The sequence below is a fragment of the Physcomitrium patens genome, chromosome 19, assembly GCF_059467195.1.
Source record: "Physcomitrium patens ecotype Gransden chromosome 19, ASM5946719v1, whole genome shotgun sequence".
NCBI classification, from domain to species: domain Eukaryota; kingdom Viridiplantae; phylum Streptophyta; class Bryopsida; order Funariales; family Funariaceae; genus Physcomitrium; species Physcomitrium patens.
The window spans coordinates 12,435,297-12,507,385 of NC_143428.1; the positions used below are offsets into that span (position 1 = coordinate 12,435,297).

A 72,089-nucleotide genomic window follows, 5' to 3' on the forward strand; every position below is an offset into this window, starting at 1 on the left:
GCTATCTAGACGATATCTTGATCTATTCTAAGAACGTCGAAGAACATGAAATACATGTTCGTCAAGTATTACAAAAACTTAGAGATGCAGGATTGTACGCCAAGATGGAAAAGTGTGTATTTCACACTACTCAAGTTGACTTTTTAGGATATATTATTTCAAATGATGATCTCATGATGGATTCTAAGAAAGTCCAAACAATCATGGATTGGAAGATTCCAAGGACAGTAAGAGATGTCGAATATTTCTTGGGATTTACCAATTACTATCGGATCTTCATCAAAGATTTCTCACGAGTTATAGCTCCACTTACATGCTTGACTAGTAGAGACAAATTCCAATGGAATCAAGAAGCGGAAGTAGCATTTGAAGCCTTGAAGACATCGTTTGTCTCTGCACCAGTCTTATATCGTGTTGACTTTTCCAAGGCATTTTTTATGGAAACAGATGCATCAGATTTTGCCTTGGATGCAGTTTTATCACAAATGGGAACAGATGACAAACTTCATCTGATAGCTTTTCATTCAAGAAAATTCTCAGCAGCCGAGATCAATTATTAGATCCACGATAAAGAACTTCTTGCGATCATGGATTCTTTTCAAGAATGGCGTCATTATCTAAAAGGCGCTTCTAGTCTAGTCACTGTGTATACAGATCACAAGAACCTCGAGTATTTCATGTCAGCACACATGTTGAATCGTCGTCAAGCTCGTTGGAGTATGTCTTTGTCAAGATTCGAGTTCATTATCACTTATCGACCAAGAAAACAACAAGGTTTATCTGATCCCTTATCTAGACGTTCTTATTTTGCACCAAAAGAAGGAGATGCACCTTTTGAGCAATAAAGAATGGTCCTCTTGAAACCGGAGCAATTTCATCTCCAAACAATGAAATCAACATTGACTGTTGATTCAACTTTTCTCAAGCAAATCCAATCCAGTATGTCCTCAGACCCTCTTGTTCATGATATCGAGAATAATTCTTCCAAGTCTCATGATCCTTCTAAGTTTGAATTCAAGAATAATCTATTATATTTTGAAAGACGCCTATATGTTCCAGAAGGAGAAGTACGTTTACATGTTCTTCAAGCAGGTCATGACTTTCCAGCAGCAGGGCACTTTGGATATAATAAGACTTTGGAACTCATATCAAGAGATTTTTGGTGGCCACAAATGTGGAAGTCAGTCAAAGACTTTGTACAATCATGTGATATTTGTTCAAGATCAAAAATTCCTCGTCATCGACCTTACGGACTTCTTTAGCCATTACCTATACCACAACAACCATGGTCTTCTGTTTCTATGGATTTCATTAGAGATCTTCCAAGCTCAAGATCTTATGATTCTATATTTGTGATAGTAGATCGTTTCACCAAGATGGCACATTTTGTGCCATGTACAAAATCTATCACAGGTGAAGAAACAGCTAAGTTTTTCATTGATAATATCTATCGCTATCATGGATTACCTAAAGATATCATATCGGATAGGGGAACTCAATTTGTGTCAAGATTCTGGAGGACCCTTTTCAAGATTTTAAAAGTGGACATAAAGCTATCTTCGGCTTTCCATCCTCAAACTGATGGACAAATAGAGCGCGTAAACCAAGTCTTGGAGCAATATTTAAGGTGTACTATCAACTATCAACAAGATGATTGGACAACCCTTCTGCCATTGGCAGAGTTTGCTTATAATAATACGGTACATTCTTCCACGTAACAAACACCTTTCTTTGCCAATTATGGCTATCATCCACGACTTGATACTTATGATTTTTCAAAAGTTGATAATCCTACAGCAGAAGATATGGCAAATCGGTTGTCAGAGTTACATGCAATAATGAAGACGTAATTGAAGGAAGCTCAAGAACGACAAAAGATAAACGCAGATCTATATCGTAAGGAGCAACCACAACTCAACGTGGGTGATAAGGTATGGCTACTTCGTCGCAATATCAAGACTACTCGAACTTGTGACAAGTTGGACTATCGTAGGCTTGGCCCCTTTTCTGTTTCTGAACAGATCAACCCAGTTGCATATCGGTTACATCTACCGGAGTCAATGAAGATCCATCATGTATTCCACGTGTCTCTTCTTGAACCATATAAGACAGTGGATATAGAAGGAAGAAGACAAATGCCACCGCCTCCTATAGAAGTAGATAATAATGAAGAATTTGAGGTGGAAGAGATATTAGACTCGAGGCGGCGCCGAAATAAGCTGAAATATCTTGTTGATTGGCGCGGATATGATATTAGTGAACGCACATGAGAGCCATCCAGGAATCTAGCAAATGCATCAGCTAGAGTCAAAGTTTTTCATCAACGACATCTATCAAAATCAAGATGATAATCTCTCTTATAAAAGAGACAAGATTGAGGCAAGATAACATTCAATTTCCTATCCTTGTTTGTAACTTCTTTGCATTTGTGATGCTAATTAGATGGAGAGCCAACAACTAGCGGATTCAACTCAAGAACCTTTGTTTGCTGACTTACCGGATGAGACATTGCGATTGTCACAACCTTCAAGATGACGCAACCAAGATGAAGACCCTCAAGAACGACATGTTCTTCCTCGAATAGATGGTGAGATACAACGCATTTGGTATCTCGACCTTGGAAGAGATTCTCGATGTTTGGTGATATTACTGGAGATAGGAACGACTGCTGATGGTGTTTCAAATGTATTATTTTAAGGAAGTTATGAAGGCCTCTATAATGATCAAATAACAGGGTGGTCTTCTCGCCATAGAATGGGACACTATCGATGGCTAAGAGGACCCATCAACTACCTTCGAAGAGAACAGAGATCAGAGTATGTAGCAAATACAATTCGCCACATATTAGACTTTCTCAACATATAATCACCGCTCCTCGTGGAACTCGTTCCTAGAAGGGGGGATAATGTCACGGATATACATATAATTACCTATAAGAGTCGATAAAAGTATGTAAAAGTAGATAAAAGTAGGTTAATTATGTAATATCTTCTAGAGAAGCTTCCTAGAAGCTTCATAGATGCTGCTTTGACCTTATAGGAGTCCATAGTTGACTTTTAGGTTAGAAACTTGGTCAACAAGTTAGCCATGTACCACACATGTTGGTAGCTTGAAGGACAAGCTAACTACGTAGTCCACTCATAGAAAACTTGCCTTGCAAGCAAAGACATGTGGCCTAGAAAGTCAACACATATTAGAGGTCTTATAGAATATCGCCACGTGGCTTCTAGTTAGATAGTATATATAGAGGCAAGAGTGAAGCTCTCTTCACTCTTGTCAACTCCTTTCTTGCTTCTAGTCTAGTTTCAAGGGTCTTTAGTTTTCTTGTCTTTTGGCAATAGCCATTCCAGTTTTTCTTTCAATATATATATTTGTTTATTTACCTCTCTTTGAGTGAAGGCTCACTTGTCTGAATTATTTTTCATCGAGTTCTTGTCCTTGACATTTACCTGATCCTCAAACATTGAGTCAAGCAATTGATTTTGCTGTAAAATGTGACAATCGACTTTTTGAATTTCGATCTGAGAGTCACATAAGTAGGCTTCAATATTATTACAATTCAATGGCAACACTTATCTTCAGAAGAAGGATTGTGCTTATATTATAGAGAACCTAAGCACACTGCTCAACATTGCCCAAAGAAGCGACACAACCATAAAATGAAGAGTACGGTAATCAAAGAAGATAGCATGTCAAAAAACAAAGTAGTCCAGCTACAATAGGGACCGTGCAGGTTGAACCTTGTACAATGCCTAGTGAAGGTCCTATCCTCTCCTCAGAATCCTCTCCATGTTTTATGATAAATGTTATTTTAGGATCTAAACATGACAAAGCCTCTACCTTGTTAGATTCAGGAGTCTCAACATGTTTCTTAGATGAAGAATTTATTGAAAGACATAGCATATCTTTAATAAAGAAAACTAAACCTATTCATGTAGAAGTCATAGAAGGTCGTCCATTATCTTCTGGAGATATTAATCACAAAATCCTTCCTATAGAAATAATAATCAATGGTCATAATAGCTTTGTAGTATTTAATATCATTAGATCTCCCTCTAATCCAGTCATTTTAGGTTTATCGTGGGTAGAAAAATACAACCTTCAAATAGATTGGATTTCTCGAACTCTTACTTTCTTTAAAAGTATAACTAATAATATAGTTAATCAAGTAGAGAGTCATAAGTCCAGTTCAATTAAACCTGTATTTATAACTGTAAAAACTTTCTTGCATGCTACTATGAAAGAATCACCATATATTATTTATGCCACACTCGTTTCTAATGGTGCAAAGACTTCACATGGCATTTCAAGCCAATATCAAGAATTTATAAATGTATTTGAAAAAAAGAATGCGGATACAGTTTTGAAACATCGTCCCTATGATTGCTTAATTGACCTTCAAGAAAGAGCACAATCGCCATTTGGACCAATCTACAATTTATCACAAAATGAGTTGACTGAACTCAAGGAGTATATTGAAGAAAATCTAGCCAAGAATTTACTACGCCATTCTAAATCTCTGGCAGGAGCTCTAATTCTATTTGTGAAGAAAAAAGATAGATCATTGCGGATGTGGGTTGATTATTGAGGACTTAAAAAGATTACCATCAAGAACATGTATCCACTACCTTTAATATCTAGACTTCTTGATCAGTTGAATCAAGCTGAGATCTATACAAAAATAGATCTTCGGAGAGCATACAAACTAGTATTCATCAAAGAAGGAGATGAATGGAAGACTGTGTTTCAAACTAGGTATGGATATTTGGAATACAACGTGATGCCTTTTGGACTTACAAATGCACCAGCAGCTTTTTAACATCTAATGAATGATATTTTTTGAGAGTTTTTGGACGATTTTGTGGTTTGTTATCTAGACGACATCTTGATCTATTGTAAGAATCCAGAAGAATATGAACTTCAGATTGGTCATGTGTTACAAAAATTAAGAGATGCAAGACTCTATGCCAAGATAGAAAAGAGTGTATTCTATACTACTCAAGTCAATTTCTTAGGTAACATCATTTCAAATGATGGACTTATGATGGATCCTAAGAAAGTTCAAACTATTATAGATTGGAAGATCCCAAAAATGGTAAGAGATGTCCAATACTTTTTGAAATTTGCCAACTACTATCGGATCTTCATCAAAGACTTCTCTCAAGTTGCAGCTCCACTTACATGTTTGACTTGTAAAGACAAATTCCAATTGAATCAAGAAGCAGAAGTTGCTTTTGAATCTTTAAAAACAATATTTGTTTCTGCATGAATCTTATATTGTATTGATTTTTCCAAAGCGTTCTTTATGGAAACAGATGCATCAGACTTTTCTTTGGATGTGGTTTTGTCACAAATGGAAACAGATGACAAAGTTGATCTAATAGCCTTTCATTCAAGAAAATTCTCAGTAGCAGAAATCAATTATGAGATCCATGACAAAGAACTTCTTGCAATTGTGGATTCTTTTCAAGAATGGCATCATTATCTAGAAGGCGCTTCCAGTCCAGTCACCGTATATATGGATAATAAGAAACTCAATTGTCTCATGTTAGCACATGTATTAAATCATCGTCAAGCTTGTTGAATCATGTTTTTATCAAGATTTGAGTTCATCATCACTTATTGGCCAAAAAAATAATAAGATTTGTCTGATGCCTGATCTAGGCATTCTTATCTTGCACCAAAAGAAGGAGATGCAGCTTTTGAGTAACAAAGAATGGTTCTCTTGAACCTGGAGCAATTTCATCTCCGAGAAATAAAATCAACATTGACCGTTGATTTAACTTTACTCAATCAACTCTAGTTATGTATGTCTTTAGATCCTCTTGTTCATGATATCAAGAATAATTGTTCTAATTCTCATGATCTCTCTAAATTCGAGTTCAAAAACAACCTATTCTATTTTAAAAGATGCCTATATGTTCCACAAGGAGAAGCACGTTTACGTGTTCTTTAAGCTCGTCATGACTTCCCAACAACAGGGTATTTTGGATACAATAAGACTTTGGACCTAATATCTTTGAATTTTTGGTAGCTTCAGATGTGGAAGACAATCAAAGATTTTGTACAATAATGTGATGTCTACTCAAGATCAAAAATTCTTTGTCATCGACCTTTTGGTCTTCTTCAGCCATTACCCATTCCAGAACAACCATGGTCTTTTGTTTCTATATATTTCATTACGAATCTTCCAATCTCAAGTTCTTATGACTCTATGTTTGTGATAGTAGATCGTTTTACCAAGATGGCACATTTTATACTATGTACAAAATCTATCACATGTGAAGAAATAGCTAAGCTCTTTCTTAACAATATCTATCGCTATCATGGATTATCCAAAGATATTATATCAGATAGGGGAACTCAATTTGTATCAAGATTTTGGCGGACTTTTTTGAAGATTTTAAAAGTAGATATAAAACTATCTTTGGCATTCCATCCTCAAATGGATGGACAAATGGAGCGTATTAATCAAGTTTTGGAGCAATATTTAAGATGTACCATTAACTATTAACAAGATGATCGGACAACTCTTTTATCATTGATAGAGTTTGCTTACAATAACACGGTACATTCTTCTACAAAACAAACACCTTTCTTTACTAATTATGGTTATTATCCAGAACTTGATACTTTTGACTTTCAAAAGTTGATAATCCTGCAGCAAAAGATTTGGCGATTCATTTGTCAAAGCTACATGCAACGATGAAGGTGTAGTTAAAAGAAGCTCAAGAACAATAAAAGGTTAATGCAGATGTCTATAGAAAAGAACAACCACCATTTCACTTGGGTGATAAAGTATGGCTACTTCGTCACAATATCAAGACCACTCGTCCTTGTGATAAGTTGAACTATCGAAGGCTTAGACCATTTTCTATTGCTGCATAAAGCAATCCAGTTGCATATCATTTACATCTACCGGAGTCAATGAAAATCCATCTAGTATTCCACATGTCTCTTCTTGAACCTTATAAGATAGTAGACATACCAAAAAGACTACAAGCTCTACTTCCTCCTATAGAAGTAGACAATAATGAAGAGTTTGAAGTAGAAGAAGTCTTAGATTCAAGGCGACGCCAAAATAAATTAGAATATCTTATCCATTGGCACGGATATGATATCAATGAATGCACATAGGAGCAAGTAAAAAATCTTAAAAATGCAGCAAAGGCGGTGGAGGCTTTTCATCGATGACATCCATCAAAATCAAGATGAAAACTTTTTTTTATAAAAGAAACAAGATCTAGACAAGATAACATTCTACTTTCAATCCTTGTTTATAACTTTTTTGTAGTTGTGATGCTAAGGAGATGGAGAACCAATAACTAGCATATTCGACTCAAGAGCCTTTATTTACTGACTTGACGAACGAGACATTACTATTGTCACAACCTTCAAGATGATGCAATCAAGATGAAGATCTTCAAGAACGACATGTTCTTCCTTGAATAGATGGTGAGATACATTGTGTTTGGTATCATGACTTGGGAAGGGATTCTTGATGTTTGGTGATTTTACTAGAAGAAGGAACAATTTCAAATGGTGTTCTAAATGTTCTATTTGAAGGAAGTTATAAAGGCCTCAACAATGATCAAATAACTGAGTAATCTTCCTACCCTGATATGAGACACTATCGATGGTTAAGAGGCCCTATCAATCATCTTTGAAAAGAACAAATATCAAAGTATGTGGCGAATATAATTTGTCACATCATAGATTTTCTTAATATATGATGACCGCTCCTTGTGGAACTCATCCCTAGAAGAAGGGATAATATCATGGACATACTCATGTAAGCCAGTAATTATATATATAAATAGGTAGAAGTAAGTAAAAGTAAATAAAAATAAATTAATTCTATAATATTTGGTATAGAAGCTTCATAGATACTACTTTGACTTTATAGGTATCTTTAATTAACTTTTGGATTAGAAACGTGGTCAATAAGTTGGCCATGTGCCACACATATTATTAGCTTGAAGACTAAACTAACAATGTGGCCTATACGTAGAAAAACTTACCTTGTAAGTCAAGGCATGTGTCCTACAAAGTCAACACATATTGGAGGTCCTATAGAACGTCGCCATGTAGTGCCTAATTAGTTAGTATACATAGAGAGAAGAGTGAAGCCTTCTCCAGTCTTGTCAACTCCTTTCTTGTTTCCACTCTAGTTTCAAGAGTCTTCATGTTTTCTAATCTTTGGTAATAGTCTTTCCAATTTTTCTTTAAATATACATACTTGTTTATTTATATTTTGTTCCCTTTCTTTGAGTGAAGGCTCACTTGTCTGAATTGCTTTTTTCATTAAGTTCTTGTCATTGACAGTATTGTCCAAAGTAGTAATACAATCACAAAATGAAGAGCACAATTGTTGAAGAAGAGAATGTATTGAAAATCAAGTTTCGTTAGCTATTATAGAGACTAAGTAGCTAAAATCATATACAACATCTAAGTAAGGTCATATTCTCTTTTCAAATCTGTCACCCTGTTCTACAATAGATGTATATTTATAACCTAAAAAGTACAAGGTCTTTGCATTATTAGGTTGAAGAGTTGTCAAAAATAAGAACATGATAAAAACTAATAAATAAGTGAGACTTCCCTCAAAAAAAGATGAAAAAATAGAAATAACTTTATATGTATATTAAGAAAGAAATTGGAATGGCTATTGCTCAAAGCCAAGAAAACAAGAGACCCTTGAAATTAGACTAGAAGCAAAAAAAGAGTTGACATGAGTGAAGAAGGCTTCAATCTTGTCTCTATATATACTATCTAACTAGGAGCTACGTGGCAATATTCTATAGGACCTCCAATATATATTGACTTTGTAGGACACATACCTTGACTTACAAGGCAAGTTTTTTTTACGTGTGGGCCACATAGTTAGCTTGGTCTTCAAGCTAACAACATGTGTGGTACATGGCCAACTTCTTGATCACATTTTTAATCCCAAGAAGTCAATTAAAGACACCTATAAAGTCAAAGCAACGGCTATAAAGCTTCTAGGAAGCTTCCATATTAAATACTATAGAATTAATTTACTTTTATCTACTTTTACTTACTTTAACTTATTTATATATGTAATTACTAGCTTACATGAGTATGTTCGTGACATTACCTCCCCTTCTATGGACGAGTTCTATGAGGAGCGGTCATTATATGTTGAAAAAATCTATGATGCAATGAACTATATTCACTTCATACTCTGATCTTTGTTCTCTTCGAAGATGATTGATAGGGCCTTTCAACCATCGATAGTATTCCATACTAGGGCGGGAAGACCACCCAGTTATTTGATCATTGTTGAGGCCTTTATAACTTGCTTCAAATAAAATATTTAGAACTTTGTCAGGAGTTGTTTCTACCTCTAGTAAAATCACCAAACACCAAGAGTCCCATCCAAGGTCGTGATACCATATGCGTTGTATCTCACCATCTATTCAAAGAAGAACATGTTATTCTTGAAGATCTTCATCTCGATTTCATCGTCTTGAAGGTTGTGACAATCGTAATGTCTTGTTTGTCAAGTCAGCAAATAAAGACTCTTAGGTCAAATATGCTAGTTATTGGTTCTCGATCTTCCTAGCATCACAACTACAAAGAAGCTACAAATAAGGATTGAAAATAGAATGTTATCTTACTTAGATCTTGTTTTTTCTATAAAGAAGGTTTTTATCTTGATTTTGATGGATGTTGTCGATGAAAAGCCTCCACTGCCTTTGCTACATTTTTAAGATTTTTTACTTGCTCTTATGTGCCTTTATTAATATCATATCCTTGCCAATGGACAAGTTATTTCAATTTATTTCGGCGCCGCCTTGAATCTAAGACTTCTTCCACTTCAAATTCTTTATTATTGTCCACTTCTATAGGAGGAGGTGGAGCTTGTCTTCTTCTTGGTATGTCCACTATCTTGTATGATTCAAGAGGAGACATGTAGAATATTGGATGGATTTTCATTGACTCCGATAGGTATAAACAAAATGCAATTGGATTGATTTGTGCAGAAATAGAAAATGGTCGAAGCCTTTCATAGTCTAATTTGTCACAAGGACGAGTGGTCTTGATATTGCAATGAAGTAACCATAGCTTATCATCCATATAAAATGGTAGTTGTTTCTTTTGATAGATGTCTACATTGACCTTTTGTTGTTCTTAAGCTTCTTTTAATTGCACCTTCATCATTGCATGTTGCTCTGACAAATGAATTGCTAAATCTTTTGCAAGAGGATTGTCATTTTTTAAAAAGTTAAAAGTATCAAGTCGTGGATAATAACCATAATTAGCAAAGAAAGGTGTTTGTTTTGTAGAAGAATGTACCGTGTTATTGTAAGCAAACTCTATCAATGATAAAAGAGTTGTCCGATCATCTTGTTAATAGTTAATGGTACATCTTAAATATTGCTCCAAAACTTGATTAATACGCTCCATTTGTCCATCCATTTGAGGATGGAATGCCAAAGATAGTTTTATATCTACTTTTAGAATCTTCAAAAAAGTCCGCCAAAATCTTGATACAAATTGAGTTCCCCTATCTGATATAATATCTTTGGATAATCCATGATAGCGATAGATATTGTTAAGAAAGAGCTTAGCTATTTCTTCACATGTGATAGATTTTGTACATAGTATAAAATGTGCCATCTTGGTAAAACGATCTACTATCACAAACATAGAGTCATAAGAACTTGAGATTGGAAGATTCGTAATGAAATATATAGAAACAAAAGACCATGGTTGTTTTGGAATGGGTAATGGCTGAAAAAGTCTATAAGGTCGATGACGAGGAGTTTTTTATCTCGAGCAAACATCACAAGATTATACTAAATCTTTGACTACTTTTCACTTTTAGGGCCACCAAAAGTCCCTGGATATTAGTTCCAAAGTTTTATTGTACACTAAATGTCCTACTGCTGGAAAGTCATGATGAGCTTGAAGAACACATTATTGAGCTTCATCTTGTGGAACATATAGGTGTCGCTCAAAATATAGTAGATTCTTCTTGAATTCAAACGTAGAAGTATCATGAGACTTTGATGGATTTCTCTTAATATCACGAATAAGAGGATTAGAAGACATATTTGACTAAACTTTCTTAATGAAAGTTGAATCAATAGTTAGTGCTGATTTCATTGCTCGAAGATGAAGATGCTCTGGCTATAAGAAAATTATCCATTGTTGATTCAAAGCAGCATCTCTTCTTTTGATGCAAGGTAAGATCGTCCAGAGAGTGCATCTGACAAACCTTATTGTTTTTTTGGTCGATAAGTGATCTTGAATTCGAATCTTGACAAAGACATACTCCAATGAGTTTGGCAATGATTCAAAATATGTGTTGACATAAAATATTCAAGGTTCTTATGATTCATATACATGATGATTGTGCTAGATGCACCTTCTAGATAATGGCACCATTCTTGAAATGAATCCACGATTGTAAGAAGTTCTTTGTCGTGGATCTCATAGTTCATCTGGGCTGTTGAAAATTTTTTGGAATGAAAAGCTATTAGATGAAGTTTATCATCTAATCCCATTTGTGACAATACGGCACCCAAAGCAAAGTCTGATGTGTCTATTTTCATAAAAATTGGTATAGAAAAATCGACGTGATATAAGATTGGTGAAGAAAAAAAGGCTGTTTTTAAAACTTCAAATGCTACTTCCACTTCTTGATTCCATTGGAGTTTATCTTTACAAGTCAAATATGTAAGTGGAGCTACAACTTGAGAGAAGTCTTTGATGAAGATCCAATAGTAGTTGGCAAATTCCAAAAAGCATTGGACATCTTTTACCGTTTTTGGGATCTTTCAATTTATAATAATTTGAACTTTCATAGGATCGATCATAAGTCCAACATTTGAAATGATGTATTGTAAGAAGTCGACTTGAGTAGTGTGAAATACATAATTTTCTATTTTGGCATAGAGTCTCACATCTCTTAGTTTTTGAAATATATGACACACATAAAGTTCATGTTCTTCTGAGTACTTAGAATGGATTAAGATGTCATCTAGGTAACAGACAACAAAATCATCTAAAAACTCTTGAAAGACATCATTCATTAGATGTTGGAATGCTGTTGGTGCATTTGTAAGTCCAAAAAGCATGATGTTATATTAGATATATCCATACCTTGTTCAAAATACAGTCTTCTATTCATCTGCTTCTTTGATGTGGACCAGATTGTATGCTCTTCATAGATCTATTTTTATATAGATCATAGCTTGATTCAAGTGATTAAAGAGTCTAGATATCAAAGATAGCGGGTACCCATTTTTTAGAGTGATTTTGTTGAGTCCTCGATAATTGACACACATTTGCAATGATTTGTCTATTTTTTTCTCAAATAGAATTGTAGCTCCTGCTGGAGATTTAGAATAGTATATGAATTTTTTGGCCAAATTCTCTTTAATATACTCTTTGAGTTCAACCAACTCATTTTCATATAAATTGTAGATTGGTCCAAATGGTGGTTGTGCTCTTTCTTGAAGGTCAATTGAGCAGCTATAGGAACAATGTTCTGGAAGAGTATTGGCATTTTTTTTCTCAAATATATCTTAAAAATCTTGATATTGGCTTGGAATGCCACTTGAAGTCTTTCTACCAATAGAAACAGGTGTGGCATATATGACACAAGGTGATCCTTTTTTTGCAGCATGCAAGAAAGCACTTGCACCTTCAAATATAGGTTTAATTATATTAGACTTATAACTTTCTATTTGATTAACTATGCTCTTAGTTATACTTTCAGAAAAGTCAAGACTACGAGAAGTCTAATTTATTTTAGGATTATATTTTTTTAGCCATGATAAACCTCAAATAATTGGATTAGAAGAAGATCTAATAATATTAAATATTACAGAGCTACTATGACCATTAGTTGCTATTTCTATAAGAAGGGTTTCATGAACAACATTTCGTGAAGACAACGGACGACCATCTATGACTTCTACATGAATAGGTTTAGTTTTCTTCACTAAAAATATATTATGTCTTTTAGCAAATTCTTCATCTAAGAAACATACTGAGGCTCCTGAATCTAGCAAGGCAGAGGCTTTATGATATTTAGGCCCTAAAATAATATTTATCGTAAAACATGGGGAGGGTTCTGAGGAGAGGATAGGACCTTCACTAGGCGTTGTACAAGGTTCTAGCCGCACGGTCCCTATTGAAGCTGGACAACTTTATTTTTTGACATGCTATCTTCTTTGATCGTCGTACTCCTTATTTTATGGTTGCGTCGCTTCTTTGGGCAATGTTGAGCAGTGTGCATAGGTTCTCCACAATATAAGCACAATCCTTCTTTACAACAACGAGTCTTTTCTTGCTCAGTAAGAGGTTTGAAACGTACCGCATCAATTTACATATTCTCTACTTTCAAATGTATGTATTGAAGAGATGTTGGTTTTGTCATTGAATTATAGTAACATTAAAGTCTACTTGTACGGTTCTCAGATCCGAATTCAAAAAGATGATTGTTGCACTTCACAGCAAAGTAAATTACTTGACTTTATGTTTGAGGATCAAATAAGTTGAGCATTAATTTTTTTACCTCATATTGTAAACCATAGAAAAATTGGCTAATAAGTGCAGCATCATCCCACTTGATATTAGTTGTAAGTTGTTAAAATTATGAAGCATACAATGTTACTGATCCATTTTGTTGTCGTAAAATATGGATCTTATTGATTGCAATATGAATTCCATCATGTTTTCCATACATGGATCGAAACTCTGCCAAAAAAGCCTCTAGATTATCTAATATTGGATCTCGTCATTCTAGAAAAGATGAAAATCATAATAATGCTGAACCTGAAAGAAGCATACTAATGAATCTAACTTGCAATCCTTGAGTTGGATAGCTTTGGGGTTGATGTTCAATCACAAGTTGTAGTTGATTGATAAATCCTCTAAACTTTGATCTGGTGCCATCAAACTTCTCAGGTAGGGCAATTCTTGGTTTTCTAACATTGGAAGGGTGTTTCAACATAGGAGAAGGGACATGATTTGGTGTAGATGTTGAAGCAGCTCCAATCATTTCTATATCTTTACTTCTTGGCAATCTTGTTACTCTTTATGGTGGTAAATTGAGTTGATGCATTACAAGCATTAACTCCTTCAATTGCTCTTATATTTGTGCCATTGCACTCTTCATTTCAGCAAGTTTTGCCATGATAACACTTAGAAAAGAGGAGACGTCTAATATTGCTTAAGACAAATAAAAGAAAGGACTTAAGAACAAAGAGAATACTAAGGACAATATCAGTTTAGAAGAGGATAATCCACAACTTCTAATATGCTTATGTCTTATCAAGAGAAATGGATAATCCACTCTTCATCAAGATTAGACAAAGCTTTGATATTGTAAGTGTACTATTATCAATCTATCAAGGACAAAAATATGATAAAAATAAATAAATAAGTGAGGCTTCTCTCAAAAAAAGATGATAAAATAGAAATAATTTGATATGTATATTAAGAAAGAAATTGGAATGGCTATTGCCAAAAGCCAAGAAAACTAGAGACCCTTGAAATTATACTGGAAGCAAGAAAGGAATTAACAAGAAAGAAGAAGGCTTCACTCTTGTCTCTATATATACTATCTAACTAGGAGCTACGTGGTAATGTTCTATAGGACCTCTAGTATGTGTTGACTTTGTCGGACACATGCCTTGACTTACAAGGCAAGTTTTTCTATGTGTGGGCTACATAGTTAGCTTGGTCTTCAAGCTAACAACATGTGTGGCACATGGCCAACTTATTGACCATGTTTCTAATCAAAAAAGTCAATTAAAGACACCTATTAAGTCAAAGCAGTGTCTATAAAGCTTCTAAAAAGTTATTATAGCAAATATTATAGAATTAATTTACTTTTATTTATTTTTACTTATTTCTACCTATTTATATATATAATTACTGGCTTACATATATATATCCGTTACAAGAGCCTCAATTTTTTTTTATAAATATTGACTTTGTTAAGAAACAAGAAATGTCTTTAGTTAAGAAAACTAAATCCATACATGTAGAAGTCATAGATGGTTGTTTATGGTCTTTTGGAGATACTACTCATGAGACTCTTCCTTTAGATGTATCAATTAAAGATCATAATAGTATTGTAATATTAAATGTGATAAGATCTCCCTCCAATCTAATTATTTTAGGATTGTTGTGGTTAAAAAAAATATATCTTTCAAATAGATTGGATTTCAAGTCACATTAATTTTTTTTTTAGTTTAATCCAAAATTTTGATAGTGAAATAAAAATAGATAAGCTTAATTTATAAAAATCCTTAATAAGAGATATAAGAGCTTTTATGTGTGAAAAAAAGGACCATCTTTTGCTATATATTTTATATCCATTTGTACTAGTGGAAAGACATCAAGTCATATTCCTAGCCACTATTTAGATTTTTAGGACGTTTTTTAAAAAAAAATGAAGATAATTTTTGGAAGATCTGATCCTATGATGATTCAATTGATCTACAAGAAGATGCTCAACCATCATTTAAACCTATCTATAGCTTATGGTAAAATGAGTTGTCTACACTAAAATAATACATTGACTAGAACTTGGCTAAGAACTTCATATACCACTCAAAATTTCCAGTAAGAGTTCCTATCTTATTTATGAAGAAAAAAGATGGATCTTTGTGGATGTATATAGACTATCAAGGACTTAATAAGATTACTATCAAGAATAGGTATCTCTTACCTTTGATTTTAAGACTTTTTGACTAATTCAATCAAACAAAGATCTATACAAAAATAGATCTATGAAGAACATACAATCTAGTCCGCATTAAAGAAAGAGATGAGTAGAAGATTATTTTTTGAACTAGGTATGGACATTTTGAATATAATATCATAGCTTTTGGACTTACAAATGCATCAACTACTTTCCAACATTTCATGAATGATGTCTTTCATGAGTTTTTAAATGATTTTATTATCTATTATTTAAATGATATTCTAATCTACTCTAAGAACACAAAAAAATATGAACTTTATGCTTGTCATGTATTACAAAAACTTAGAAATGTAAGATTATATGAAAAAATAAAAAATTATATATTCTATACCACTTAAGTTGATTTTTTTGGATACATTATTTTTAGAAAAAGATTAATAATGGATCCTAAGAAGGTCCAAATTATCATGGATTGGAAGGTCCCAAAAACAATCAAAGATGTGTAATTTTTTTTGAGATTTGCTAATTATTATCAAATCTTTATCAAGAACTTTTCTCAAGTTGTGGTTCTTCTTACATGTTTGATATGTAATAAAAAACTTAAGAGAGCAAAGAAACAAAATTATCTCTTGAAGACATTATTTATTTTTGTACTAATTTTATATTGTATTGATTTTACTAAGGCATTCTTTATAGAAATAGATGCATCAAAATTTACTATGGATGCTATTTTATCACAAATGGGAGAAAATTATAAACTCTAATTGATTACTTTTTATTTCAAGAAATTTTCATCAAGATTTGATTTTAAGATGACATATACATTCTAAAAATAATAAGGTTTATTAGATGTCCTTTCTAGAAATTCTTATCTTAGACCAAAAGAAAGAGATGCACCTTTTGATTAATAAAGAATGATTTTCTTGAAGTTAAAGTAATTTCATCTTTGAGCAATAAAATCAACATTGATTGTTGATTCAACCTTTGCCAAGCAAATTTAATTAAGTTTGTGATCTGATCTTCTTATTCACAATATCAAGAATAAGTCTTATGATACCTCCAAGTTTGAGTTTAAAATAATCTATTCTACTTTGAAGGAAAATTATATATTCCAAAAGATGAAGTATAATTACATATTCTTTAAGTATATCATGACTTTCTAGTAGCTGGACATTTTAGATATAACAAGAGTTTGGAATAAATATCTAGATATTTTTGGTGGCTTCAAATATAAAAGAGAGTCAAAGACTTTGTAAAATCGTGTGATATTTGTTCAAGATCCAAAATTCCTTATAATTGATCTTATGGACTTCTTCAGCTATTACCTATCTCAGAACAATCATAGTCTTTTGTTTCTATAGATTTTACCATGAATCTTCTAATCTTCGATTTGTATGATTCTATATTTGTGATAGTAGATTATTTTACCAAAATAATATATTTTATATTATATATAAAATCTATCACAAGTAAAAAAATAGCTAAGCTTTTTCTCAATAACATCTATTGCTATCATAGATTATTTAAAGATATTATATTAAGTAGAAGAATTCAATTTATATCAAGGTTTTAGAAAACCCTTTTTAAGATTTTAAAGGTGCATATTAAGCTTTCTTCAGCTTTTCATCTTCAAATTGATGGACAAAAAAAATTAGTGAATTAAGTTTTAGAATAGTATTTGAGGTCGTTCAAAAATTATCATTAAAATGATTAAACAATTCTTTTGCCATTAGCAAAGTTTGTATACATTAATTCAATATATTCATCTATTTATTTATTTATTTTTTTGCCAATTATGGTTATCATTCATGATTTGATACTTTTGATTTTTCAAAAGTTTATAATCCTATGGCAAAAGATTTGGCAAATTTTTTGTCAAAATTACATGCAACAATGAAGGTGTGATTAAGAAAACGTCAAAAACAACAAATATGAATGCAGATGCCTATTGCAAGGAACAACTACAATTCAATATAGATGAGAAGGTATGGCTACTTTGTCGTAATATCAAGACTATTCATCTTTATGATAAGTTTGACTATTATAGGCTTAAACCTTTTTTTAATAGTGAACAAGTCAATATTTTTGCTTATTGATTAAATCTATTGGAGTCTATGAAGATCCATCCCATATTTCATATATCTCTTCTAGAGCCATATAAGACAATAAATGTCTCTAGAAGAAGATAAATGCCACTTCTTCCTATAAGAATAGACATTAATCAAGAATTTAAGATAGAAAAAGTCTTAGATTCAAGGAGGGGCCATAATAATTTAAAATATCTTATTCATTGGCACAAATATGATATTAGTGAATGCATATAGGAATCAATAAAAAATCTTATGAATGCAAGAAAGAAATTTGATTTTTTTTATTAATGATATTTATTCAAACCAAAATTAAGAATAGCAAATCTTTGCTATAAAAGAAAAAAGATCTAAAAAAGATAGAATTCTATCTTTTATTTTTGTTTGATACTTTTGTGTATTTGTGATACTAACAAGATGAAGAAACAATAACCACTAGATTCAATTGAAGAACTATTACTTGTTGACTTATCGAAAAAAATATTGTGATTGTTACAACCTTGAAGATGATGTAATTGAAATGAAGATCCTCAACAACAACACGTTCTTCCTCAAATAGGTGGCGAGATACAACATGTTTGATATCACGACTTTAGAAGAGACTTCTAATGTATGGTAATTTTATTAGAGGTAAGAACAATTCTTGACAATATTCTAAATATTTTATTTGAAAGAAGTTACGAAGGCCTCAATAATGATTAAATAATAAGGTGGTCTTCCTGCCTTGGTATGAAATACTATCAATAGCTGAAAGGACTTATTAACCATCTTCAAAGAGAATAAAGATCAGTATATGTGGCAAATATAATTTGTCGCATCTTGGATTTTCTCAATATATAATGATTGCTCCTCATAGAACTTCTCTCTAAAAGGAGAGGTAATATCATGGATATACATATTTATTCTAATATTTATCTATATGATTAAATAGAAGTAAAAAAAAATATTTATTTCATAACATTTTTTAGAGAAACTTCCTAAAAGCTTCATAGATGTTGTTTTGACTTTACATATATTTATAATCAATTTGTAGGTTAGAAACTTCGTTAATAAGTTAACCACCTATTGATAGCTTATGAAACAAGCTAACTAAGTGGTACATATATAAAAACCTTGCCTTCAAAGTTAAAATACATGAATTGCAAAGTCAACACATTTTGGAGGTTCTATAGGACATTGCCACAATTCCTAGTTAAGAATACATATGGAGGAAAGAGTGAAGCTTTCTTCAATCTTATCAACACCTTTTCAATCCTTAATCTTGTTTCAAGATTTTCTAATCTTCTTGTCTTCGGTAATAGCCATTCTTATTTAATACTATTCCATCTTTGAGTGATTTTCTTGTCTTTTTGAGTAACACAAGGGTGTACTAAGGTTTTCTTTCTTTTAAATTCATATCCTTGATATGTATTTAATATTTTTTTATAATTAATAATTTATTAATTTAATTAAATATTTTATTATAATTTTATTTTTAAGTCATATTAAAGATGATAGATATCTAACTCTAATTTAAAATTTTACACAAATAAAAATTTTAAGATGATATTTAATTAAAAACTAATACAAATAAAATTTTAAATTGTTACAAATGTGTTGAAATGTATTCCTTTTCTATTTTTTTTAAAAAATATGTTATTAAAAATATTGATATTATTCAATGAGCACAAGTAATATAAATATTTATAAATAAAATTAATAAATAATATTTTTAATAAGAAATGGTAAAAGAATTTAGATAAAAATAGGATCTATGGATATATAATAAAACCATAGTAATTTTCTTAAAAAGTTTTCTATTTCCTAAAAATCATTGTAGAAGCATCTTAAAAATTATTCATTTTATCTCCATGTTTAACAATCCATAATAAGCTTCGAAATGATCGTTTTTTAGCTAATATATAAAAGTAAGATTGAAAATATCCTCAATCTTATCAAAATATATCTTATATTCTAATCTTATTTTAAAACTTATTATAAACTTGATCTTTAACTATAATTATTCTAATAACTCTTTAGTTTATAAAATATATTTTATTTTGGTTTAAATTCTTTATTCTTGGTTTTATATGAATATTTTGTCTTTTTTTAATTTTCTTAAATTCATATTTTTAATTTTTCGACAAGACTAATAATTGTAAGATTAGAGCTTAATATTTCTTTGAAAATAATAAATTTATATGATTTCCTTAGAAGCTTCAAATGACTATAAAAACTTTTATTTAACTTCTATTAAATTAATATGATGACCATCTATGTATATATATATATATATATATATATATATATATATATATATATTTATATATATAAATTTTTTTATTAAATTTATTTATAGAAAAGTATAAGAATATATAAAGCAAAAATATAAGAATATATAAAAGAATTTTAGCAATGACAATCAACATATAGAATAAATAGTTATAAAAACACAAAGATCTTGCAAGTTTTTACATCAATTGTTCTATCATTAGTGATTTGTTCTTATTGTAAGTCATTAACAAAATATAACAACATATATTAAGAAGTATATTTTTTTATTATAGTTTTTAAAATTTTAAAAAATAAAATTTAATTTATAATTTATTTATAAAAAAATCAAATGATATATTTATATATATATATACACATAAAATATTTTAGAATTATTTTTTATTATAATTTAATTTTAAATATGATAATAAAATAAAATTAATTTTTTTTAAGGTAAATATAATATATTTTAATTAGATATAATATTATTATAAATATATACAAATGATTGGATTTATTCTATTTATTCTTAAAAGACAGATCTAATCTAGTTATAGATTAACTTGATTATAAAAATCTCAAATATTAATTGTCAATAAGAATCTTTAATCATTTTTTGTTTTTTATAGTATATATTTTATACAATTTTTATTTCATATTACATATTGTTCTTGAAATGAAAAAGAACAATTATTAATATAATTCAAATATCTTTGCCTTCTACCAAAAGAAATTCCATATATAGTGAGTATTATTATTATAATTTTTTAAATCTAAAAATTTACATCTTTTATTCAAGACATGAATGAGAAAAAAACTTCAAGAAGACTCTGCACATTTATTTTATTGAAAGAGAGAAAGTATATATAAAAAATAGATATAAAATAAAAATATAATAAAATAGTTGTGCCAATTGTAAAGATCTTAAAGAATTTTAAACCAAGATTAGAATACAAAAAATATGTTAATAAGATTAAAAATGGCCTTTGTCTTATTTTCCAATGTAATAATTATTAAGAAGGTTTATATCAAGGTCATGAATCTTAAAGAATTAAAATATTAATACAGTCTTTTGTCATTCGAAGATGATATGGCATTAAACTAAAATGGCTATTATTAAAGACAAGAAGACAAGAAAGTTTTGAAACAAGACTAAGAATTAGAAAGGTTTTGACAAGAGTGAAGAAGGCTTCACTCTTGCCTCCATATATACTCTCAATTAGGAGCTAAATGGCAATGTTTTACATGACCTCCAAAACATGTTGACTTTAGAAGACATATATCTTTACTTGCAAGGCAAGTTTTCTATATATTCACTACAGAGTTAGCTTGGTCTTCTAGCTACCAACAAGTAATTAACTTGTTGACCAAGTTTCTAAGCTATTAATCAATTATAAATACATGTAAAGTCAATACAACATCTATGAAACTTCTAATAAGCTTTTCTAAAAAATATTATGAAATAAATATTCTTTTATTCACTTTTATTTAATCATATAGGAAAATATTAGAGTAAATATTCATGTCCATGATAGTCTTGTAGAAGCTTTTACATAGACTACTAGGCTTATTTCTTAAGCATGAAGTTGTAGATTGCTTTTAATTCAACCTTTTAATAGCAAGAATATTATTGGATAAGTTTCAATAAGCATGCAACATATCATTATAATTCAAAATATCTAATCCATCTCTATAATACTTCTTAAATGCTTCTTAAGAAATATAATATCTATTTAATATATTTCTACCTATTTTTTTTTAGTTCTATTTATTTCTATTTTCTTAAATAATATAGACATCCATTATATCTTTAAAGGATATAGATATAATAGATATTTATAACATTTAAACAAATAGAAATAAGTAGAAGTAGATAAAAACACACTAAGTAGATAAAAACTTTCTTGATAAATTATATATATATATATATATATATATTCAAATGTGTATTAAATCTATAGATTATTTTAAAATTATCAGGTATTTATAGAAACTTCTTTTATAATTTTTTCACATTTAGAAACCTCTTATAGGATTGATTTACAACTAAGTTGCTTAAACTACAAATCTTTGATTTTTGGGAACTTTTACAAAAAAAGATACTATATATGAAAGCAAGATTATGGCCATCTTTGATTATGTCTTTGCATTCTTTGTATTTTGGTTTAATTCAAGTTTCTCTTATTACTTTTCATTTAATAATATTTACAACATGTTCATCAAGTTCTAAGTCGGTTCCTTCCAACCTCAACTTTCTTTCACAAGTCAAAAAGAATAGAAAAGAAAACAAACAAACAAACAAAAACCAAATTGGGTTCAATGGAGAGCATCTTTTGCCACTTTTGAACTTAGCAACATATCAAATTGGTATTCAAGTGCTTCACATCAGTTGCTAAAGCACACAACAAGAGAAGAAGCTGGTGGTAATTCCTTGCATGAAAATGCAACACTCTCCAGCTCCTCATTAATTGAAACAATGCCATCTCTTGTTTCGACCAACAGCACTATATCTTAGAAGAGGATTCAGGTGAGCAAGGTGAGGAAGAAAAACATGATCAGGTCCAAATCTCTCGACGTGTGAGCTGATCAGGAAAATCAGTAGCTTAACGTGCAGAATGGAGGAGAAAATTGCACCGTTTTATGCTGTTTCTTATCTTGTTGACAAAATTGTATTTTGTGATGACGTTTTAGCGTTGCCGTCTAGTAGGATCACTCAGGCCCTGCAAAGGACTGTATTCATGGGTGTCCTCCGAGAACAGAAGGTCTGTGCATCATGTGTCAGACTGTTGATTACAAGCTTTCAAACCAGCTTTCGAGCGTTGGTTGTTGTAACAGTCGCATGCAGTTCAATGGACTCCTCCATGAGGTCAACTGGGTTGGGAATATCATTGAAGAATATCGGCAGTTGCTCGCTATCTGGTGCCTCTGGTAGTTAAAATCTTGAATAGTGTTTCGTCTCGTCAGTTTCGCTCACTGTCCCTTTGCTATCACATAAATAACTATGTCAGTTTTCAGGTGCTTTGAGTGTCTTATGCAAGGGTGGGCAATGTCAGTTAAGGGCTCAATCCACGTAGGGGATCTCAGTGCATCGGATTAATGTGAGCGACAGCCTCAAGAGGAGCCAAACATTTTGCATTCACAGCCAATTCGCTTTTCCATCACGGAGATTGCAAAACTTTATTTATATGTTCTTACAGCTATGTAGTTTTTATAAATCCGCACGGACCGAGACAATATGGGTGTCGCCAAACATCTTGTGCACACGGCGACAAAGTTCTGTATGCACTTAGGTTGACTATCGATCGTCTGGCTTAATCTATAGAGGACATATCTCCAGTTCTGTAAACTTAGAAATCAAAACGCAGCAACACACCAACTGTCCGACGTAAGAGTAACATGCGTCGCGGCGCAAATGTTTCTATATTGATCGATATCAACACTACTGGCCTCCTGGAATGACGACACCTGCACATATGATAACGGATCGACCACGTTCGTCATGTCACATTGCGCATGAGATAACGGAATGTGCAAAAACAAGACATGAGAACACGAAGGTGAACGACGAGGTTGTAAGACAATCGTACCGTTGCACACGATGCCAGCCTTGTAGGTGAGTTGGCACTTCTGAGGAATGTATTTTGCGAACTCCACTTTGGCGCCTGACTGCTGTTGGCTACTCGCGGCAGCGCAAAGGCAGTCCTCGCCGGTGTTCGTGGCGAAGGAACTCAATGCTCTGCAGCATGCTGCGGAGGGTTGGACGTTCGCTTTCGCCGCCGGCAAGCACGGCGCTAATATCGACAGATTTCTGCCTCCGCATTGCGCTTGGGATTCGACGTTCACCACGGCGCTGAGTCCCACCAGCACCACTAGCAGCAACACGACGTTCATTTTCATCGCCATGATCTAGATCCTAGCAACAGGAATACGCAGACAATAACAAGCAATCGATCACAGCTTGAAGATCTCCTACTGCTCCAGTTGCACCAAAGCTGATATTCATATTTATCTCCGTTACAATCGCTAAGGTTGGTCGACTTTCACATCTTTCAGGATCGTCGAGGTACCACTTACAGACAACTCAGTCACTGTAATGCTAAAGAGCCACCCTACCGATCGCGACACTATTACAGTAATCGTACTCTAAATGTCTAGATTGCAGGATTCATGGCGTCACTTTAGCCTCCATCAAAATTCCAATTACTGAACTGCTTTCGCTATTGCATCAGAAATTTCGTGAAGTACTCACCGTCTGTGACACAGTGCGCCTGTTTTAGCCCGTGGATGGCCGCTGTGCGGGGTACACTTGCGATTGATTTGTGGTGCCTTACTACCCGAAGGATTTAATAATCTGAGTCAGACTGATCCATGGCCCGTTTCGATTTAATCTACCTTAAGGAATCGCTGATGGCCATGGAGTCGACCAGCCGTAGCCTTCCCGCCTTTTATGGGACGCCTACGTGGATGCCAGATCGGATTTTTCAGGGGGTCATCTTGGCGGGAAAAGTTGCCCTCCCTTCGTTCCCGTTTTGCATGCTTTGAGCAGAGGATTATCGGTTTTGCTTAGAAAACCTTTGAGTTTTCAAGGTTAGTTGCTGCGAGCATCCAATTGTAGCAGGCGTAGCGAAATGAAATGCCAGTGTAGAACTTGCTTGCCTCGCAACCGAGTGGTGGTTTTAAGAATTTGGGCCGTTTTGGAGTGTTTATGGTAAACTCGGCAGCTTCGCATTCTGGTTCAAGCTTGGATCAAACCCTATTGTGGGTTTAACAAGACTTTCGGAGGGAGCATCGGTGATGCACTCACGTGAGGAATTGCACCTCCTTGTTCTGCGACGGTTCCATTCTTTTTGGTTTTTAGTTTGCAAATCTTGATCGTGGAGTTGAGAAAAAGGGCGGTTCGTTGTCTTGAGGTGTTCTTGTTGATTGTTCGTCATGGAAAATAATGATGCACTTGACATTGGAGCCGTGTCGTCCCCATATCCTTCGCAATCTGAAGGTACGATTTCTAAAATTTCTGGTCCATTTACTTCACTTCATTGCTATGCGTTTCCTTTTTGTTTGGAGAAGGCTTGGTGTTACAAGATTTTCTCTATATTCACAGTAACTTGGTGGTATGTTGATTAATGGAGTTGTGCATGTGTTCCAGACATGTCTTTGGTTTTATCATGTGCATTGTGCGTCATAAGAGTGCATATTTCTAATGTTTTTTTTTAGTTCGTTTCTTTTCCCTATTGCAGGAGTGTCTACGCCATTGCCGCAAGTAACATCACCGAGCTTCGACAATGCAGCCTCACCCGTGGCCGGGCGGAGGGCCGTACGGCAGACCCCTACATCTGCAGTTCGAAGGAGAGGGAGAGAAACGGATTCCGCTCGTCGTAGGAGGAGTCGATCTCGCAGTTTAGGCAATTCTGTTTATAGTTCCCCTTACGATGCGGGGACTCCTGGAACTCCTGGAACTCCAGTGGCTACTCCGGTTTACGCTACCCCAGTCGGTACACCTATGGGTACCCCATCGTTCCATCGTGGCACGTATCCTTTGACAACCCAATTCTACATTGTCGAATTCCTATCCGACGTCTTCCAAGATTAGTTCTTATGTCTTCAGTTGGTTATTGTGTCTGCCCGTTATGAATTTGAGGGCGTGCTTCTGGATCCAATATATCTATGACAATGTGTTTCGATTTTCTGTGAGAGCAAGTGGTTTTCCTTGACAGCAATTCAGGCCACAGTACAAACAGCGCAGTGAGCTTGGTTCCCAGGGGAAGCCTCTACATCGGAGACGTCGATCTCAATCCAGAGAACCCGGGCATCGATCTCCTTCAAGGGAACCTAGTGCTGATGTACGTGCCTCATTTATCTCATTTGATTGTGGGAGTAAGACAATCGTCATTCGCTTAGTGAATTCCATTGCCTACTGATTCGTGAATGAATTCATTACGAATGTTCGTGAAATATTTCCGTGGATATATTTGTTCGGCTTTGGTATTGTAATGAGAACGGAAAGGTCCCTCCCACCTCCTCCCTTCTCCTTTATTTTTTGATTTATATTTTCCTTCCTGTTTTTTTCATAAACATGTAAATATAATATTTTAAGCATAACATTCTACTTTATGAGTATCTGCTCTTATGTACTCGTGCTTTACAGTAACAAATCTTCTTGATTGGGCAGGGGCGTCCCTCTGAATCTGCTGAGCCAGATGACACTTTGGGTGGAGAATATGCTTATGTTTGGGGGACGAATGTTAACATTCCAGATGTGCTTAGGGCGATTCGTCGATTTCTCCACAATTATCGTTCGAGTGCTCATGATCTTAATTCCAAGTACATCCAGATCATAGAGGAGGTTGGTATTTCCAGTCTAGTCTGGACTTTTAAGTGGTCTGCCTCGGCTATCATGTTTTGACGGAGTATGGTGAATTCACTTCTTGTATAATTGTATAATTTTCTGACCTTCTGATGACTTCAGACTGTGGAGCGTGAGGAGGATACTCTAAATATCGACATGTCAGACATTTATGACCATGATCCTGATCTATACGCAAAAATTGTTCGATACCCACTCGACATCATCCCCCTGTTGGACACTGAGTGTCAGGAAGTTGCTACCTCTTTACTACCAACGTTTGAGAAGCATATTGAGGTTAGCATGCCAGTTTGACACGTAATGATCCCCATCTATTTTTACTATGCATCTACCTTCATCATGGTTGTGTGTTCCGTACCTGCAATAGTTGTGCTAGAATGTTTTAAATTCATACTCTCTGTTCTTTCATATGATCTGCTAAATGGACTCGACTCTCCGGTACCGTAGGCCAGACCTTTCAATCTCAAAGCATCGGTGCACATGCGTGAACTCAACCCTTCAGGTGATTTGAACACATATTTTCCTCGTCACAACTGTTTTCTGTTGCGTCGTTGGAACTTCATAAAATACTTCGTGAACAATTTTTGTCGCATGTATGATGATGTTCAACTGAAGTGGGGTTTATAAGTGGCTAAACGTATCACCGGTGTGGGATTCAAAATACTTACTGTTTTCACTGTTTCCGAATACAGATATAGACAAATTGGTTTCTGTTAAAGGAATGGTTATCCGGTGCAGTTCTATCATACCTGAAATTAAGGGGGCCTTCTTCAAATGTTTAGTGTGTGGTCACTCGCCTCCGCTAGTTACAGTTGTTAAAGGTGAGCTTCATTCTATCCAACTTATTTCACTTGTCATTATTTCGTCCCTGAAGAAAAATAATATTGCCTGCTTATAGTTACTTACTGTCTGTTTTCAAAACGGATGGCCCGAGATGTAATCGATTCTTACTATTACACGTGTAGGGCGGGTTGAGGAGCCAACAAGGTGTGAAAAGCCAGAATGTGCAGCACGGAATGCTATGTCTCTTATTCACAATCGATGCACGTCAGTACACGTACCATCTTCTTCATAGTAGATGTGTCTGGTTATCGATGACATAATGTGTGCCTAGTTATGGAATTTCTTGTTTACCTTTCGTCAGAATTTTATATGAAGTTTCTCTCATGTCGTTGAGATCTAATATTATTGTCCTGCCCGGAGTTTCCCGTTTATCGATGTTTCCGGGGCCCTAGTGTTCTGTTTTCTATTTCATTTTTCCATCATAACTTGAGAATGTGAAGGAAAGACTCAGAATTCAACTGCAACAGAAGTGGTACTAAAGTATGCTTGGCCAAAGCCGTCGACTATTATTTCTGTAGTTTCAACTGACAGGTTCTCCAATTGTCATTCCATCGTTGGCAGTTTTGCAAATAAGCAGATAGTGCGTCTTCAAGAAACTCCAGATGCCATTCCTGAAGGAGAGACTCCACACACAGTCAGCATGTGTTTATACAACACTATGGTTGATGCTGTGAAGCCTGGAGATCGTATTGAGGTAGTATCTTCTGTCAGAAAACGTCAACTTTTCCCGTACTAGAGTTCGACACTTTGTAGGGCTGTAAATTGTCATCGTTTGGGGAAACCTCTTATCTTCAGTTTATCAAATTGGTTGCCACGGTGGCACTGTTGTACGCAATAAACGTAATCTAATGGCTCGTCGCGTAATCTTAAGCCTCATTTTAAAATACTCTTTTTTTTTTTTTTTGCTCAGGTAACAGGAGTTTTCAAGGCCATGGCAGTTCGAGTTGGTCCGAATCAACGAACATTACGAGCATTGTATAAGGTTATATCTCCCTCCTATCCCAGATTGATCTCTCAAGCAATGATCTTAGGAGCTTCGTGTTTGTATTTCCTTAGCCCGGTGTATCAAAAATATGTTGTAAAGATAGTAAGTAAAGAAGATAATCTTGTCATCTGATCCTTTTATGCAGACCTACATCGATTGCGTGCACGTCAAGAAGTCTGACAGGGGTCGACTGCAAACTGAAGATCCTATGGAGATGGATAAGGAGAATGATATGTATGCTGGGTATCATGAAAGTGATACTTCAGAAGCTGCTAATGAAGCAAAGGTACCAGACATGTCTTGGTCGCTTACTTTATTCTTGTATTCAGTGGTCCTATCTCGGTTTGTGTTCTAGTATCCGTTGAACTTGGCTCCGCTATGTTAGGCCATTGATGTATTGATAGCCGTCTCATGACATTTTGATTAACTTGTCCTTCTATTTCAACCATGGGTGCTGGCATTTTTGAATTTATGGTGTTTTGACTGTAGATTCAAAAACTTAAAGAGCTGTCCAAGCTCCCGGACATTTATGATAGACTTTCAAGGTCGCTGGCTCCAAGCATTTGGGAGCTTGAAGATATTAAAAAGGGTCTTCTTTGCCAGGTTTATTGTGAATTCGCAGTTTTTAGTAGGAATTTAAATGCTTATGACACACATTTAAAATCGTTGTGATCAATGTTATGTTGGATGTCTGACTCGTTCCAAATGTTGTAAAAGACAGAGGGTTTCTTTGTTAAGTGTTTTTGGTTGATTTTGTTACAGCTCTTTGGTGGGAAGGCTAAGAAAATTCCATCTGGAGCATCTTTCCGAGGTGACATCAATGTTTTACTTGTTGGGGACCCTGGTACCAGTAAATCTCAGCTGCTTCAGTATGTGCACAAGATAGCTCCTCGTGGAATCTACACTAGTGGGCGAGGAAGTTCGGCGGTTGGGCTGACAGCGTATGTAACGAAGGATCCAGAAACTCGAGAGACGGTAATGTCCAGTACCTAGTTCTGTTTGCGTTTACTACCTAGAGAAGTGAGGCGGTCATAATTAAAGGAATTGGCTGGGAATTATCTAGTGAAGCTTCGCTGTAGTCAACAGTACTATCAAATGTTTTTATCTATTCAATGTGCTAATTTAAGTAGCCACACATGTTTCTCTTCTTACCTCCTCGCTTTCAAATAGGTATCTTGGATTAGTACTGCCGTTTCTTTAACATCTACTTAGGTGCAACATATTAATACTCACGAGAATGTTTACAGGTATTGGAGAGCGGAGCTTTGGTTCTTAGTGATCGTGGGATATGCTGTATCGATGAGTTCGACAAAATGTCTGATAATGCCCGAAGCATGCTTCATGAGGTATCCTTATCTTTTTATTCTGATAGAATGCGACCCACTTTTCCAAATTTTATCTTTCACTAATATTTTGCATTATGAGGATAGTTATGCTGTACTGGCTTAGGTAATGATTCGCTTATATATATATATATATTTTAGCCTATGAATCTTGCTGCTCGAAACTTTCACTGTCTTACACGAGATTTCAATTTGCGCTTCCAGGTAATGGAGCAACAAACGGTATCTGTAGCCAAAGCGGGTATCATTGCCTCGCTGAACGCTCGGACGTCTGTCCTTGCATGTGCAAATCCTAGTGGGTCCCGATACAATGCGCGCCTTTCTGTGATTGATAACATCCAGCTTCCTCCAACTCTACTTTCTAGGTATCCTTGTTCTACTTAAGTTCATTGATGAACAGAGAGGTTCATAATAAGGTTAATTATAAAAGGTTGATGAACAGCAGTACCTTGGTTCTTGTATGAACAAAGGATCTATTTCATTTAAATGTGTAGAGAAAACTTATTAACTAACTAATGAGCCGATTTTCGGTCGGATGCAGATTTGATTTAATTTACTTAATGCTCGACAAACCAGACGAGCAAAACGATCGTCGTCTCGCCAGGCATCTCGTGGCTTTACACTATGAAAACTATGAAGTACTATCTATCGATCCCTTCTCTCGGATACCTGTTAGTTAATGTAGAAACTGGGAATCTGCTACCATTCAAAACTTCTAGGACGATCTGTTAATCCAGCTTGTCCAGGTTGAATGATTTTGGGTTTGTTTTCATTTGCAGGTTTCAAAGCAGGACGCCTTAGATCTACAAACACTTACCGCGTATATCACCTATGCTCGTCAGCATGTACATCCTACATTAAGTGATGAAGCTGCTGAAGATTTGATTAATGGCTATGTTGAGATGCGCCAAAAGGGCAACTTTCCTGGAAGCAGTAAAAAGGTACACCTCGTTAATCTTTTGCACTTATGGTGGTGCAATTATGAACTAAAGTAGTTTCTGTTAGCTGCAGCTTTTATATACGTTAATGTGTTATAATTTTATTCCAGTTAGACGTCGAAATTTGTAGATCTCTTTTGTTGACTATGATGTTTTCCTAACACTGTCTGCTATTACCTGATGAATGTAAACTTGATACCTATCCGAGGACTTGTTTTCATATACCAACAGTAGCAAGGGCAACAACAGTTGCTTTTGGGATGGAATGAGTTATTAGTCATCTTCATCTTGATAGTAATCCACAACATATGCTCCCAAATGCAGGTGATAACAGCCACACCTCGGCAACTCGAAAGTATGATTCGTATCAGTGAAGCCCTAGCTCGAATGAGATTTTCTGAAGTGGTAAGTTGATTTCATTTTCTTGATTGGGCCTGTTTTGGTTGCCCGTAACTGACGGATTAAAGGGGAAGGGACTGAGGTTTTTTTCAGGCTCCATGAATCTCATTATGTTTTGTGTTATGTTTTTCTTAATTAATCTTGCTCTGATTGTCCATATTTAATGGACAGAAGGGTAAGGGACCTGGATATTGTGCGTTTCTCGTATATTGCTTATATTTTGTGCCCTGCTCTGGACACAGGTAGAGAAAGTTGATGCAGCAGAAGCTGTGCGCCTTTTAGACGTCGCTTTGCAGCAATCTGCTACTGATCATGCAACAGGTAAAGTCGATCAAGTCACTTTCGAAGTCAAAATTAATCCTGTTTGTATGCGGATTTGAAAGGTCTGTTTCCTTATTTTGTTCCGGGTTTGTATCAGGTACGATAGACATGGATCTTATCACGACTGGAGTGTCGGCCAGCGAGCGTATTCGTCGGGCCAACTTGCTAGCTGCTCTGCGAGAGCTTATAGCAGATAAAATTTCACCTGGCAGCTCCTCTGGCTTGAAGACCAGTCAGGTATATTCGACTTCTTTTGATAGATGGTTCTGTCCCTAGTTGACCATGATTCTCACGACTACTGTGGTGGAGTTTTAAACATTCTGGAAATAATAAGTAGCTTGTTGCCTTTTCCAAATTCTTTCTAATGGGAACTATCCTCTTTGGATCTTGTACCATTGCCCCACATGATTTCTCAATTAGAATTTCTTTTTCATGTCATCACCATACAACTTATGTTGCTCTCGACTTTCTCAGCTTCTTGAGGATATCCGGAGCCAAAGCAGTGTGGACGTTAGTTTGCAGGATGTAAGATTTTCCCTTTCAAACTCATTTAAAGTGTTTTGAATGCTACTTTTGATTGAATATGTTTTTTTGTTTAAAGAGTAGTCTCTAATTAAATTTGCCTCTTGACCTCTACGAACGATTGGGACTAGAATCCTACTTGTCTAAACAAGGACAGCTGCGTTTGATTTGAGACTCGCATGTACAATATTTTTGCAGATTAAAAATGCTCTGGGTAGCCTCCAAGGAGAAGGCTTTCTTACTGTCCATGGTGACATAGTCAAGAGAGTTTGAGACAGTTTCTAACTGTTCGAATCCATGAGCTATAACTCTGAACGAAAGGGAAAACCTCCAGTTTCCCATGCGCAATTCCCAGGTAGAAATGCTAAATTCGACTCTTATGAAAGCTGTGCTGGATCATTAAGTAATATGCGGCTTCAAGGTTCATCTCTTCAAACTTTTGGGTGGAGGAATAGTCCTTCTGTTCTCTAGGATTTTAGGTCCGCACAAGAGGATTCTTCCGGGTAGTGTTAAGGCTTAGAGCAGCAACTGTTCTGCAATCCTATGTCTGGATTTTCGTGTACAAATGTGTGTCATTTTTAGTGCTTTCAATTTACGAGTCTTGAATGTTGGCTTCTGTGCTACTGGTGATTTGACTTTGTCAGTGATGATTTTCAGAATGAAGTTATGCCTTCGGTGCATGTTGAAAGCCTTTTTTAGTGTATATTTTTTGGCTTATAATGGCGGAATATGTATTTCCTTCTTTCTTGAGTAAGTTGCAATCCTCTTTACAACACACATTTTTATTAAAGCACTTCTTTCTTGAGTAAGTGCTTTATCTAAAATCGGACTTTTGATTAATTAAAAATTGCTGTGTGTTAACTTGCCTATTTATTTACTTTTAAAAAATAAAATTTATCATATTTATAAATATTTATTTATGCATATATAGTGATAAAATCATGTCAACAAACTATTTACAATTATAATAATTGCATCTACTAAAACTTTTATTATAAGAATAAAAGTATTGCATTTTATATTAATGTATGGTGCACACAAATAGGTACATATTTATAATTTTATACTATAGAACTACATATTTATAATTTTATACTATAGAACTACATTATTATAATTCTATATTACATACTTAAATTATTGTATACATCACACTTTAGTTTATACATGATAAATTTTATTTTTCATTAAAGTTGTGACATATGTTATTCAGGTTTTATCATTGTTATATCATATGTATTATATACAATATATATATTATTAGTATATATTATATATAATAACAATGCTTTAATATTAAATATTTAGTATTCTTTTATTTTTTGTAACAATATATCTTTGTCTTTTTATCATGATTTATTTCATATATTATAATATATGTTGTATTAATTACTTATATTAAAAAAATTATTTTTTTATAATTTTAGAATCTATTGTATTGATTATGTATTAAAATATTTTTTTAAAATATAACATATCTTAGTCAAATATACAATATTTATATTATTATCTTTATTTTGTGATTAAACATGTAAATCTTAGATAGGACTTGCTTTATTGAGGAGATAAATCATGACAAAACCTTAAAAAAATAATTCATTCTTGTATCATTGAAAGAAAGAAAGTAGACAAATAAAAAATAGAGATAAGAGAAAAAGAAATAAAATGGCTATTATCATATCTAAAGTACCTAGAAAATCTTGAAGATAGATTGGAACACAAGAAAAGTATTGACAAGGCAAAAGATGGTCTCAATTTTGCTTCCATATATACTAGTTGTTAAAAAGGTCTAATAGAAGCTTTTTAGGGACTACAAGGCTTGCAGCTCAAGCATCGATTTGTAGGCTATGCAACTTTTTATCTTATTTGTAAAACTTTCTAAAGGTAAGAAACTTACAGAAACTTATAGAAGTTTCTATAAGTCAATAGCCATATGACATATCTATAAAAGTCTAAATATCTAATCTATGTCTAGCTTCTTGAAAAATAAATTTCTTTGAGAACTTATTTTTTTCATTAGACATGTGCATAATATTACTTTTATCTATAATATCATCACTTGTATTTGATAGAAACTTGACAATGTTAATGATGTCATTTAGAATATGAAAGCCAACCACATATAATGCACTTTGTAATAAATAAATTGTCAAAATGTTTTTAGAATATAATATTTTTATTATTTATTTTTAAAATAATATTTTATTAGTTTGTAATAATTTGTATATAATCATATTATGTCATTAAAATATAAAAATATCATTTTATATCAAAATATTTTTAGAATATAAAAAATATCAATTATATCTATTATTACTAATTTTAATAAAATAAATTATATATAATAAATTTTGAAGTTTGTTTATAAATATTTTATTATAACTTCAAAAATATAAAATATTAGAAGAATTATACTTCCAAAGCTCCTAAATCATCAATTTTATTTCTATCAAATTAAAATATAATATCTAATTCTATAAATAAAAATATTTTTAAAACTAAAAAAAAAAGTACAACATATGCAATGCTTATTTTTTTATTATTGCTATTGTTAAGGATATACGATACAAAAGACCAAACAAAAAGTTGAATAGAAGAGTTTCAATAAGAAAGCTAGTATGAACTTGATTAATCTAGATGAGTACAAAGATCAATACTAAGAAAGGTATGATAAAGCTCTAAGAGATGTATTGTTAAGACTAAGGATCTCCTCAGCCTTGATTCTAATATATACTAGATATTAAGAAGCTTCTCAAGAATTTTTTATATTACTTGAAGATAAATCAACCTTAAAAAGCTTCTCAAGAAGTTTCCATATTGCTTGAATATAAAGCAATCTTAGAAAGCTTCTCAAGAAGTTCCTATATTGCTTGAAGACAAAGCAATCTTAAGAAGCTTCTTAAATAATTTCCTTAATCATCTTAAAACTTTTTTAGAATCTATTAGAATATTTTGAAACCTTTTAAGATCTTTTAAAATATTTTAAAAATCCTTTTAAAATCTTTTAAAACATAATAGAATATTCTAAAAATTTTAAAAAAATCTTCTCATTCAATATCCATAATAACACCTTCATTTCTAACTCTGAGTTCTATGAAGAGCATTAATTTCATATCTACAAGAATTCAAGAATTTATTGGACAATAGCTAAAATATATATTATTCATTGATTTCTACTCAAAAATCTAGATTGGTCCACTCAAATAATAATAATGGCCATTTTCTTTTGCTTGTGGAAGATCTATTTTTTGATCTTGGTTAATATTAAGGCATTCAAAACATCCATGAAAAGTAACTTCAGCTCCATTAGGTTCTACTGTACTAACTTGCAATAAAATGATCAAAGCTCAAATATCATCTTAGAGATTTTCTTGTTTAAGCTAATTGTAGTATAGACGTTTCTTCCTTTAAAAAGGTCTAACTTCATCTAGAGGGTGACTTTGCAAAGGACATACTTGATTGAATTTGCTTGACAAAGGTTGAATCAATAGTGACTGTTGATTTTATTGCTCAAAGATGAAAAATCTTTGGCTTCAAGAGGATTATTATTAATCTTTTTTGTAGTTTCTTTGTTGATCATTGATTATTAACATTTTTGATCATTGTAGCTTCTTTGTTGATCAAAAGTTGCATTTTTTTTTTTTTTTTTTTTTTTTTTATATACAAGATAAGAACTTTTAAAAAGGGCATCTAAAAAAACTTGTTATTTTCCAAGTTGATATGTAATCTTGAAATCAAATCTTAATAAAGATATGCTTCAATGAACTTCACAATGATTCAAAATATGTACTAATATAAAATACTTGAAGTTTTTGTGATATATATATATATATATATATATAGTGACTGGACTAGAAGTACCTTATCAATAATAACACTATTCTTAAAATGAATCCATAATTGCAAAAAGCTCTTTCTCATGGATTTCATAGTTAATCTTGTTTGTTCAAAATTTCTTAGAATGAAAAGCTATTGGATGGAGCTTATCATGTACTCCCATTTGTAACAAAACAACATCCAGAGCAAAGTCTGATGTGTCTATTTTTATGAAGAATGTCTTCAAAAAATTGATGCAATAAAAAATTGGTATAGAAATAAATGATATCTTTAAGGCTTCAAAAGACGCTCCAACTTCTTTAATCTACTTAAGTTTTTGTTTACATATCAAGCATATAAGAAGGACCACAACTTGAAAAAAATTCCTGATGAAGATCTGATAATAATTGAAAAATCTCAAAAAATATTACATATTTCTAATTCTTTTTGAAATCTTCCTATCTACGATAGTTTGGACCTTTTTAGAATCCATCACAAGACCATTATTTAAAATGATGTATCCTAAGAAGTCAACTTAAGTAGTGTAAAATATAAACTTTTTTATCTTTTGCTTATAATCCTACATCTCTTAGTTTTTGTAATACATGATAAACATGAAGTTCATGCTCTTTTTTATTCTTATAGTAGATCAAAATATTATCTTAATAATAGATAATAAAATTGTCAAGAAATTTACAAAAAATATTATTTATTAGAGTTGAAAAGTAATTGACACATTTGTGAGTCTAAAAGGCATTATATTATATTCAAAATGTCCATGCTTAGTTTGAATTGTAATTTTTTATTAGTCTCTTTCTTTAATATGAACCAAATTTTATATTTTTTATAGATCTATTTTTGTATTGATCTTTGCTTGATTCAATTAATCAAGAAGTTTTGAAATTAAAGGCAGATAGTACCTATTTTTTATGGTGATTTTGTTGAATCATTAATAGCCCATACATATCTATAAAGATTTGTCTTTTTTCTTTGCAAATAAGATAGAAACTCTAGCTGGAATTTTAAAATGGTGTATGAAGTTTTTAGCTAAATTTTCATCAATGTATTTTTTGAATACAACCAACTCATTTTGTAATAAACTATAGATTGGTTTAAATGGTGGTTGAGCTCTTTCTTAAAGATCAATGGAACAATCATAAGAACGATGCTCTAGAAGAATATATATATATAAAACGTCTTGATAATCTTGATATTGGATTGGAATGCTATTTAAAATCTTTTTCTATCAATAATAGGTATGGCATATATAACAGAAGTTGATACTTCTTTTGCAATATGCATGAAAGTTCTTGTACCTATCAATAATGGTTTGGATATATTGTTCTTATGGATTTTTACTTGCTTAGCAGAATCTTAGGTTAAACTATGGAAAAAATCAAGATTGTGAAAAATCCAATCTATTTGAAGGTTATATCTTTCTAATCATGATTATCCTAAAATAATTAAATTAAAAAGAGATCTAATTATATTAAATATTATTAAACTATTATAACCACTAGTTGCTACTTCTATAGGAATAGTTTCATGTGTAACATTCCTAAAAGATAATGAATAACTATCTATTTCTTCTACATACACAGATTTGATTTTGTTAATTAAAGATATATCATATTTTTTGACAAAATCTTTGTCTATAAAATAGATTGAGGCTATTGAATCCAATGATATAAAGATTTTATGATTTTTTGGTCCTAAACCAACTTCTATTATAAAAGAAGGTGAGGATTCTGAGAGGAGAATAAGAACTTTATTAAGAATTGCATAAGATTCCAATCTCACAATTCCTATTATAGTTAGAAAAACTTGTTTTTTGACACATCGTCTTCTTTGGCAACCATGCTTCTTATTTAGTGATTGCATTGGTTTTTGATAATATTGAGCAATATGCTTGGGTTCTCCACAATATAAGACAAACTTTCTTAGCAATAACAAAGCTTTTTTTTATTTAGTAAGAAATTTAAAATATATCACATTAATTTGCATTGGTTCTAGCCTCGATGAAATAATTTTTGAAAACTTAGAAGTTGCCATTATTACTTGACTTGTTCTTCTTCAACTAAATCTTTGTTCTTGATGCCTTTTAGATAATTGATTGTTGTATGCAATGACTTCAGCAATAAATTATTTCAAAGATTTTGCTTTAGGAATTGTCAATAACAAATCTTTGATGTTTCTCTTCAACACATATTAAAATTGATTGATAATTGCTTTGTTATTCTGATCCATGTTACAAGTAAGGTTTTAGAATTCAATAGCATTTGTGATAGTGTACCATAATCCTTATCATAAAAATAAGAACTTGGTCTTTGCTACTCTTTTTCAATCACTCTCCAAATGTGGCTATAAATACTTTTAGGAATAAATTTAAATCATAAAGTAGTTCTGAATCCTTTCCATCAAAGATGCAAACCAAAAAAAATACTTTTAGATAGAAGTTCACTTATAAATCCAACTTGAATAAATCCATTAAGATATTAGAAGAGATGTAAACTTAAGTAGAGCTTGACTTATTGCAAAAATCCTTGAAATTTTAATCTTATTTCATCAAACCTCTCAGTCATACTAATCTTTATCCTTGTTTTATCTGTAGAAATAAACTTCTTAGATTTGGTTGTAAGGTTGATCTACTTGCTTTCTTCAATTGTACAACTTTTTGATATAAACTCTGAATTTCTTCAAAAGGCGTAAGATTAATGTTTCCTTGGTTGATGCCAATGATGTATGAAATTTCCATTCAAAGAGTATTGAAAAGTTCATGAACATTTGCAATAGTTGCAAATCTACTTTCACTTCTGCCAAATATAATATATATATATAATTTTTCTTTCTATTTCAAATAACTGGATAAATTTATAAGTTAAATTAGAAGAAGATAATCCACAACCTCTTATATCAAATAAAAATTTCTATAAAGAGGGATAATCTACTTAATTTAAGAAAAAAATAAATGTTAGAAAAATAATAATTTGTTTAAAGGTGGATAATTATCAAGGACATGAACTCCAAAAAAAGATAATCTCAATACACTCTTGTGTCACTCGAAAATACTTAGAAATCACTCAAAGGTGATAATATATTGAACTAGAATGGCTATTGCCAAAGACTAGAAAACATGAGGACTCTTGAAACTAGACTGGAAATAAGAAACGAATTGACAAGAGTGAAGAAGGCTTCACTCTTGTCTCTATATATACTATCTAACTAGGAGCTACGTGGTGACATTCTATAGGACCTCCAATATGTGTTGACTTTGTAGGACACATGCCTTGACTTATAAGACAAGTTTTTCTATGTATGGGCCATATAGTTAGCTTGGTCTTCAAGCTAACAACATGTGTGGCATATGGCCAACTTGTTGACCACGTTTCTAATCCAAAAAGTCAATTAAAGACACCTATGAAGTCAAAGCAATGTCTATGAAGCTTCAAGGAAGCTTTCATACCAAATACTATAGAATTAATTTACTTTTATCTACTTTTACTTACTTCAACTTATTTATATATGTAATTACTAGCTTACATGAGTATGTCCGTGACATTACCTCTCCTTCTAGGGACGAGTTCTACGAGGAGCGGTCATTATATGTTGAAAAAATCTATGATGCAATGAATTATATTCGCCACATACTTTGATCTTTGTTCTCTTCGAAGATGATTGATAGGGCCTCTCAACCATTGGTAGTGTCCCATACGAGGGCGAAAAGACCACCCATTTATTTGATCGTTGTTGAGGCCTTCATAACTTTCTTTGAATAAAACATTTGGAACACCATCAAGAGTTGTTTCTACTTCTGGTAAAATCACCAAACATCGGGAGTCCCTTCCAAGGTCGTGATACCAAACGCATTGTATCTCACCATTTATTCTAGGAAAAACATGTCTTTCTTGAAGATCTTCAACTCAATTGCGTCGTCTTGAAGGTTGTGACAATCGTAATGTCTCATTCGACAGGTCAGCAAATGAAGGCTCTTAAGTCAAATCTGCTAGTTGTTGGTTCTCTATCTCCTTAGCATCACAACTACAAAGAAGTTACAAACAAGGATTGAAAGTAGAATGTTATCTTGTCTAGATCTTGTTTCTTTTATAAAGAAAATTTTTATCTTGATTTTGATGGATGTCGTCGATGAAAAGCCTCCATCGCCTTTGCTATATTTACAAGATTCTTTACTGGCTCCCATGTGTGTTCACTAATATCATATCCATGCCAATCAAAAAGATATTCTAATTTATTTCGACACCACCTTGAATCTAAGACTTCTTTCACTTCAAATTCTTCATTATTGTCCACTTCTATAGGAAGAGGTGGAGCTTGTCCTCTTCTTGGTATGTCCATTGTCTTGTATGGTTCAAGAAGAGACACGTGGAATACTGGATGGATTTTTATTGACTCAAGTAGATGTAAACGATATGCAACTGGATTGATTTGTGCAGAAACAGATAATGGTCCAAGCCTTTGATAGTCCAACTTATCACAAGGACGAGTGGTCTTGATATTATGACAAAGTAATCATATCTTATCATCCATGTAGAATGGTAGTTGTTCCTTTCGATAGACATCCGTATTTAACTTTTGTCATTCTTGAGCTTCTTTTAATTGCACCTTCATTGTTGCATGTAATTCTGACAACCGATTTGCCATATCTTCTACTACAGCATTATGAACTTTTGAGAACTCAAACGTGTCAAGTCGTGGATGATAATCATAATTGGTAAAAAAAAGTATTTGTTGGGTAGAAAAATGCACCGTATTATTATAAGAAAACACTGCCAATGGCAAAAGAGTTGTCCAATCATCATGTTGATAGTTGATGGTACATCTCAAGTATTTCTCCAAGACTTGGTTTACGTGCTTTGTCTGTCCGTTAGTTTGAGGATGAAAAGCTGAAGATAGTTTTATATCCACTTGTAAAATCTTAAAAAGGGTTTTCCAAAAGTTGTTTCTTCACCCGTGATGGATTTTGTACATGGTACAAAATGTGCCATCTTGGTGAAGTGATCTACTATCACAAATATAGAATCATAAGAACCTGAGCTTGAAAGATTTGTCATGAAGTCCATAGAAACAGAAGACCATGGTTGTTCTAGAATGAGTAATGGCTAAAGAAGTCCAAAAGGTCGATGACGAGGAGTTTTTGATCTTGAGCAAACATCACATGATTGTACAAAATCTTTGACTACCTTCCACATTTGAGGCCACCAAAAATCCCTAGATATGAACTCCAAAGTCTTATTGTATCCAAAATATACTGTTGCTAGAAAGTTGTGACAAGCTTAAAGAACACGTAAATGTGCTTCTCCTTCTGGAACATATATGCGTCCTTTGAAATAGAGTAGGTTGTTCTTGAACTCGAATTTAGAGGGATCATGAGATTTAGAAGAATTATTCTTGATATCATGAACAAGAGGGTCTGAAGACATACTTAATTGGAGTTGCTTGAGAAAAGTTAAATCAATAGTCAATGTTAATTTTATTGCTCGAAGATGAAATTGCTCCGGCTTCAAGAAAACCATTCTTTATTGCTCAAAAATTACATCTCCTTCTTTTGGTGCAAGTTAAGAACGTCTAGACAAGGCATTAGATAAACCTTGTTGTTTTTCTAATCGATAAGTGATGATGAACTCGAATCTTGATAAAAACATGCTCGAACAAGCTTGACGATAATTTAATACACGTGCTGACATAAAATACTTGAGGTTCTTATGATCCGTATACATGGTGATTGGACTTGAGGTGCCTTCTACATAATGATGCCATTCTTGAAATGAATCCACAATTATAAGAAGCTCTTTATCGTGGATTTCATAGTTAATCTTGGCTGCTAAAAATTTCCTGGAATGGAAAGCTACTAGATGAAGCTTGTCATCTGCTCCCATTTGTGACAAAACGACACCCTAGGCAAAGTCTGATGCATCTATTTTCATAAAAAATACCTTGGAGCAGTCGATGCGATACAAGATCGGTGCAGAAGTAAATTCTTTCTTTAAAGCATCAAACACTACTTCAACTTCTTTACTCCACTCAAATTTGTCTTTACAAGTCAAATGCATAAGTGGAGCTGCAACTTGAGAAAAATTCTTGATGAATATTCGATAGTAATTTACAAAGCCCAAAAAGCATTGCACATCTCATACTGTTCTTGGAATCTTCCAATCTATGATAGTGTGGACCCTCTTGGGATCCATCATTAAGTCTTCGTTGGAAATGATATATTCTAAAAAGTCAACTTGAGTAGTGTGGAATACACACTTTGCTAACTTGGCATATAATCCTGTGTCTCTTAGTTTTTGTAACACACAACGAACATGGAATTTATGTTCTTCTATGTTCTTAGAGTAGATTAGAATGTCGTCTAAATAAAAAATAATAAAATCATCTAAAAACTCACGAAAAATATCATTCATAAGATTTTGAAAAGGAGCTGGTGTATTTGTGAGTCCAAAAGGCATGACATTATATTCAAAATGTCCATACTTAGTTCGAAAAGCAGTCTTCCATTCATCTCCTTCTTTGATATAGAATAAGTTGTATGCTCCTCGTAGATCTATTTTTGTATAGATCTTTGCTTGATTGAGTTGATCAAGAAGTCCTGAAATCAAAGGTAAAAGATACTTATTTTTGATGGTGATCTTGTTAATGCCCCGATAGTCTACGCACATCCGTAGAGATCCATCTTTTTTCTTCACAAATAAGATCGACGCTCCTGCTAGAGATTTTGAATGGCGTATGAAGTTTTTAGCCAAGTTCTCGTCAATATACTCCTTTAGTGCAGCCAACTCGTTTTGTAATAAGCTATAGATTGGTCCAAATGGCGGTTGAGCTCCTTCTTGAAGATCAATTGAACAAGCATAAGGTCGATGATCTAGAAGAATATCTGCATTCTTCTTTTCAAAAATATCTTGGAATTCTTGATATTGACTAGGAATACCACTTGACGTCTTTTCACTCTCTGAAATGGATGTGGCATATATAGCAAAAGATGACCCCTCTTTGGCTACATACATGAAAGTTCTTGCCCCTACTAGTAAGGGCTTAGATGCACTAGACTTATATATTTCTTCTTGATTAATAAAATTTTGAAATAAACTACTAAGAAAGTTAAGGTTACGAAAAATCTAATATATCTAAGGATTGTATTTTTCTAACCAGGATAGTCTTAAAATGACTGGATTCAAAGGAGATCGTATCACATTAAATATTACTACACTATTATGATCTTTAATTACTATATCTAAAAGAACAATTTCATGGGTAACATCACCAGAAGACAACGAACGACCATCTATGACTTATATATATATGAATTTGATTTTCTTGACTAACGATATTTCTTGTTTGTTGACAAAATCTTCATCTATGAAACAAGCTAAGGCTATTTAATCTAATAATGCAAAGTATTTATGATTTTTGGGTCCTAAACACACATCTATTGTAAAACAAGGTGAGGGATCTAAGGAGAGAATAGGACCTTGACTAGGTGTTGTACATGGTTCTAGTCGCTCGGTCCCTATTGTAGTTGGAGGGACTCGTTTTCCGACACATTGTCTTCTTTTGTAATCATACTCCTCATTTTGTGATTGCGTTGCTTCCTTGGACAATGTTGAGTAGTGCGTTTAGCTTCTCCACAATATAGACATAAGCCCTCTTAATGTCATCGAGACTTTTTCTACTCCGTGAGGGATTTAAAACGTACCATATCAATTTGCATTGGCTCTAGCCTTGATGGAAAGGTTTCCAAAAACTTAGAAGGTGTTGCCATGACTTGACTTGTTCCTCTCCAGCCATATCTTTGTTCTTGTCATCTTTCAAATAAATGATTATCACATGCAATAGCTTGAACAATGAATTATTTTAAAGAATCTATTTTTGGTATTATCAATAATAAATCTTTGATATTTTTCTTTAATCCATAGTGAAATTGATTCATAAGGACTTTATTATTCCAGTCCATATCACAAGTAAGACTTTGGAATTCAGCGGCACACGTGGTGGCTGAACGTGATCTTTGTCGTAGTGATGCAAGCTTGGGCTCTGCTACCCTTTCTCGATCACTTTTTCCAAATGTAGCTGTAAATACTTCCAAGAATGAGTTCAAATCATAGAGTAGTGATCAATCTTTTTCCATCAAAGATACAAATCAACAGAGAGCACTTCCAAATAGAAGTGCGCCTATGAATCCAACTTGAGTAAATCCATCAGGGTATTGGAAAAGATGCAACTTTAAGTAGAGTTTAACTTATTGCAAAAACCCTCGAAATTTTAATCTTGTTCCGTCAAACTTTTCAGGCATACTAATCCTTGCCTCCTTTGAACTTGTAGAAGCAAAACTCTCATAATTTGATTGCGAGGCTAATCAGCTTGTTTCCTTCAACTGTACAACTTCTTGGCGTAGACTCTGAACTTCTTCCATAGTAGTAGGAATAGTGCTTCCATGATTGGTGTTGGTAATGTGTGCAATTTCGGTCCTAAGAGTGATGACAAGCTCATGAAGATCTGTAATAGTTGTAAATCTATTTTCACTTCCACTAAGTATAGCATCCATAATTTTTCCTTCCATAGATAATTCAAACGAATTCAAAAGTTAAATAAGAGGAAGATAATCTGCAAATTCTAAAAACAAATTCTACAAAGAGAGGTAATCCACTCTCTTTAAGGAAAAGATCAATGTTAGAAAACAAGATTTTTTGTTTAAGGGTGGGTAGTTCGCAACCTTCAAAATACAATAATAGAAGTGGAGTAATCCACTCACTTCTAAAATAAGACAGAAATAATATGTTAGCACTCTTGTCAAACTATCAAAGATATGAAATCCAAAAAAAGATAATCTCAATACTTTCTTGTGTCACTCGAAAATACTTAGAAATCACTCAAAGGTGATAATATATTGAACTAGAATGGCTATTGCCAAAGACTAGAAAAGATGAGGACTCTTGAAACTAGACTGGAAGTAAGAAACGAATTGACAAGAGTGAAGAAGGCTTCATTCTTGTCTCTATATATACTATCTAACTAAGAGCTACGTGGTGACGTTCTATAGGACCTCCAATATGTGTTGACTTTGTAGGACACATGCCTTGACTTACAAGGCAAGTTTTTCTATGTGTAGGCGACATAGTTAGCTTGGTTTTTAAGCTAACAACATGTGTGGCACATGGCCAACTTGTTGACTACGTTTCTAATCCAAAAAGTCAATTAAAGTTACCTATGAAGTCAAAGTAGCATCTATGAAGCTTCTAGAAAGTTTCTATACCAAATACTATAGAATTAACTTACTTTTATTTACTTTTACTTACTTCTACTTATTTATATATGTAATTACTAGCTTACATTAGTATGCTTGTGACAATAATCCGCAACCTTCAAAATAAAACAATAGAAGTGGAATAATTCACTCAGTTCTAAAATAAGATAAAAATAATGAGTTAGCACTCTTGTCATACTATCAAGGATATGAATTTTTAAAGAACTAAAATGTCAATACACTCTTATATTACTTGAAAAGACTAAAAAATCACTCAAAGATAATATAGTATTAAATTAGAATGGCTATTGCCAAAGATAAGAAAACTAAAAAAACTTAAAATAAGACTAAAGATTAAAAAGACATTGACAAGAATAAAGAAGCTTTATTCTTACCTTCATATATACTGTTAATTAGGAGTTACGTTATGATATTTTTTAGGACCTCTAAAATATTTTGACTTTGCAAGACACATATTTTAACTTATAAGGTAAGTTTCTTATATGTACACCATCTAACTACCTTATTCTACAAGCTATCAAGATGTGATAAATTTGTTGACCAAGTTTCTAACTTATCAATCAACTACAAATACATGTAAAGTTAATACATCATCTATGAAGCTTTTAGGAATCTTTTCTAAAAAATATTATGAAATAAACTTATTTTTATATATTTTTACTTAATCATATAGAAAAAGATTATAATAAATATGTATGTCTATGATACCATGTCATGAATATTGCGTTGTACTCCTCAAAACTAGTATTGTAGCATTTAAACCACCTAAGTTTGTAATATGCATAATAGAAGAAATCTTCAATCTTTATCAAAAGATGAGGCATGGCTAAAAGACTTCTTATAATGAAAACAAATGCAATCTTCTAATAGAAGAGTCAAAAGATGTGGTGTCCAACATTCTATATGCCACCCACATTGACATTTGTTATATAAAAGCATAGTTGCAGCCCCTTTCTTCTCACCACATATAAAACAAGGAAGACCAATTGATACAACTACCAATTTAAGATATATAGAATTATCAATAGGAAGATGACAAAGATTACAATTTTTTGAATGCTTTCAATATTCTTGCTCATCTTTGCCTTCTAATAACAAAATACTACTACACAATACATTCTACATATGAAGAATTGTGCCCCCTACCTTAACATCAAATATTGTAGGTACCTCATATTACAAATATATATAATCTTTTATAGAAAATCTTTGCAATTGGAGTTGATAAGCTCTACTACAAATGCAAGCATATTACAAAGTATTGCGATGTTGAATAATAGATAAGTTTTCTATAGCCATAGTCATGACTTATTTAAAGAACTGTGCTTGATCATATAGACATTGAGTCCAAACATCATGATCACCTAGGTCTACAACTGGAACTAACTTTTCACATATTGAGTTAGGTAGAATTGACTCATGTCCATATAATAATTGGTAAGGATTACAAGATGCTAAAGATGCTTATTTATTGAAGTAATAATCTAATGCAATTCACAACAATATCAAGTTTCAATCACAATGGTTACCATAAAATAATCCATACTTTTGTAATCCATGTTTAATAGTCTAAACAATCCGTTTAGCTAATCCATTTACCTCGGGATGATTTTTAGATATAGTATAATGATCTATTAAAGCTTTAGTATATAAAGCTTCAAAAATTTCAAAAAATTTTCTTCTTTGGTCTATTAAGACTTTGGCAAGTATTCTAAAATTTACTAATATTAGATTAAAAAATCCACAATTGTCAATTCTAAAGAATTTTGTGGTCATGCCACGAATTCAATCCACTTACTAAAATACTCTACCTTCACTAATATGTATTTAGTTCCCCATGATGTAATAATAAGTAGTCGAACAAAGTCTAAAGATCAACAATAGCACAAATTTATGATGAGTAATAACTTCAATTAAAATAATAAGATATTAAAGCTTGATTTAACTTGATCACAAACTTTACACTAAAAAACATATGTAGTCACTTATTGATTATTTCCCTCTACAAATATTGATTATGTAACATAAAATGTATCTTGTATATCTCAAAGTATCCAAGTTCTTTATATACTTGTCATATTAAAGAAGCTCTTTAATTTGACTTTGGAACTATGTGCCTAGTTCTATTAGGCCACATATAAAATAATAAATTATTCTTCTAATAATATCTTATTATTTGATAACTAATCCTATTACTTTTCATGTTAGAGATAGTTGAAAAAGATATTCTTTATTGAAGCTTATATAAGATTGTGAGATCTTCTTATACATTATTAATTACTTAATCCAATTTTTCATTTGAATTCTACTGAAGAACCATGATTGCAGAATTTGACATTAAAATCAAGAATTTGGTTGCATGCCATCTAGTAACTACCTCTCAATTACAATTTCCATGCGACCAAGCTCTAATTAAGCCTTCTTGTGAAGAACATGGATCACAAAAAATTCATTAGCATTTAAATTAGTAATGCATGCTCAATGCACAATCTCAAAGTTGTATTCTTGAAGTAGCAAAGTCCATCTTAAAAGCTTGCTAGTATGCTTGTTTGACTCCATAAGTCACTTCAAAGGTTGATGGTTAATTACCAATATGAAATATTGACCATACAAGTAGGATCAAAAGTGAACAATGGTCCAAACTACTGCCAAAGCTTCTCCTTCATAAGATGAGTAATTTGACTCTATATTGTTATTACTTCTACAAGAAAATATAATAATATATTTCCATTCTATATCATCTTTTTGTGTCAAGATTGCTTCCAATTCTATTGCACTCTAAGTTATTTATACAAAAGATCTATTAGCATCCAAATATTGAAGCATTGGAATTGAACCCAATTTTTGCTTCAATATGTTGAATGCATGTTGTTGCTCATGATTTTGAGTTCATGGTTGATCTTTATTCTTGAAAATAGTTAAAGACTTGGCAATGATGCTAAATATTTTAATAAACCTTTGGTAGTAGTTTGCCAATTCTAAGAAAGTACAAAATTATAAAATATTACTTGGTGTTGGAATTTTTTGCAAGGCATCTAATTTTTTTTGTTGTATGCCAAGACCTCCTAGGATAATCATGTAATCCAAATATGATAATCATTCATGGAAGATTTTTTTTTTTTATGATGCAAGCACAATCTCTATTATCGTAATCATTCAAACATTGCTTATAAATTCCTCACATGATCTTGTAGGATGCTACTAAAAATAATAATATCATCAATGTAGTATCTAAAAAATGACTAATAAGATAAAACTTGATCCATCACTTGTTGAAACTCAGTTGGTATATTCTTAAGACCAAATAATAATAAAATTTTAATAATAAAATTGATCTTTGTCATCTTGATCAATTCTTCAAAATACTATCTTTACTCGATTTGCAATAATTAATGGAAATTGGTGATAGCCAAATCTTAAATCCAAAATGCCGAATACTCAGGAAATTCTACTACATCAAATAATTCTTCTAGCATTAGCATTGGATATCAATTAAACTTAGTCTTATAATTAATTAGATGATAGTTTCTACATATCTATTTTTTTGTCTGATTGCCAAAAATATCCTTCTTTGAAGCCATGATTGTAGCACAAGCATACTCACCATTAGAAAGTTTAATTAAGTCTACAACCAATAACTCTTTATAATAAGCTTGGACATTGGCTTTGTTTGAGACTCTAAGCTTATAAGATTATCAAAAGATTGGATGTGAATAGGTTTGTTTTTATAACTTTTAAAATCTTTAAGACTAAAGGAAAAATAATTGTGATACGAACAAATAAAAGTTCATATCTTTTGTGCTTTGGAATCAATAAGATGTGGCCTTAATTTCAATGGCCAATTATTAAACTTTGTATTCTCCTTCTTTACCAATAGAGCATCATTACATATCAGCACAGCCTTTAATTACTAATCTATTGAAAAAACAACTCTTATGCCTTCAACATTCTTACTTCTAATCAAATGAGGGACTTCATTACCACAATGTTTGTGTGAATAAGAAATGTTGGTAGAACATGGAATGTCTTTCTTGAAAGTGTGTTGAATGTGGATTTGTATTTGGTTTAAGTTACATACTTTATGATTGGTTTATAGCACTTGATGTATTATGTATAACGATCTTTATTTACACAATAAAATTGATAAATTCTCCAATTATATATAAGCATTTGATGAATGATATTTTTAAATTTTTTTTGGATAATTTTTTTTTTTCTATCTTCATGATATTTGAATCTATTCTAAGATATTCTTGAAGAATATAAAAAATATGTGAGATTAATCTTGCAAAAATTACAAGATGTAAGATTATATGCCAAATTAAAAAAATGTATATTTCATTAGCCAAAAGTAGAATTTCTTAGATATATTATATCCAATGAAGACTTATTGATGGATCCAAAGAAAGTTTAAGCTATAATAGAGTTGACAACTCTAAAGACAATACAAAATGTATAATATTTTCTTAGATTTGCTAATTTTTATAGGATATTTATCAAAAATTATTCCCAAGTTGTTACTCCTTTCACTCACTTGATATCCAAAGTTAAATTGGAATAGAGACCTCAAGCACAAAAGACTTTTTTTCATTTGAAGGTAGTTTTATTACAATGCCAATCTTAATACATTCAAATTTTACAAAAGCTTGCTATTTAGAAACTAATGATTCCAACTTTGCATTAAAAGTTGTGATATCATAGATAAAAAAGATAAAAAGATCGACCTAGTTGAGTTATATTCTAAAAACTTTTCAATTGAAAAAATCAATTATGAGATTCATAATAAAGAGCTTATTATGTGATATGGCATTGGATGCTAAATCCCCTCAAATGAATGTAATTTAGTTTAATTTGTGATTTTTTATCCATTGATAGTTTTTTTATTAATTGATTTATTAATGTCAATTAAGACTTGAATATTTAAGTGAAAAAAAAATCCTTGACTTGACATTCTTGTCAAGTGAAAGATTAGAAATCTATACCAAACTAAGTCAAGTTATCTCTTATATTACAAAAAGAGAATCCAAGAGTGCAAGTACAAAAATAATAAAAATCATAAAGCTTTATTAAAATGACTAAACACTATTGCTAACCAAACCGTTATAACAAGCTCTTTCACTCTCAAAATCACTCATAAGACTTGACTTGATAAGAATGTCAAGTCAAAGATTTTTCTCTACTTAAGTATTCAAATCCTAATTGACAAAAATAAGTCAAATAATGGAAAAATTATTAGTGGATGAAAAACCACTAAACAAACCAAATTACATATATTTGACAAGATTTGGTATTTAATGCCATATTACATGACAATCCAAAAGGTATCATATTATATTAAAAATTTCCATATCTTGTCCAAAATATTATCTTACATTCATCTACTTCTTTAATCCGCACCAAATTGTATGCTCTACAAAGATCTATTTTGGTGTAGATTATAACTTGATCTAGTTGTTCTAAAAGCCCTGATATGAATGATAATGAATAAAAATTCTTCACTATTATTTTGTTGAGGAAAAAATAATCAACACACATTTGCAAAGATCTATTTTTTTTTAAAAAAAAAATTAAAAATATAGGTGCATTTCTTAAGGATTTGAAATATCAAATAAAGTTCTTCGCAAGATTTTCATTGATATAATCTTTCAATGTCAAAAGCTTGTTTTGTGATAGATTGTAGATTGAGCCAAATGATAGTTGAGCCTCTTCTTGAAGATTGATAATGCAATCATATGGTAGATGCTTTAACAATTTATTAGCATTCTTTTTTTTTAAAGATATTTTAAAACTCTTTGTACTACTTAGAGATAGCTACTAGTAAGCTTGTTCCTTCACAAGTTGGAATTACATAAATGATATATATATATATATATATATATATATATATAGCCAGCTTCATAAAAATCCTTGCTTTAAAAAATAAGGAATTTGTAATTGACGACTTCTTGATAGGTTTTGTCCAAATGAATTCTATAAAAAATTCAACCTTATGAAATTTCTAATTTATAGATAGATTGTTTCTTTTCAACCAATAAAGTCCTAAAATGATAGGATTAGACGGAATTCTAATAATTATGAATATTATTTTACTACTATGGCCTTCAAATGATATTTCTAGCAATATAGTCTCATGAATAACTTTACTTGAAGATAAAAGTTGACTATCTATTACTTCTATGTATATAGGTTTTAACTTTTATATTAGAGGAATTTTGTAAAGTTTAAAAAATTCCTCATCTAAAAAGTAAGCAAATGCTCTTGAATCTAATAAGGCATTTGTTTGAAATTTTTGTGGGCCAAAAAATAAAAATATAATAAAATAACCAATAGTTGGATTAAAAAAAGAGAGATCTTGATGAACTTGAGGTGTTGAAATGTCCAGCTGCATTGTCCCTATTGTGGCCGGGCTTTTTTATTTTCTTGAACAATTTCATTCCTGATCCTCATTGTATGTCGTTTCTTAAAACAATTCTTAGATTTGTGTCGTCTTTTATCTTGAAACTTGGAGCATGTGTCATCAAAAAAAATTGGGAGACTAATTAAAGGCTCCTTATGCTATTGAATAGGTGAGTTTTTTGGTTGAATTACAAGTACTACCACCTCCTTAAATATATAAGTTTAAAGAAGTGGTTGCATCACAGGCTGAACTGCTCCAGATCTTGTATAACCATGAAATCTTACAAAAAAATTCCTCAATTTTAGGTCTATAAGAAAAAGTATTCAGCGTGTTCATAATAACATCTTATTTAAACTCAAAAGCCTCAACCATATTAACATCTTCACCTCCAACCATTGTGAAAGAAAAAAATGGAATTTTTAAATAATACCAATTAAGAGGAGGGTAATATGCAACCTCTAAAGTACTGAAATGCCTTCAAGAAGAAGAATAATCCACTTTATATTCCATATTTATGAGGATCATATTGATAGATTAAATTTTTTTATAATATAAAAATAATTGATTTTTTATCTCAAGGTTTTTTTACTACCAATTCTTATATCATGTATTTTGTTAATAAAATAACATAAAATAATGATAGAAATTATCTTCTATTTTATTAATATTTCTTTTAATTTATATCACTTCAATAAGTTTAAATACATAATATAAATGAAATATTTATATTATATTAGATATTATTATTAATTTTTATAATTTTCTTAATGATAATAATAATTAATTTTTTATATTTAAATATATAAATTTATAATATACATATGTATATATATATATATATATATATATATATAGTTTTTTTTACTTTTTTTCATTTTTTGTTTTTTTAATTCTATTAATTTGATCAAGATTCACAAAATAAATATAATTATATGATACAATATAATACAAGTAATAATTTTTTTCATCATAAATTTTTTTGGTATACAATAAAAAAAAGAAAAAGAAAGATAAATCATCTACATAGACATACATATATAGACACTTTTATATCATTTTTACTATTTTTTTCTTAAAACTGTTTTCCAAAATGTAAGTAAAATAATTTTATAAAATTTCAAAGAATTTTAAAAAAGAAATTAATGATAATATTTATTACAATATATGTATATATAAATATATATATATATATATATATATATTTAGTAGATTAAAGTAGAATTAAAGTTTTAATTCTCAGGTTTCTTCATGTTTCCTGTGGTCCCTCACACTAGAAATCAGTATCACAGAAATCATATATATAGACATACATATATATAGACTCAGTATCGCAGTGTCGGAATGAAAGCTCTTGATCAGCTCCAGAAGCCAGAGCTTAATCCCTACTGTCATATGTTCTGGTGCTGCAACTTGAGTTTAGCAACTGTCATCGCCGTTTACTAGGATTACTGAAATGTTTGCTTCAATAACCTGCGGCATGAAGATGATAATAGCAATGTCCTGCAAGAGATCAACGGCTACTTGTCGAAGTCTAGAAAACATACTTTGTCTGGGTAGCCTCATTCCTCGACCATGCGCTTTTTCCATACAATGACTGTTTCAACTCCAGTTTGGATTCTCGACCAAGTCGCAGTGCTTTTGATGAAATCGTGCAATTGTGGGTCCATCTCTGAATAAATTGATCTGAACCTCTGCAAGTTTCGGGTTTGCACTATTCATCGCAGAAGTTGCATCTTTGGGCTGTGGTATGAAGCTTCAAAATGTGGTTCCCTCTTTCTTTTAATCTTTTATTATTATTTTTTTATTTTATTGCTGTTGATGCCTTAGTTGTTTAGCACAGCCTCCATGTCCCTGGATTCGTGCAACATATTTTGTCATGCTTCGACTAGGTGTTTCCGACTGCTCTCATTCGTCCAGATTGGTTTACTTGGTTCGAGATATAATCTAAATGGGATGCTACATGAATCAGTCGCAAGTGTTTGTAAACCTCCACAGTTAGCTCTTACGTCGGAGCAAAATGAAGCAAACTGATATACAACGTGTAGTGATATTGAGTCTGCATGCTTGTTCTGGGCGTTCCATGCCAACTGGGTTGTCGACTGTAAGCGAGCCCATTGTTTCAATGAAACTGGAGAGACCTCGGAATCCTTTATGCAGCTCGTGTGGAATTTAATGAAGGGGTTTTGACGTTAATCGATAGTATGCATGATTGATACCCGAGTCGAACAGGAATCTGATTTCCTGTACTCTGTTTAATGATAACTGATGGTTCTGTTCATGAAATAGTTGATAGTATATGTTATCGCCCATTCTATATCGGCCGGAAGGCCCTGAACCTTTTTTTTTCATAACGCTACCTATATGCTCCACTGGTGAGTTTGGTAAAATCGTCAACCAGTTTGATCATCGCATCGCATAAGTTGTGCTGTGTATGTATTTACAGAATAGTAGACATATGGCTATCGCGATTAAATGAGGCTGTGATAAGTGTAAGATACTGCACCGAGTATGACGGTGACATTGATCAAATATTATATTATGAAATACGATGTCTTTATAATAACAGTATCATTCACTGTACTGCTGGATTTACAATACTTACGAGGAGTCCTACCAGTAGTATACTCTTCAATGCGATTGAAATGCTTTGTATGTAGTTGCAGCGGTTGCACTCTGTACTAGAGCCCCTTGAGTACAACGACTACAGGTATAGTTTTCAATTCTTCTCTACACCTCCGCACATCTTTGAGTACATTTATTGTAACATTCAGCTTATAAAAATGAGTAAAATGATTGTATAGATAATTGAATTTTCGAGCGAGTTCATGACTGAAATCTCGCTCAAATCTTTATTTTAAGAGCCTTGCAATGATAAAATTTTCACGTTCAGGAGTTTTCACGTTCTGATCAGTGTCTGCTCAAGTACGTTTCAAATCCAGTCATGCAGTTTCGTCTCGAAATGGCACTAGATATTCAGCAGTAGAACTTCAGGATAATTGATGCAGTGAGAATATCAATATTACAATATTCTCAAGACTGCCGTGAAGTAATTCCAAGTGTGTCAAACGCCAGACGGTCGTTTGAGGCTCCACGCAGATGCTCATGGTGAAGTTACATGACAAAAACCACACAGTTGTGCCTACAATCTATATAAATAGTATAACTAAAATGGAATATGAACAGTAACCACCATTGCAACTTAGATTCCACAGAGGTAATATGTCCCGGTTGAGTTCTTGGGCTTTTAAGTCACTGAGCACTTTTCGGTGTTCCCGCAAGTGAGTATCCTTTGGCCTCGAACTGCGAGTCAAAGCCTTTGGAACAGGTGTTCTTACAGGTCCAGGGCCTTTGTTCTGCCGCAAATCAGAATGAACAAGTGTAGGTAGTTGACCAAGTCTATGTCCGATCTGACGCACTTTGATAAGTGTCAGCTTCGTTGGCTTTCTGCCAGTCTGAAAAAAGTGTCGCCACAGGCTAATAGGTCGTGGTATGTAATTAGACCCTCCACATCGGACCCAGCCGGTTGTCCTTGATACCAATCCAGTCACACCGTGGCCAAGGGATATGGGATACGAAAGACTTCACAGATAGGAGAAAACAATCAAACTCAATGCATATTGAGCTATGGTCAATTGGAACCGTCACAGAATAGTTCTTACTTAACCAAGAGTCACTCACTTGGGACTAGTGTGCACCAGTCATTTGTGCTCACCATCGTGAAGTACAAGTGGCAACAATTTGGTCTTGAAGCAGCTTTTTCAGGCACTCATTGCAGAGGTGGTTGATACTCGGGATTGGTCGGGCTGTAACAGTGGCAGGTACACAATTTAAGGCTCAATAGGAAAAGCGATTATAAGCGGCAAGAAACCAAATGTGTGTATGTCCTACCGGCTGATGAACCTTTTGCATGTGGTCAGGGGGAAAATTATTAGAAACCATTCAATATTTCAAATCAAGGTCCATGTGACTGGCAGGACCGATGGTTGGAACTCCTCAGCAAGGATATGAGGTAACTTTGTTTGCTCATCCAAGTTGTTTCTCCAGCTTCATAACAGTAAGTTCGTTTTCGTAGTACACTTGACATTAGGTTTTCGCTTCGACGAAATCACTCACAGACCGAAACTTATCAAGTCAGTGAGATCCTCGGTACAACGTAACGTTCAGGCATGCATAAGCTTTGGTCATTACGACGTTATGTGTGACCCAAGTACAGACGTTTTTACGAAGACGGTACCGATATGGCAATCTGTAATTCAGTACGCGCGTTGAAACATACCGAGTGATGAAGGAGCAAATACCTCCAATTTCTCTGTGACATCTGAAATATTCTTTGTCGAGGTTCGCATCTGTCTGCAGTCAGCAAAAATTGTGCCACACTAATGTCGGCCGCTGCACTTTTCCTCTTGCAAACGTACATACAGACACTTCAGGCGAACCGAGATGCACACCAAATTTCGATCGGTACTGTCCCTTGGCAAATTAGTCGAGCTCGAGCTCGACCTCGACCTCGATTATGGTGCTCCCATCATTTCATTGCCCAGGTAATCTTTGAGAGGGGCACCTGCAATGGGGTCGGTCGTACAGGTGCAGCAACATATTCTACCATAGCACCATCTCAAGCAATTCTCGTATTCATCGTTACCATGGGCTTCAAGGGTGAGCAGCATTAACCAACATCCCCGGGAGAATGAACTGTTCGTTCCTGTTCACGACAGGAATGAATCTTCTTTGTACTGTGGGTTCCGCATATAATTATCTTGCTATGACAAAGCCCGCTGCGTGTATTATTTGGCTGCCAGCAAACCGTATAGACCCGTCTGCCAAATCTTTCTACCACGCTTACCAGAATCCACCATTCAGAGACTGCAGCATCAGAACTCCCCCGAGTTCCGCGCCTGCGGCATTCTGAGTGAATGCCGCTGGAGCCTGCCAGACTTACAGCACTATCTCCACGGTAGAGTTCCACCCACCCAGGAGTAAATGACGCACCTCGGTCAAGTCCTGGGCACTCACTTAGGGAGACGAGGATGCGGTATCGTAATCATCGACACTGTCAGGCCCTTACACGACTTTCACATGCTCCTGAGCCTTTTGCTTAGTTTTGGCACGCTGTTGGATTGATTTTGCTTACAATCTCACAGCTCAGACTCCACCATGACATACCTCCCACATCCCCCCCCCCCCCCCCCCCCCCCCCAACCCAGCAGGATAAGCCCCATTTCGGAAAACACTCACTGTATAAATCACAATCTGCAAGTTGATATCCAGATGATGCTATAACTCCCATCAGACTGTTCCTTTCGACCAAAATTGTTGAACTGTTCATGACCTGTCATTTGCTCAAACTATACCAACTTTTCAATAGCGCTGTTTTTACTTATATACACCTTGAGAATCAACAAATGTGGTGCTTTTGACCACACAGCTGGTGCAGGAATCATTCATGTGGAGACGCCATTCTTATATATAAATACATATACAGTTGAAGGGTAAGAACGTAACTCGTCTGCTAGTGGTAGCCTTCGCATAGCTTCAAAAAAAACGATGCAACATATTTTAAACGAAAAGAAGTTCTTTCCATTTATTTTTGTGGTGTAAGGTGTCGGTTTTCCGTTGCACAAGCCACTGATCAGCGGCAGCATCATTCAGATTTTTCTTTTTTTAAGATGTGTTGCTTTTTCCGGATGGGAGGTTCCTATCAGAATGCTCATTAATCATACAAAAAGGACCCATGTTGTGTCCAGTGTTGCTAATAATAGATGTGTTGGTTTCTCTACGACGAGATGGGTTTTATGCATCAAATGCTAACATCATTGCTTTGTGATTATTATTATTATTATTATTATTATTATTGCTAATCTACTACTGTTTTACTTCTTAATTTTTATTATTATTCTTCGTACTAATACTTTCATATGTGTTCATGTCCATATCAATTAATTGCAATCTATGCTTTTGCAAAGAAAGAAACAGCTCTTCTGTTATTTGTTGCAAGAAACAAAAAAAAAAAAAACGGAAAAGAAAGCCAGTATATAATCTAACATTTGTGTGTTATGAATGAAACGATGCAACATATTTTAAGTAGTAGATGACTTTGGATTTGTTTAAGATATATGCAATAATTGAAAGATTTATGATACGAACATGAAATATGATGCAAAAATATCACTGTTGATATTGTTTAGTGTTTTGAAAGAATATGCAGAGAAGGTTTAATACCATTATTAATTTCAACTATTGGATTTTAACCAAACGTAATATAGTGTCGAAATTAATTCAATAGTTATTAAAGACACAATTTTACACCAAACATGATTGGATAAATTTATGTCAAAAAAACCGAAATAACTAAATCAAATATTTAATTACGTTAAAATATATAATATTACCAACTAAATTTGATCAAATTCTAAATTATACATTGAAGGATTTATGAAAATTTTAAAATTTTAAAAATAGAATCAATAATACTGATAATGGATTTTTAAAATTGGTCTTTAGGTATATTGTTGCAACTTATTACACAACCTTCTATAAAATCAAAATCATTTTTTAAAATTTTTAATAGTAAAATTACTAATGTTTATGACGTGGATGTCAACTTGAATGATTGTGCATGGAAAACATTTGGCCTCTGCAGTGAGGTTTGACCCCAACTTGTACATCCTTTAAATCTTTATACAAAAGCATGAACAGCATGCAATGATAAAAGTGGTAAGTAAGTAAAATGAGATATTGGAAGATTCAATGTAAAATCTTAGCAAGCGCATTAGTTGTAGCCTATATTTTCTTCTGTTGCATAATATACACTAAGTGTGGCTGTTTTTTGAGACAAACTTATCTCACTTGGACTTGTCATATTGACCCATTTGAATATGTTAAATAATTTGTTTCTAAAAATATCAAACTTTCATGGTTTCATTGAGGAACTATCCAATGTGTTTATATCAATGTCTTTATGTTGAGTAGATTCAACATCACATTATTAATTGCAAATTACATTCTGTGGAAATTAGCTTAAGGGTCAACAGAAATTTATTTGATGTCAATTATAAGTTCTTACCGTTGTGGTGAATATACAAACACCAAAAAATTATCTGTTACGATAACAAAAATTCACTGTTCATAAACACACATGGCAAGGAACACAATTATTCAAACAATTCTACACAAACCAGATATTATTATTTTTTCAAAAATTTACAAAAAATAAATTCCAAGACAATAAATACATGGATACCAATAGTGGAGTTGATACCCGCTTATCCACTCTTCTGAGCAGGTATCGATGTTGCCAGTTTGCTCGCGTGTATTGCCACATCAGCACCAGAGGAGTGACGTGGAATTCACCCAACTTGTCCTCACCATCCTTCCCTTGTGCCACCTCAGCTGCCAGCTCGGACTCTCCTTGCCTTCATGAGAGCCAATCATTTATGTGCATGTGTGTGTATATTCCAGAATTACACTGTTACTTTCACATAGTTATTTCATCCCTGTCACCAACTCTACTCACAAACTTCGCTGGCTGCGGTGGCTATAAACAAATAATAATACTCTCTCTCTCTCTCTCTCTCTCTCTCTTTCTCTATATATATATATATATATCAAAGAAAACGTGGTGACAATAATAATAATATGGGTGGTTTGACAGAAAGGCACACAAGTGAGAAAACATAGAAATGCTGGTAACAACATACATAGATAGATTGAGAGATTGATATACAGATTGATAGATATGGAAATGTAACTTTATTTACTTTTTCCCTTAAATTTACAAAGAGTTCCCCCCCAAGAACGCTTGTTGATAAACTTCTTTTCACAACCATGCAGCAGAGTTTGACTTTGATTATTATTATTATTATGATTATTACAGGAGTGATTTTTTTATCTTTCTTTTTGCCCAGATTATGAGTTTTACCGTCAGCGGTCTGTTTTTTCTCCGCAGTGGATAAGAAAGTCTGGGTTAACACGAGACAAGAATCTATAACACAAAGCCCACAAGCATGAGAAATCAGGGGTCTTAGCGGAATGATCATGCGTTTGACCGTAGTAGGGTTATCAGCTTGCGTTGATGAGGAGTAGGAAGTAGGAGGAGGGAGAAGGAGTTAGCCCTAGTTCTGATACCAACCTGGTAAGCGCAGGCTCATCATTTGCAACACCCAGGCGCGGATAATTGACTCATGAAGTGTTTTTTTTTCAGTCTTTTGGGTGCAGTGTGCTCATAGCACTTGTGTGTGTATGTAAGTGTGTGTGTAAGTGTAAGTGTGCAGAGTTTCTCACCCACAAACCTATCAAACTTACTTACCCTACGTGCCACTGCAACGAGGATAATCGTAGCCTGATGATCACACTAGTGTCTAGGAAGCATGATTAACTAGCATGAATCGCTGGGTGAAGCTTGATCTCTGGCCTTATCAGCGAGAGAGTGTATGGACAACCAAACGGGAGTATGGCGCTTGGTTGCTTGCCCCAGCCTGGCATGACAACGCCATCAGAGCCTGTGTTGCTCAGTTCGACTGATGGTCTGGTAGCCTTGCCGGGAAGAAGCATGTCTGGAACTTGCAAGGAACTGTATCAGCCTTTGCCTCTTTCAAAGCTTTGTAAGTTCAGAAAGACGCAACCGATGTGTGGGAAGGGCGTAGGGTGAGGATTAGTCAGCTCTGCTGCTGTCGATTTAAAAAATATGATCTGCCTGGCGGTTCCGTAACCGGTGAAGGCCGAGGTGCAGAGCATGGAGGAATCTGGCCCCCGGTTTTCGAGTACTCCATTGCCGGTACCCAGCTAGTTCACTAGCTTCATCTTTAACTCCTGACTGGGGAAGCAGGGGGGGGGGGGGGGGGGGACGCAGCAAGTTGGTTAGAGGAGAATGATTGGTGGAAGTGTGGCACTAGCGCGTTTGAGATATCAAGCTGCTGTATTAACCATTCACGGGCTGGGGTATAAGTAACAACTGACTTCTCCAGTCTCAGGCAAAGATTCGAGCCGGACGATGATGATGAGGAAAATATACTGTCAGTAACAGGGCGTCGCAGCGCCTTAAATTTCCTCTCGAAGTACCCTGGAGGGGGAGGGGTGCTCTGTCAGCAAGTTGCCTGCTCTCTCCATAAGTGACGTGCCAGGATTGTTCTTAAACACATCTGAAGCTTCCACTACGTCTCTAATTCCAGCACCAGGTTCCGCAGCAGACTCGATGGTTACGTCATTCCTCAATATAAATATAAATATATATATATATATATATATATATGTTTATTTACAAATTAAATCATCCTTTCACGAGAATATACATAAAGTTTGGAAAGAAGTGTGTACGAGGAAGGAGCGTCAAGTTGGAATATGGCAGGATAATACGCGTTGTTCATTATCCTGACATTTTTTTTCATGATTTCGGTCTTCGTAGAGGTCTCTGGTACATGGTATGTGCTACTTATGTATACTAGAGTGTTACAATATTTGGCCGATAGAGAAAGATATTCCGAAGGAAATTGGACACGTTGAGATAAGGCAAGTGTAGTGCTGCGAAAAGCTGAACCAGGTTTAGGTGCGATCTCACTGAGCCATGTCAATAGACAGCTTTGCAGATGTGGTGGAGTTGTGGGAATTTGTGCCGAGTTGAGTAGCCTGATTGAAAAGGGCGGCCGCTGCTCAGGTAGTACCAGGCTTTACCATGCAAGACCCGCCGCCCAGCTTCTGAACGAATGTCTAGAACCAACTGGACCACTTCATAAAAAATAATTCGGAAAAATCTTAGTGCGAACTATAACCAACCAAAGGATTGCTATTATTCAGACGTCATCTAAAGTGTTTCCTTCATGTCACAAGGGCTTATGTGTGTAGATAGCGCATGTCAATGTATCTTGCCCTCAAAAAGGAACCAGACAATGCAGTCCTATTTTACCAACTTGAGCGAACAGAATCAAGTGCGGCTGCGAATTCTCAGTCATCTGATGGAATACCAACATTTCATTCATTAAACATCTCCTGAATTCAGTGTAATTCGAAATTAAAAAAATCAACCCAGAAGAGTGGCTTTGGAAGCATGGCATGTCGTTGGAACTATGTTACCAAATTAAGCAGATTATTGGCTTCTGACCTATAAATTAGATACAATTTATTACTTTCTATTGATTGAGCCAGTTCACAAAAAGCCTGGATCTGCGTGCCATTATTATATACCACACTGTATTGGGGTATATTCAAAGGCTGGGATAACGAGTTTCTAAGGTTAGAAATTTTGGGGCAGTCTTTGTTTGCGTCAGGAAATTCTAGGGGAATAGAAGGACGTTGAACTCAGCAGCCCTCAATGTTAACCATTGATTGAATAATAGTAGAACTAAAGTTTGGTGCAACGACGCACGGCGGTTCGAATTTCGTGACGTGAGCCCTACATGCCGACCAGCTCCTGGTTCGTCTCTGCTGGATGGGCTGGACCAATAATCGATTGCCGGTTTTCAGAGTACAGTTTCATTGCCGTCAATGTGGAAGAAGGTTGCTCGGTCTTCACCTGTATGCCGCCTCCCTCCGTCATCATACATATTATGAAGTTATATTCGCGAGCTCTTAACCCAGGATGGGCTCTTGCTAGGCTATCTCTGGTGATTGACGAGAGAGTAGGGGAGAGAGAGAGACACACACACACACACACGGAGGGATGGAGATGGTGAACTAGGTTTTAATTGTCGAGACTGTTTATTCGCGCTCCTTGACTGAGAATCAGTGGCGATGTGGCTACTCTGGATCGTTGGAGTTATTTTTGGTCCTGGTTCGTCTTTCTTGAGGATGTTTCCCTGCGCTTAAATTCTGTAGTGGGCTAGACGTCTCAACCCGTTACTTGGCTAGGATCCTTTCTTGGAGTCGCTAGCGGGTGTAACATGAAGGGGTGTTAAAAAATACGGAAACTATTCCATTGATAGATAAATTTGCTCTCGCTTTGACAAACTCATCAACACTGGATATAGGTCCTCTTGCGTGTTAGCTGCTCCCATGAAGTTGGAGACAATGCCTTTCTCGACGAGGGATGTTCGTTAATTCACAGGTACGAGATTGAGTATTCGAGCAACGATTCGGAACCAGTAGAGAGGTCTGTTTACAACGTTGTAATTAGTAATCCTAGGGCGAGAACTTGGTGTGAAAGAGTAAGTTACCGAATAAAGGTTTATTGGGGATCCTGCACCTCTGTCAGAGATGGTAGTTTGGACGTGGACTTGAGTTCGGGAGAGCAGGCAATACGGTGAGTATGGCTTTGGTATGTCCTAATCCAAGAGAGAGACTGGGGCTCGTGACTAAGGAACCCACCGGAGTAGGATCCCGCACGCATTATAATGTAGGTTTCCCTGGTTATAGAGATCAATTACGCATGACGGACAACTTGCGAGATCCTTTTCACAGCGGCCCCGAAACAGGTGGTCGTGACCCTCAAGATGCTGAGAGAAGAGGTGAGTTACAGGAACATAGAGTTCATTTGCCAGACTTGGACTTCGGGGTGGGGGCAAAGTGGAACTGTACTGGGCAAATATCTTCCTGGTCGAGTTACGATTCTACTTCCCAGTCGTTCCCATCTACTTCTGCTGCTGGTTGGGTTGTCTCGCCCTTGGGCAGCAACAACTCACCGTTTCCCTCTGACGGTTCATTCTCGGATCATCTCAGTTCAGGATTGTCAAATACTAGCTTCCCTGGTGCTCTCCCTGCGAGTCTTCAAGTGCAATCTGGCGGTAGCGCCGGTGGTTTCTTCTCCGGTAGCACCCAAACAGCGAGCTGCAACGGAAATCAGCTGTACCAGAACCCACCATCACTCATGAATGCGGCCCCAAGAGATAGCTGGGGGAAGATCGAAGATGCCCCAAGTCCTCACCACCAGTTGTCTTGTCAGTATGACATGGAGCAGCACGGGAACTACGGTTACGGTGTCCAACCTGCAAGAGAGGCCGTGAAGGACCACTTTTCAGGAATGGACGAAGATTCTGTGGCTGCTTGGGTTGATGGGATGATCATGGAGATGATGGAAGCCATGCCTGGAGTACCGATCGAGCAAATATTAACAAATCTGTCCGAGGTTCTGGCTCCATCAAATTCCCAATTGGAAAGAATTATTGGATCTCGAGTTCAGTCGCTTTATGGAGGCGCGGGGCTGCGAGTTCAAACTTTCTTGCATACGGGTCCATCCAGATTCGGCAAGAGGACACGTGAAGGTCAAATCGGGTGGAGAAATGCAAAGTCGTCCCAGAATGAGGCCCGGGCATATCAGGATACGCCCTCCCATCACCACGTCAGACCAGATAATTTCATGGAGCAGAACGCAGTTGCCTCGCTTGCAAGAGACGAACTTCATTATCCAAGACCTCAAAAACGGACCATCGACAATCTGCAGCTTTCTCTAGAGCCCGCAGATGAACGCAGTCTCCGTCATTTGCACACCGCCCAGCAGCCAATGCCAGAGGATCAATATAGCCACCAGGTTCTGCGATCAAGAGATCAGACGACCAAACCAGTTCAGCACCAGCATTACTTTCAACCACACCTGCAACACCAGCAACAAAAGTCTGGAGAAATTCAAAACGATTTTTCACCGCCTTCTAACGCCGCTCAGTACCCAATACTGAACACTAGGGGTTTTAATGATGCCGTATCCCTGCCGCAAAATGTGCCGCAAAGCACACCTCGGAACGCACAACCAGAACCTCCTAATGCAACTGACGAAGAAGGGCTGCAGCTCTTGGCACTGTTGCTGCAATGCGCTGAGGCCGTTTCCTCCGACGATTTCGACCAGGCCAACTCGATTCTTCCACAGTTAAGTGAACTAGCAACCCCTTACGGTACGTCGGTGCAAAGAGTGGTTGCGTATTTCGCTGAAGGCATGGCGTCTCGTTTGGTGACCTACTGCTTAGGTATATGCCCTCCTCTTTCAAGCAAGCAGCTCGTCAGCAACCAAAGCTTTCTTTCGGCAATGCAGGTATTCAATGAAATATGCCCCTTCGTAAAATTTTCTCACTTCACTGCCAATCAGGCCATCTTCGATGCCTTCGAGGGCATGTTCAACGTGCATGTCATCGATATCGACATAATGCACGGGTTGCAGTGGCCGCCGCTTTTTCAACTCTTGGCATCTAGACCTGGAGGACCTCCGCATGTGCACATCACGGGATTAGGAACTTCAATCGAGACTCTTGAAGCGACTGGTAAGCGTCTGACCGACTTTGCTGCGAGCTTCAATATCTCGTTCGAATTCACAGCGGTTGCCGACAAGATTGGCAACGTCGACCTTTCAACATTAAAAGTGGAATTCTCAGATGCTGTTGCAGTCCACTGGATGCACCACTCGCTCTACGACGTAACTGGATCCGATCTCAACACACTGAATTTGATCGAGAAGCTGAACCCCAAGGTCATCACTCTCGTCGAGCAAGACCTTCGACATGGTGGAACATTCCTGAGCCGGTTCGTTGAAGCTCTTCACTACTATTCTGCTTTGTTCGATTCCCTGGGTGCCAGTTACAAGGCCGACAGCCCCGAGCGCCACATGGTTGAGCAGCAACTCCTGTCGTGCGAGATCAAAAACATTTTAGCCTTTGGTGGTCCAGCGCGCACGGGCGAGGCTAAGTTCGACCAGTGGCGTGACGAGTTAGGCAAACGATTTAAACCCGTTTCCTTGAGTGGCAAGGCAGCCCACCAGGCGGCATTGCTACTTCAGGGCCTGTTTCCCTGCGAAGGGTATACACTCCTGGAGCACCGAGGTACTCTGAAGCTCGGATGGAAGGATCTTTACTTGTTCACTGCTTCTGCTTGGACAAACGAATAGTTCTTGTAAGATATTAAACCTACCTGCTGGTAGTGCCGGCGCTGTGGAATAGTAGATCTAGACATCTTATGGACGTCGGGCTTAGTTAAAATTCGATGCTACGGATAGTGGCAGTCTCATTTTAATCATGTACATTCTCTACAACATTGAACCTAGCAGGAGACTTCAACGAACAGACCCATGCATGGCTTATACACCAATTTTTTGCATATATTTTGACCTACTAAGATATTCATTTGGATAAAAATCTAAACTGTGCAACTTGGGGTCCATTCTTTGTTGATTGACCTGGTTGTGAGATAATCGGATTCAGAGGATAGTGTTTCTTGTCAGGTGTCGTAAGTTGGCCATATACACGAATTGAACCGCGCAGCATTCTCTCCACACGCATCAGGTGCACGTTTGAAGGTATACATTGAAAGCAGATCCTCCTCAGGGTGTTTATTCGTAACGAGATCAATACCATTCCATAGTCGCGTTTAACTTGTCGTTCTCACTGGCTAGGCGTGAATCCAACAACCACAATGTTCGCATTACTTCGAATCATGAGAACACGACTTCAATTCGATCAACCCCCTCAGATCGCTGCCCAGTGACGCAAAGCAAGTAAGAAATTGTACCACCAACTTGAGACTGATCCTTAGATCGACCGAATATATATGCTCGAGCTGGATCCGAACTTACAGCCACCTCTCATGATCAAACTCATCTTGTCGAAGGATTGATTGTAGAACTATAATAGCAGTAGTCAATGGTAGCGTTTCCGACCACTGAAGCGATGGTTATATAAACACGTCCGCCGCCACAGCTTGTCGAGAGGGTGATGATGGTTCAGGAGCCACACTAGCTGCCAGGGTCGTCAATGATCACCGAACTCTCTTAAACTCTCTTAAACTTCAATTGGAAGAAAGCGCTGGATTACTGAGACTTGAACCGTGATGAATGCGACCCACTTTCTCGTGCAGGGAAGCTCCTCACCATTAAAGGCCAAACACACAATTGATGAGGAATTGCTGCTTGTAGCAGACCAAATGCGTCTAGGTCGGCAAGTTGCTTGGAGGACTTCATTGTCAACTTGTGTATGATTTCTGTTTATGCCTCGACGACATCAAGAGCACCGCCGCTGCATTTGCAGTCCAAGTTCCATCTCCACAGCTCTTTAGTCCACTATTAAGAACTCTTTGATTGACCCCCTTTCCAAGACCAGGTTGAAACACATGAAGACAACCCAGTGTTTCCATTAATGGCAGAGTTGGCAAAAGCCATGTGATAAATGTCGATCGATAGAAGACTGATCGAGGTGAGTGGGGGATTGATTCCACCAGATTCCTTTCCTTTCCTTTCATTTCAATTCCTGAATGATAGCTATATGTGTGACTTTTCTCCATTGAGACTCAAACCGCTCATGATCCAATGGATATTTCAGCATTGAATCTGTCCTCATTGAATCTCGTCATAATGAATCGAAGAAGGTTTGTTTACTTATGAATCTGGGTTGTGTGTAACGATTTTGAACCTGTGGTCGGTGAGATTTCCAAATCATGCTCTCACGTTTTGGAAGCTTCTTTTTTATTTTATTTTATTTTTATACAAGAAATTAAATGTGTGATGAAGAATTAGTTTCATTGTTTGAAGAGGTGTGTTGTTTGTTATTTAACTTATTAATTTATTAAATTAAAATTTAAATAAAATTCAATGTTGAAATAATCATTTTTGTATATTGACATCTCTCTCTCTCTCTCTCTCTCTCTCTATATATATATATATATATATATGAATATGTATTTATTCAAGAATCTAAATAGTTGAAACTTATGGATTAATTCTCTTTATCAATAACATATTTTATCAAAAAAAATAAAATCAATAAGGGATATTTAACAGATTAGATACCATCCATGCAAAGTGTTGAAAACCACTGTTGCTGAAAAGAGGTCAAATGTACATTATATTGTGAAAATCATTACTATTTATTTTTTATTTATTTTTATAAATGATCTGAATTATTATTGGATATTTTTTTTTTGAAATTTTGAAATTTTGAAAATCAATATTTTCAACTCTCAACTAATCAATCTATAAAATAGATTTAAATTAAATAGCATATCAAAAAATTAAAATAATTTTAATATAATAAATAAAATTATTTAAAACAAATTATTATATTTTTTTAAAATTTTAGTAATAAATATTGTAAAAACATAAATTAAAGATAGACTAATTGAAATTATTATATTTGATTTTGAGAACTACAAGGTGAAAAAGATTCTTATGACAATTACCATAAATTATTGTTGATTATGACTTTATGTCATGGACATACATACTTACTTTAATAGTTATTTAGATAATATGAATAGATATAAATAAATAAAAATATATTCATTTTATAATATCTTTTAGAATAGCTTCTTAGAAGCTTCATAGATGCAGTTTTACCTTTATACATGTCTATAGGTGATTGATAGATTAGAAACTTGGCCAACAAGTTAGCCATATGTCACATGTATTGGTAGCTTGTGGTATGAGCCAACGATGTTGCACACATATAAGAAACTTGCCTTACAAGTTAAGACATGTATCTTCTAAATTAGACATGTATTGGAGGTCCTATAAAATGTTGCCACATAGCTCTTAGGTAGATAGTATATATAGAGGTAAGAATGAAGCCTTCTTCACTCTTGTCAACTCTTTTCTTGCTTCTAGCCTAATTTCAAGGATCTTTAGTTTTCTTGACTTTTTGCAATAGTCATTCTAGTTTCGTTTTAATTTATATATATATATTATTTCTATTTTGTCATCTTTTTTTGAAAAAAATCTCACTTTTTTATTTGCTTTCATTGAATTCTTATTCTTAATAAATTGATAAGAATATACTTATAATATCAAAACTTTGTCTCTTCTTGGTTAAGATTAAATTATTCATTTTTCTTAATAAGACATAAGCATATTAGAAGTTGCAAATTACCTACTTTTAAACTAATATTATTCTTAGAAGTTTTTTATTCTTGAGTCTTCTCTTCAATTTATCTTAAGAAATATTAGTTATCTTCTTTTTTATTGTGTAATCATAGCGGAGCTTGCAGATATAAAGAGTACAATAGCACAAATAAAAGAACAATTGAAGAAATTAATACTTCATATATATCAACTCAATTAATCACCACAAGGAGCAACAAGATTAGCATGTAATAAAGATATAGAGATGATTGGAGCTACTTTAACATTTATACCAAATCATACTACTTGTCTTATAATGGAACACTATTCAAATATTAGAGAACCAAGAATTGCTTTGCTTAAGAAGTTTGATGGTATAAGATCAAAATTTTGAAGATTTAACAATCAAATATAACTAGTAATTGAACTTCAACCCCAAAACTATTCAATTCTAAGATCACAAGTCATGTTTATTAGTACACTTCTTTTAAATTCTATATTATCATGATTTTATCTTTTTTTGAATGACATAATCTAATATTGGATAATTTAGAGATTTTTTTGGTAGAATTTTAATTTATATATGGAAAACATGATGCAATTTGTGTTGCAAAAAACAAGATCCATATTTTGTATCAAAGCAATTGATCTATAATGTTGAATACTTCACAATTTTAACAACTTGTAATTGATATCAAAAGAAATGATGCTGCATTTATTTATCAATTTCTTTATAGATTAAAATATGAGATAAAAAAATTAAAACTAAATTTATTTAATCCTTAAATTTTAAGTAAATCAATTGACTTTGCTATGAAATATAACAACCAATTTTTTAAATTTTGATCCGAGAGTTATAAAAATAGACCTCAAAATTATTTTAACTTAATAGTAATACCAATGTCTTTTTAACACATTCATTCAAATATAAAAGATGTTATAAATATATATCTAATATAATTATTACATAGATAATATGAATAGGTAGAATTAGATAAAAATAGATTAATTTCAAAATACCTCCTAAAAGCTTTTTAGATAATATTTTGACTTTATGTAAGTTTGTAGTTGATTGGTAGATTAGAAACTTAGTCAACAAACTATCTATGTGGCACATGTATTGGTAGTTTGTGGAATAAGTTAATGATGTAGTGTCCATATAGGAAACTTGCCTTACAAGTCAAGATATGTATCATGCAAAGTCAACATGTTTTTGGAGGTCCTATAGAATGTCCCCACATAGATCTTAGATAGATAGTATATATAAAGTCAAAATGAAGCCTTTTTTGACTCTTGTCAACTCTTTTCTTATTTCTAGTCTAATTTTAAGAGCCTCTAGTTTCTTTGTCTTTTGATAATAGCCATTCTAGTTTTTTTTTAATATACATATTTTTTTATTTTTATTTTTGTCACTTTTCTTTTGACACAAATTTCTCAGATTTATGCATCTTCTTTTAGTTCATGTTCTTGATAAATTAACAAGAGTACATTTATAGTATTAGAGTTTAATCTTTTCTTGATTAAGAATAGATTATTCCTTCTCTTGATGAAACATAAGCATATTTGAAGTTGTGGATTATCCTCTTTTAAACTAATATTATTTTTAGTATTTTCTTTATTCTGAAGTCCTCTCTTTTGCTTGTCTTGAGTGATATAAGACATTTTTTTTCGAAGTGTTATCATGGCAATGCTTCTTGAAATAAAGAATGCAATAGCATAAATATTAGAACAATTGAAAGAATTGATGCTTGTGATGCATCAACTTAATTTATCACTACCAAGAGCAATAAAAATAGTAGGAAGTGAAGATGCAAATATGATTGGAGCTGCTTCAACATGTACACCAAATTACATTCATTTTCATATAATAAAACATTCTTCTAGTATTAGAAAACTCAAAGTTGTCTTATTTGAGAAGTTTGATGGCACAAGATCTAAATTTCAAGGATTTATCAATTAAGTATAATTTGTGATTAAAATCCAACGTCAAAGCTATTCAATCCTAAGATCACAAGTTAGATTCATTGATACACTTCTTTTAGGTTTGGCATTATCATAATTTTATTCTTTTCTTGAATAATAAGATCCAATATTGGATAATTTAGAGACTATTTTGGTGAAGTTTTAATCTATAAATAGAAAATATGATGCAATTTGTGTTATAATTGATAAGATTCATATCTTGCAATAAGATAATTGATCAATGATATCATATGCTTTACAATTTTGACAACTAGCAATTGATGTCAAGTGGCATAACATTTCTTTTATCAGCCAATTTATTTATGGATTATAATATGAGGTAAAGAAATTGATGTTCAACTTATCTAAACTTTAAATATTGAATCAAGCAAATGATTTTGTTGTGAAGTGTGATAATCAACTTTTTGAATTTCAATCTGAGAATTGCACAAGAAAATCTCTATGTTATTATAATTTAATGATAATACCAACAACTTTTCAATCTAAATATTTCAAAGTAGAAGATATAAAAATTGATGCAGTATGTTTTAAACCTCTTATTAAATAAGAAAAAACTCGTAGTCGTCAAAAATGACTATATTTATATTATGAAAAAGCTAAGGACATAGTTCAATATTATCCAAAGAAATGACATAACTACAAAATAAAGAATATAACTATCAAAGATAAAAAAATATCGAAAAATAAATTTGTCTAGCTATAATAGGGACCGTACAGTCGGAATCTTATACAAATAAAGTTCCTATCTTTTCTTCAAAATTCTTTTTCTTGTTTTACAATAGATGTGTATTTAGGACCTAATAATCACAAAGCCTCTGCCTTAATAGATTCAGGAGCGTCAGCTTGTTTCTTACATAAAGAGTTTATTATAAGCCATAGATTACCATTAATACAAAAAATTAAATCCATATATGTAGAAATTATAGATGGCCATCCATTATCTTTTGGAAATATTATTCATAAAACACTTCTAATAGATGTAACAATAAATAGTAATAATAGTTGAGTAATTTTTAATATAATTAGATTTTCTTCTAATCCAATCATTTTAGGTTTATTGTTGCTAGAAGAGTATAATCCTTTGATAGATTGGATGTTTCATAAACTTGACTTTCTTTAGAACATTATTAAGAGTTTTGTAGAAAGCCACAAGTCTAATATAGCCAAATCTATGCACGTAATCACAAAAGCTTTCTTGCATGTTATAAAAGAAGGATTTTCTTTTGTTAATTATGCCACACCCATTTTCAAAGATGAAAAGACTTCAAGTGGCATTTCAAGTCAATATTAAGATTTTTAAGATGTTTTTGAAAAGAAGAATACATATATTCTCTTAGAGCATTGTTCACATGATTGTTCAATCGACCTTAAAGAGGGAAGTCAACCACCATTTGATTCAATCTACAATTATCACACAATGAGTTGACTGAACTTAAAAAATATATTGACAAGAACTTAGCTAAGAATTTTGTATGCCATTTGAAATTCCCTACTTGAACTCCTATCTTATTTGTAAAGAAAAAAATTGATCACTGTAAATATGCATAGATTATCAAGGATTCAATAAGATTACCATTAAAAATAAATATCTTTTATCTTTGATATTTGGACTTCTTGATCAACTAAGTCAAGCTAAAATCTATACAAATATAGATCTATGAGGAATATACAATTTGATTTGCATTAAAAAAGAAAATAAATAAAAGACTACATTTTCAACAAGGTATGGATACTTTGAATATAATGTTATGTATTTTGGACTCACAAATATACCAGTTACATTTCAACATCTTATAAATGATGTTTTTTTGTAAGTTTTTGGATGATTTTATTTTTTGTTATTTAAACAACATTTTAATTTATTTTGAGAATACAAAAGAACATGAAGTTTATATTTGTCATGTGTTACAAAAACTTAGACATGTGGGATTATACACTAAGTTGAAAATGTGTGTATTTCATACTACTCAAGTTGATTTTTTAAAATATATCATTTGTAACAAAGGATTCATGACGAATCCGAAGAAAGTTCAAATTATTATAGGTTGAAAGATTTCAAGAACAATAAGAGATGTTCAATGCTTTTTGGGCTTTGCTAATTACCATTGGATCTTCATCAAGAATTTTTTTTA

At 33.6% G+C, this 72,089-nt stretch overlaps 3 protein-coding genes across 3 annotated transcripts; 2 read left to right on the forward strand and 1 right to left on the reverse strand.

The window, feature by feature from the left end:
• Positions 1–23,177: 23,177 nt before the first annotated feature.
• Positions 23,178–24,338, reverse strand: LOC112272749 (uncharacterized). The gene is made up of 2 exons (XM_024500821.3): positions 23,619–24,338; positions 23,178–23,496 (listed from the first exon to the last, which is right to left on the reverse strand). The coding sequence occupies exons 1-2, from the start codon at positions 23,932–23,934 to the stop codon at positions 23,471–23,473; spliced, it is 342 nt and encodes a 113-aa protein (XP_024356589.1). The 5' UTR covers positions 23,935–24,338; the 3' UTR covers positions 23,178–23,470.
• Positions 24,339–24,566: 228 nt separating this feature from the next.
• LOC112272748 (DNA replication licensing factor MCM4) lies at positions 24,567–32,369 on the forward strand. The gene is made up of 22 exons (XM_024500820.3): positions 24,567–25,027; positions 25,269–25,560; positions 25,754–25,871; positions 26,201–26,374; positions 26,498–26,671; positions 26,843–26,897; positions 27,088–27,216; positions 27,361–27,442; positions 27,800–27,932; positions 28,149–28,220; positions 28,369–28,509; positions 28,713–28,826; positions 28,986–29,198; positions 29,471–29,569; positions 29,771–29,931; positions 30,108–30,204; positions 30,346–30,507; positions 30,829–30,909; positions 31,146–31,224; positions 31,322–31,461; positions 31,699–31,749; positions 31,945–32,369. The coding sequence occupies exons 1-22, from the start codon at positions 24,964–24,966 to the stop codon at positions 32,017–32,019; spliced, it is 2,706 nt and encodes a 901-aa protein (XP_024356588.1). The 5' UTR covers positions 24,567–24,963; the 3' UTR covers positions 32,020–32,369.
• A 29,212-nt stretch (positions 32,370–61,581) lies between these two features.
• LOC112295798 (protein SCARECROW) lies at positions 61,582–65,207 on the forward strand. Its single transcript, XM_024547747.3, has 2 exons — positions 61,582–64,414; positions 64,526–65,207. The coding sequence occupies exons 1-2, from the start codon at positions 62,476–62,478 to the stop codon at positions 65,032–65,034; spliced, it is 2,448 nt and encodes an 815-aa protein (XP_024403515.1). The 5' UTR covers positions 61,582–62,475; the 3' UTR covers positions 65,035–65,207.
• Positions 65,208–72,089: the final 6,882 nt, after the last annotated feature.

Bases quoted from the DNA above. Each gene is read 5' to 3' on its own strand.
- LOC112295798 (XM_024547747.3), top strand. From the start codon at position 62,476: ATGGCTTTGGTATGTCCTAATCCAAGAGAGAGACTGGGGCTCGTGACT. The intron at 64,415-64,525 runs GTAAGCGTCTGA...TGGAATTCTCAG, and splicing joins CGAGACTCTTGAAGCGACTG to ATGCTGTTGCAGTCCACTGG.
- LOC112272748 (XM_024500820.3), top strand. From the start codon at position 24,964: ATGGAAAATAATGATGCACTTGACATTGGAGCCGTGTCGTCCCCATAT. The intron at 31,225-31,321 runs GTAAAGTCGATC...GGTTTGTATCAG, and splicing joins TGCTACTGATCATGCAACAG to GTACGATAGACATGGATCTT. The intron at 31,750-31,944 runs GTAAGATTTTCC...ATATTTTTGCAG, and splicing joins TGGACGTTAGTTTGCAGGAT to ATTAAAAATGCTCTGGGTAG.
- LOC112272749 (XM_024500821.3), bottom strand. From the start codon at position 23,934: ATGGCGATGAAAATGAACGTCGTGTTGCTGCTAGTGGTGCTGGTGGGA. The intron at 23,497-23,618 runs GTACGATTGTCT...TCATATGTGCAG, and splicing joins GGCTGGCATCGTGTGCAACG to GTGTCGTCATTCCAGGAGGC.